The sequence below is a fragment of the Rhodamnia argentea genome, chromosome 1, assembly GCF_020921035.1.
Source record: "Rhodamnia argentea isolate NSW1041297 chromosome 1, ASM2092103v1, whole genome shotgun sequence".
NCBI classification, from domain to species: domain Eukaryota; kingdom Viridiplantae; phylum Streptophyta; class Magnoliopsida; order Myrtales; family Myrtaceae; genus Rhodamnia; species Rhodamnia argentea.
In genome coordinates this window covers 11,166,608-11,237,287 of record NC_063150.1, presented here as the reverse complement: position 1 = coordinate 11,237,287, position 70,680 = coordinate 11,166,608, and the positions used below count along the sequence as shown (strand labels likewise).

General features: G+C 40.1%; 7 protein-coding genes across 10 annotated transcripts in view; 3 read left to right on the top strand and 4 right to left on the bottom strand.

Annotated features, from left to right (window-relative positions):
* Positions 1 to 5,097, top strand: part of LOC125313572 (uncharacterized protein PHLOEM PROTEIN 2-LIKE A4-like) — a 9,532-nt gene extending 4,435 nt beyond the window's left edge. Inside the window, exons 1-3 of one of the 2 annotated variants that reach the window (XM_048273236.1) lie at positions 3,811 to 4,163; positions 4,318 to 4,436; positions 4,601 to 5,097. In XM_048273236.1, the coding sequence (XP_048129193.1) occupies positions 3,939 to 4,163; positions 4,318 to 4,436; positions 4,601 to 4,976 (720 nt within the window). In that variant the 5' untranslated portion in view covers positions 3,811 to 3,938 and the 3' untranslated portion in view covers positions 4,977 to 5,097. Of the gene's footprint in view, positions 1 to 3,810; positions 4,164 to 4,317; positions 4,437 to 4,600 lie in introns of those variants that run through there. The other variant, XR_007197242.1, reaches the window with a different exon arrangement.
* A 4,897-nt stretch (positions 5,098 to 9,994) lies between these two features.
* LOC115730998 lies at positions 9,995 to 12,886 on the bottom strand. The gene is made up of 2 exons (XM_048276785.1): positions 12,830 to 12,886; positions 9,995 to 12,198 (listed from the first exon to the last, which is right to left on the bottom strand). Exons 1-2 carry the CDS (start codon positions 12,846 to 12,848, stop codon positions 9,995 to 9,997), a joined length of 2,223 nt encoding a protein of 740 aa, XP_048132742.1. The 5' UTR covers positions 12,849 to 12,886.
* Positions 12,887 to 17,444: 4,558 nt separating this feature from the next.
* LOC115729944 (putative disease resistance RPP13-like protein 2) lies at positions 17,445 to 23,661 on the bottom strand. Its single transcript, XM_048276778.1, has 3 exons — positions 23,479 to 23,661; positions 17,604 to 20,411; positions 17,445 to 17,462 (listed from the first exon to the last, which is right to left on the bottom strand). The coding sequence occupies exons 1-3, from the start codon at positions 23,659 to 23,661 to the stop codon at positions 17,445 to 17,447; spliced, it is 3,009 nt and encodes a 1,002-aa protein (XP_048132735.1).
* A 6,972-nt stretch (positions 23,662 to 30,633) lies between these two features.
* On the top strand, positions 30,634 to 32,374 carry LOC115729947 (uncharacterized protein PHLOEM PROTEIN 2-LIKE A4-like). 2 transcript variants are annotated; one of them, XM_048273239.1, is made up of 3 exons: positions 30,634 to 30,949; positions 31,140 to 31,204; positions 31,745 to 32,374. In XM_048273239.1, exons 1-3 carry the CDS (start codon positions 30,782 to 30,784, stop codon positions 32,118 to 32,120), a joined length of 609 nt encoding a protein of 202 aa, XP_048129196.1. In that variant the 5' UTR covers positions 30,634 to 30,781; the 3' UTR covers positions 32,121 to 32,374. The 2 variants fall into 2 exon arrangements, with proteins under 2 accessions (XP_048129196.1, XP_030516441.1); XM_030660581.2 differs by having other exon boundaries at positions 31,083 to 31,204.
* A 6,708-nt stretch (positions 32,375 to 39,082) lies between these two features.
* LOC115729945 lies at positions 39,083 to 41,927 on the bottom strand. Its single transcript, XM_048276774.1, has 3 exons — positions 41,690 to 41,927; positions 39,525 to 41,308; positions 39,083 to 39,491 (listed from the first exon to the last, which is right to left on the bottom strand). Exons 1-3 carry the CDS (start codon positions 41,706 to 41,708, stop codon positions 39,090 to 39,092), a joined length of 2,205 nt encoding a protein of 734 aa, XP_048132731.1. The 5' UTR covers positions 41,709 to 41,927; the 3' UTR covers positions 39,083 to 39,089.
* Positions 41,928 to 45,058: 3,131 nt separating this feature from the next.
* On the bottom strand, positions 45,059 to 48,110 carry LOC115729946 (putative disease resistance RPP13-like protein 2). 2 transcript variants are annotated; one of them, XM_048273133.1, is made up of 2 exons: positions 47,817 to 48,110; positions 45,059 to 47,783 (listed from the first exon to the last, which is right to left on the bottom strand). In XM_048273133.1, exons 1-2 carry the CDS (start codon positions 48,005 to 48,007, stop codon positions 45,080 to 45,082), a joined length of 2,895 nt encoding a protein of 964 aa, XP_048129090.1. In that variant the 5' UTR covers positions 48,008 to 48,110; the 3' UTR covers positions 45,059 to 45,079. The 2 variants fall into 2 exon arrangements, with proteins under 2 accessions (XP_048129090.1, XP_030516440.2); XM_030660580.2 differs by having other exon boundaries at positions 45,059 to 48,110.
* Positions 48,111 to 67,804: 19,694 nt separating this feature from the next.
* LOC115730997 (uncharacterized protein PHLOEM PROTEIN 2-LIKE A4-like) lies at positions 67,805 to 69,133 on the top strand. Its single transcript, XM_030661607.2, has 3 exons — positions 67,805 to 68,117; positions 68,272 to 68,390; positions 68,556 to 69,133. The coding sequence occupies exons 1-3, from the start codon at positions 67,893 to 67,895 to the stop codon at positions 68,929 to 68,931; spliced, it is 720 nt and encodes a 239-aa protein (XP_030517467.2). The 5' UTR covers positions 67,805 to 67,892; the 3' UTR covers positions 68,932 to 69,133.
* The last annotated feature ends 1,547 nt before the right edge of the window (positions 69,134 to 70,680 follow it).

Below are 70,680 nucleotides of genomic sequence, written 5' to 3'. Positions count from 1 at the left end.
CAGTGGGCTTAATCCAAACGTTTAAATTCAGAATTATCAACTCGAGTTCACGTGCCGTCGGCCAATTTTCGTCCTAATTTCCTACTGCCGGTCTAATTATGTTAACGCAAAGCATGATTGTTGGACAATAAAATATGAATGTTGAGTTTATTTTATTTTTATTTTTCTGGTCTAAAATTAGTTCAAAATTTAGGCGTCAACAGAGAGCGAGTTGGTTAGGACAACAGCAAGGTGGTGGTCGTGGCTCGACCTGGAGGGACGTCATTAGGTTGCTGGGTTGGTGCCGAGAGAGAGAGAGAGAGAGAGAGGCCGGAGAGGTGAATCGAGAGAGCAAATGAGAGAAAATAGAGAGTAGAGTGAGTTCTATGAGGGTTCTTGAGTAAAAAATGAAGTTACAGAGAGAATAAGTGAGTTTATATGGGCGGGGCTAATTCGGTTAAGGCTAGAGGGGAGAGAGTCAACAGCTTCACGATCTAGTTCCCGGACCTACCTTCGTACCCATGTTCAGCTTTTAATCCGCCTTTCACCGCACCGTAATTTGAATGCCAAATCATAATCCGTATCGGTTCGAGCCCACCATCAACCATTCCATTTGTTAATACAACTAAGTGAAAATTTAGGCCTTCACAGCACCAATTGAGTTGTGTTACTCACATCTCTAAATCAAGAAGCAGATGTTTTCGTTAAGGCTCACCTTTCCGGATGCTTCCTCAATCTAGAGTTTAGAAAAAGTTAGTTCTTCTTCCACCTTGGGTTTGAGTTTGTGAGAAGATATTTAGATATTTGCGTGATTGGGACTTTTTCTGTGATTTGTGAAGTGATTTTACGAGATTTAATTTTTTTGATATGGAGTTATTATGTGGATAGCAAGCAAAGCTCCAGTTTATTATTGATATATTATTTCTTTTACACTAGCAAAACCTTCGGGAGGCGCCAGGGCAGAGTTGGCTTCCATCAATTTCGAGGCTTGCACACAATTCTTGACCATTTAGTTTTTTCTTAATTCAATATGAAGAAGACTAAGGGATTCAAACAATGATCATTCATACTCCGCATAAGTTTCTGCCATGTGCACCTAGAAGTTGGCACTCTTTATCATGTTTCATCTTTTTTTGGTTATTTCTAAAATTAGGATTGATCCGATGGCAATGGATCATTCTATAAACCAAAAATGAAGAGATACCAGCAAATGTTGACTTAGATGGTAAGAGGGTTTGCTATCTTCTTCTTATGAGCTTCGGATCAAGGTTTGCTAGATTATTTTAGGAGTGAAATTTTTGGATCGTACCATTCGAGTTGTGTTAGTCACATCTCTAAATTAAGAAGCAGATGTTTTCATTAAGGTTCACCTTTCTGGAGACTTCCTCGATCTAGGGTTTAGAAAAAGTTCGCTCTTCTTCCACCTTGGGTTTGAGTTTTAGAGAAGATGTTCAGATATCTACGTGATTGAGACTTTTTCTGTGATCCGTGAAGTAATTTTACGAGATTTAATTTTCCGATATAGAGTTATTATGTGGATACCAAGCCATGCTCCGGTTTATCATTGATATATTATTTATATTACACCAGCAAAACCTTCGCGAGGCACCAGGATAGAGTTGGGTTTCATCAATTTAGAAGCTTGCATATGATTCTTGACCATTTAGTCTTTTCTTATTTCAATTTGAAGAAGACTAAGGGGTTAAAATAATAATCATTCATACTCCGCATAAGTTTCTGCCATGTGCACCTAAAAGTAGGCTCTTTGTCATGTTTTGGTTATTTCTAAATTTAGGATTGACAGATGTGAATGGATCATTCTATACGCAAAAAAAATGAAGAGATACCAGCAAATGTTGGCTTAGGTGGTAGGAGGGTTTGCTATCTTCTTCTTATGAGCATCGGATCAAGCTTTGTCGGAGTATTTTAGGAGTAAAATTTTGGATCGTACCATTCGAGTTGTGTTAGTCACATCTCTAAATGAAGACACATATATTTTCATTAAGGCTCGCCTTTCCGGACACTTCCTCGATCTAGGGTTTAGAAAAAGTTCGTTCTTCTTCCACCTTGGGCTTGAATTTGAGGGAAGATGTTCGGATATCCGGGTGATTGAGATTTTATCTTTGACCTATGAAGTGATTTTACCAGATTTAATTTTCCAATAGGGAGTTGTTATGTCGATACCAAGCAAAGCTCGGTTTATTATTCATATATTATTTTCATTGCACCAGCAAAACCTTGGCATGGCGCCGAGGCAGAGTTGGGTTTAATCAATTTAGAGGCTTGTACTTGATTCTTGACCATTTAGTCTTTTCTTAATTCAATTTGAAGAAGACTAAGGGATTAATATAATAATCATTCATACCCGCATGAGTTTCTGCCATGTGCACCTAGAAGTTGGCATTCTTTGTCATTTTTCATATTGTTTTGGTTATTTCTAAAATTAGGATTAATCCGATGTCGGAGGATCATTCTATAAACAAAAAATGAAGAGATACCAGCAAATGTTGACTTAGATGGTAAGAGGGTTTGCTATCTTTTTCTTATGAGCTTCGGATCAAGCTTTGTTAGAGTATTTTAGGAGTAAATTTTAAAAGCACTAGCCCGATGTGGCAAATGTCTCTACCTCAGAGTCAATTATGCCATGTAAGATGGTGGATGCTGACTAGACCGTCAACGATTGCACTTTATAATTGGCCAAGAGTACTAAATTAGCAAATCGTTTAAATGTTTATGACTAAATTGGCATAATTAAAAGGTTTATGACTGAGTTGGCAAGTCGTCAAAGGTTTAGGGCTAAATTCACAAATCTCAAAAGGTTTATGACTAAATTGGACAAATTGAAAAGTTTAGGACTGTATCGGAGCAGGTGTAGAATATACTTAATTTATTTTTTATGTCGGTACTGACTCTGCCTTTTTATTATTAAATGAGGCCAAGAGTAAACAAAGTGAAACTAGTTGGCTTATTCAAAGTAACTTCCCAAAATTTTAGAGTGATTTATTATGTCTTCTGTATATGCATAGAAGTTCTCACTTTTCCACCCAGCACAGCTCAATTGTCATTCCAAACCAAGTACGTGTTCTACTTAATTTATTTTCCTTTTCAATTTTATTTACAGAGAGTATAATTCATTTTGCATTACCTTAGCCAACGAATGATCAAGAACGCTGGCACTTTTTTTGTTTTTTTAGTCGAAAAGAACTCTAACAATTACATATCACTAACTTTACCTATCGTTGGGATTGGCGCTATTCCCTTCTATTGTATGTGATGCTTTTAGATTTTTCCTTGATGAGTATGTTCCTCTTAATCTTTCTTCATTGTTTTTGTGTGATTAACGGGTATAATCACAGCTTTCATTATTGGATTTCTCAAACTCTTTCCTATCCCACCAGATTAGAAGCCCGTGCCTTGTAGTAATTATACATAGTTGAATCTAGAAACTCTAAACGAGTTTCTTTCTAACATGTTTTGTCCTGTAAAATCTATTAACACGGGGATTGAAAACTACTCATTTAACGATTAAATTAAGAAATAGTCACACGTTCTCTATTAAAAGATTGGTTTTAATCACTTTTCCCATATATGAATAGAGCACCTACTGAGTTGAAATGTTTTTAGGGAAAAGAATCAGACTTATCGGATCTATTTGGTCTTTCAATTCATTAGATCATGGTTTTGTTGATTGAGAAAAAACCGGTAGCAGGATTTTACATTACTCATTTTAGTGTGCATTCCGCAAATGGAAATACAAATGAGCGACCATTGATAAGTATTTAAGACCGAAAAGTCAACTACCCATAAGAAAAAGACCGAAAAGTCAACTACCCAAAAAAAAAAGGACCGAAAAGTCTACTTTCGACGAGTACCCTTTCTTCCCATCCTTTCTCATAAATTGTGAGTTGTTCAGACATCTTCTTGAATCGGAACAGGTTCAGTCTGCTGCAAGAAACTCAATGGCTAAAAACCTAACAGGGCAGCTTTTGCAGGAACCAGAGGGAGTCCCAGCTTCAATGAGGCCAGATGATGAAGCCCCGCAAGAAGAGAAACGAAGAGAGAGAAGACCTCCTCTTCTCGCCGTCAGTTTGGTTAGAAAAGAGACGAATGTGGATTCCTCCATCAGCGTTGAAGAGATGTGCAATCGGATCTATCGTGGAGTGCTCATGAATGATGATAAACTGGTATTTTAACTCCTTGAATTATTTGCTTTATCAGGAAAAGGAAGATTGTATAAACTACTCACTTTAGAAATTATTTCATCTGGAGATGAGAAATGTGTAGCAAACTTGGATCTGTCAGACAAAAATTCCATTCACATTTGTTGTAAAATTGTAGAAGTTCTGGGTCGATGAAGATCTCGAAAAGAATTGCTTCCTTTTGCTTGCTAAAGGGTTATTTATTGCTGGGGTCGACGGGACCGAGAACTGGGGTTGGACAAACGAGAAGGAACAATGGTAACTATACTCCTTCTTCAATTGTGAACAGATTTTTTCTCTTTTTGCTGAAATTTGTGAACACAGTTACATGATAGAAAACGTGGTGGTACTGGTTTGATTTAGTGGTACCCGCCGTGGATCTCACTATTAATCAGCAAATTGTTTCAAATGTGGACTTTCAGTTTTAGCAGCGAAGTAGAGATACCCGTGGCAGAGCTGCTGGATATATGCTGGCTAGAATTTTCGGGCAAGTTCAAGACTATCAAGCTCTCTCCGAAGACTACGTATGAGGTCGCATTCGTGGTGAAAATGAGAGACAATGGCAGCGGGTTGCATGGTCCAGTGAATCTAACCCTCACTCTGCCGGATGGAACCACGCAGGGACGCATCGACAATATGGAGGAGACGCCGAAGGGTGAATGGAGAGACATCCCTGTCGGAACATTCATGACGACTCCGCAGAATGTTGGCGAGATAAGCTTTTCCTACTGTCAAGTTAGTGGTCATTGGAAGTCTGGACTCATCGTCAAAGGGGCTGTCCTTCGACCAAAAGATTAACCATCAAATCTAGGTGTTATCTAATGAACTGATTAACACTTAAATAAGTTTCTGTTGTTTGATCAAGGTGAAAGTGCCTGGTGGATCTGATTTCTCTGATAAACTGGTATTTTCTTATCTAGATGTTGCTGTGTTTCACTAAAATGTGTGAGTTTTTAAATTGCTTGCCTACCACCACAAAATGTTGTAGTTCAGACGATTACACTGTAGGTCGTCAAATGAACATTCGTGGTTGTCCTCATAGTCGTGAGACGATCCACGGCCAGGAAAAGAACCACACTTTGTATTGTCGAAAAAATCGATCGAACAATAAAATAAACAGATCAAGGAAATAAAATTGAATCCGAGACAGAGGCGGTGGATGGAACTATTAAAAGATTATGATTGTGAAATTTTGTATCATCCTGGAAAGGCTAACAAAGTAGCATATGCTCTTAGTAGGAAAAATGCGAGCATGATAGTCGCCAACTTAATGGTACGATAGTGGAATTTAATAAAGGAAATGGCAGATTCATAATATAAACTTGAGGTTGATGGTTTAACAAGTATGATGGCAACTCTACGAGTTGAACCTGAAGTCCTGCAAAGGATCAAGGCATTGCAATTGAGTGACACCGAAACTGCAAGGATTAAAAAAGAGGTATTAGCCGTAAACAAACCACATTTTCAGATCACCGAAGATGGAGTGTTACGATACCATGAACGATGTATGTGCCCGAATGATGAGACACTTAAACAAGATATTTTAGATGAAGCTCATCGAAGTGGATATAGTATTCACCTGAGGAGTACTAAAATGTATTGGAACCTCCGCAAACATTACCATTGGAATGGTATGAAAAGAGATATTGCGGAACATGTTGCCAAATGCCTTACTTGTCAGCAAGTAAAAGCTGAAAACATAAACCAGCGGGATCACTAAAAACTCTAGAAATACTATAATGGAAATGGGAGCACATTACGATGGATTTCGTACGGGGACTGCTGAGGACATCGAATAGTCATGATTCAATATGGGTCATTGTGGATAGACTTACAAAGTCCGCTCATTTCTTTGCAGCACGAAAGGACTACTCTACGAAAAAGCTCACCGACTTATACATAAAGCACGTCATTCAATTACATGGCATACTAGTAACTATAACCTCATATCAAGACCCAAGATTCACTGCAAGATTTTGGTAAAGTCTACAAGAAGCTATGGGAACAAAGCTTTACTTTAGTACTGCTTTCCATCCTCAAACAGAAGGGCAAATAGAAAGAATTATACAAATACTTGAGGATATGCTACGAGCATGCATTATAAACTTCAGAGCCAATTGGGATGAGAAATTGCATTTGGTAGAATTCGCCTACAATAATAGTTATCGGCGACCTATTGGTATGGCCCCATTTGAAGCTCTATACGGACGGCCGTGCCGAACTCCGGCTTGTTGGAGTGAGGTGGGCAAACGTAGTATTATGGATCCGGAACTAGTCCAAATGGCCACAAAAGCTATATACGCGATACGAAATCACCCGAAGATGCATAGAGTGTACAAAAGAATTATGCCGATAAACATCGACGACCGTTAGAATTTGAGATTAGTGATTACGTATTCTTAAAAGTATCTCCTATGAAAGAGATATCGAGATTTGGAAAGAAAGGCAAGCTGAGTCCTCGATTTGTGGGACCATTTGAAATATTAGTAGAAAAGATTGGGGATATCGCCTACAGGTTAGCATTGCCACCTCAATTAACGCATGTCCACGACGTGTTTCCCGTGTCAATGATAAGAAAATACCAACCAGACCCTACCCATGTAATAGCATATGACATAGTGGATGTAGACGAGTACATACAATATGAGGAGAAACCAATAAAGATATTAGATCAGAAGGAACAAGTTTTGAGAAGTAAAGTCATCCCTTTTGTCAAAGTTTTATGGCAACATCACAATACGGAGGAAGCCACTTGGGAAAGTGAGGAACTGATGGAACGACAAGTATCCGAGTTATTCAATGAGGGAACAAAAGCCTAAATTGCGAGAATGTAATTTTCTTAAGGAGGGGGGAGCTGTAACATCCTCGAAAAACCAGCTCACCGAGATAGAGCTATCCCGCCAATAGAGATTCAATTTTTATCGGGTTTTAATATAATTCAAAATAGGAACGCATGTGTGATCCTTGGGGGGATATAACGTTAACATGAGGATTTTAAGATTTTGTATGATATGATTAAGAATTCCCCACCTTAAGGAGGGTGGCTCTATTTCCACCGTCCGGTCCGATTTTTATTTCTTTTTATTTTTGTAAAATCAGTTATAACAGACCCCTGACGTGGCTGCCACGTCATCACCATGTCGGCGTTTACTTATCAACACCTTCTTGGGGAAGACGACCAGCACCGGCAATTCTCGTCGGCTCCTCCCCTGAACCTTTATTCCGATGTTGAAACGACCGCTAAATCTCACGATTTCTATGCCAAATCGAATCTCAGCCGTTCTATATCAACATATATCCGATTTAGAGCTAAAACCAGTCCTAAACCTACCTATTCGAGCTTCAACCGAACACCTATGTCCGGCGAAGATCTAACTCCTCATTTCCTCCATCAAACAAGCCATGAAAATCATCAAGCATCATCTTAAAAGGCCGAAGGAGCTTACCTGACCATCGCGCGGGCTTGAAGATGTCGAGAACGAGCTAAAGAGCTCGAACTTGGTTCAGGGGTTTCGGAATCGGCTCGAGCGATTTATGCAACAAAATTGTAAAACTAAGGTAGGGTGGTGATCAGGTATAACTAAAGAGTAATGTGGACTGAAAATCTCGCAAAGAACTCGAATGAGTCGATCTGTACCGTGGAAGCTCAAACTCGGGACCGAGGACGAGGCTCACCTATTTCAGAAGTTTCAGAGAAGCCAACTGAGCTTGGCGTGATCCTGAGATCATGGCAGATCTGGAAGAGGTGGCAACGTCGTTCGATGCCGCCTAGATCGTCAAAAAAACGAGCTCGAAACCTCTGTGCTCGGAGCTTCAATGGCGACCGTTTTCCTCTCTCTCCTCCTTTCTCTCTCTTTCGATTCATTCTGTTGTGTATCGCTAACTGATTCTTTTTTTTTACGAGCCCTCCCACACGCTTTCTTGAGCCCCTCTCCGTCGTCTAAAACGGAATCGAAATCCCCTTCTCCGGAACTGCCCCCTCTTCCCTCTCTGTTTCTGCGCGTGTGATATCTGAAAGAGGCGATGAATAGTGCCGGTCTTCCGGGTCGGGAGGATCCGACCCGGAAGACCCGGTACGCGAGACAAACCTCCAATTCGACTGGAAAAAGGGATTTTTTTTTTATAAAATTGACCCAAAAATTCATTTTCCCAGCATGGACTTACCATGAAAAGGTGGTTTTGTGAAAAATATATTTGAAATTGTGTAAAAACACCAAATGTCGGGTTTGACCCGAAATGAAATTTTCACAAATACAAAACCTTATTGAAAGAATTGGCCTGATTAAAACCCACCATTACATTCAGAAGGGTGTAAGATATAGGGTAGAGGTCTTGAGATTTCATGGGTACCCTCTGGAAAAATTTAATTTCATTTTTGGTATCCTAGGGACTAAAATGAAAGGATTTTTGTGCAATTAGGTCCCTTTGTTAAAATTGAGCAGGTCCTTGTAAAATTGGGCCAAGATGTAAAAAGAGATATTAGAGCACTAAGTCACAACTCACAAAAAGTGAAGAAGGAAGATAAAATGAATAAAATGGTATTCTTTATGCCCAATTCGGTTGTACGTTTGTGAAGAAACACATAATCTCGAATCGAATTTTTTCAATTTTAAGAGGTCAAGACAAAAAAGGATTTAAAATAAAAATACTGACTATTTTCTATATTTTTTTTTACCTCAAAAGCTAATTTTTCTTGATTTTTCGAGCATTTTTCCTATTTTCCAAAAATATTTAAAAATGTGAAAAAAATTTAAAATATTTTTTTTTGTTCAAAAATGGTTCCTTATACTAGGCCAAGGTTCCCAAAGTTGATTTTTCAATTTTATGAATTTTTATGAATTTTTTAAAGATTTTTCAAAAGAAAAACCGATTAAAAATCAGGTGTCAACAACCAATATGTTTAGAATGCTGAAAAATCAATGGGTGAAGGTTTATATATGCATGGTTTCATCTTTAAAATGACCAATTTGACCTTTATTGAAAATCAAGCACTAAATTGAAAATGCAAATAGTTCCATTTTGCAATCTGATCAAAAATTGAAATTTATTGGACCAAAATGCAATTAAATTTGTAAGAATCAAATGTCAAAACTTGGATCAAGTGAGAAAAAGACTAGAAGGCCTCAAATGAATTTTTCGCTCAATTTGGATTTGCATTTGTGATGACTTGTGCATCTCCAAATTGAATTATCCAAATTTTCAAAGGCCAAAATGAAGAGGGAATTAAAATAAAAATACTAGCTATTTTTCATTTTTTTGGACACAAATTATTTTTTTAATAATTTTTGGTTTTTTTCCCAATAATACAAAAAATATTAAAAATGCAAAACATACCAAAACATTTTTTTTCCCTTAAAAATTTATTCCTTAAGCTTGGCCAAGGCTTCCAAATTTGATTTTGCAATTTTATCAATTTTTACAAATTTTTAATAATTTTTCTAAATAAAAAATGATTAAAAATCAAGTACTCTAGTAGTAATCAGTCAAGCCAAGAGAAATTGGTTCCATATTTTTATTTCCAATTGCAATATTTCTACGCTATAGGAAGAGTTAGAGTATATAATATTAAACTGTGCATTTATATAATAGCTTAATATTTTAGAACAGTTGATAGTAATCCCATAAAATCTCACATATATAACTAATACGAGCTTCCTCGTTATTGAAAAAGCAAAAATAATTTAGACATTTATGATCATAGCATCGAGTTGGTGGGACGAACCTCAACAAGTTATTGAATGCATGAGGAACAATGATATCGAACAATTTCTTTTACATTAAGAATTGACAACAGAAAAAAATCCGAAAGTGCTGTCCTAGTGCACAATTAGCTCAGCTATAGCAGGGGCATGGGCAATCTGGTAGTGATCAGTCAAGCCAAAATGGGCCATCATGAGCCAGACATGAGTCAGAAGCTCTCCTCCTCTCCTCAGTTGCTGTGCATGATATTTCGCTTTACACTTAATCGCTGCATCACACAATATCTTGACCCACGTCTCACCTACTATGTCCCCCTGCATTATTCCGTTTTCGATCTGGCGCAGCTGCCAAGCGAGACGACACCCGTGGAACAGCACGTACTTGCTCTTTTCGCCTCTTGCGACCAGCAAATCCAGCTCTGTATTCACCTGCTCCTGCAGCTGGTTGAAGGCACTAGTTATGTCGAGTTTGCGCTTCTTCCTCTTCTTGATATGTTGCCAAGCACTCGTGCAGAATCCAGCACATCTCTTCGCGTACTTCCTATAGCCTCCAATGTCCTCTTCGTTGTCAAAAGAAGAAGCCTCGTCATCTGGGTCTTCATCTGCTTTGAAGGACTTGAGCCCATCGAAAAATTTCATGGCCTCGATGTAGGTTTCGCGAAATTTGATGCGTCCAATCCCGGTCGGCAGCATCTCGGGGTGCATGACAAGGGTATACAACATGTATCGAGACAAGTACTTACCGGGCTTGGCTTTGTGATGGAGGTTTTTGTCGTTTTCCAGACCGTACAACAGTTCAGTCGCAATATGCCAAATCAGGATAGTTTGGTCGAACTCAAGCTCCATGGTCCATTGCAAATGCTCTTTGTGTTCTGACTTGTTAACATCCCAGGTCGCTTTAGCGGCACAAGGGGATTGCATTTCTTTGATATGATTCATTATGAGTTTCTTCATATCATCGGTCACTTTCTTGTGATGCTTGTAAAGGGGCTTCTCGACTATCTCGTCAATGTGCAGACATTCGAGGATCCGATGGCAAGGAAGGTGCTTCTCTTTGAACGCAAAGCTCAATAGGCTGAATTGAGCCATGTGATCCGACCAGCGGCGTCGTTTAGTCAGTGGTCGCAACCAATTGATGAGATCCAAGATGGTGAGTTTCTTTCTCTTAATCAACCAACAAGCCGTCCTGTCGGAGAAAAGAAGAACGGCCAAAGCATAAATCTCCAGGAATATGGCCACCGCTAGCAGTATAAAGGTCATATAAAGATCAGCTGTTGAGTATTGCTGATCCTCGATCTCACTGAAGAGTATCAATACGATGCAGGTCGAAACCAATCCAAATATGCGACGAGCGAAGCCCCATCTAGTATGGATTGCCTTGGCCTTCGTATAGAGCAAGTCGTACATGATTCCCAATTCGATCTCAATGATTGCGAAGGCTGTGCGGAAATTCTTATCCTTGAGCAACGACAGACTTGTGTCCCGATCCTCGAAACTCAGCAGGAGATCAGCGAAAAGGCGTTGGAATATGTTGACCAGGCCTCTGGCCGCAAGCAATTCTCCTTGCCTATGCTTATAAATTTGCTTCTGATCGGGATTTTCCTCCGGAGAAAAAAGATCAGCACCATTCACATTGTTTTCCATGATCATGTCGCTGACCTCGATCACTTCGTGCGGCGTGACACTGTAGCCCTCGGCCTTCATCAACTTATGTTGCTCCACTATCTTTGAGTAATTAGGAGGCGGGTCGGGGATGGAGTCCCTGAACTGCTCACTGCTGGCAGCCCAGAGCACATAGACCCTTTCGCCATACTTGACGAACCCGGCAAGAATTATCACGATGGCGAGGATGGATATATTTGGGCCAGTCCATGCCATCAAGAAGATATAAAATGTTACTCCAGTTTGGGTGACTAGCGACAAAGAGTGCCTCAACCAGAGCTCATTGTCTTCCAGGGCATATGCCGTAATGGTGTCGGGGCCTCCTAAATGTAACAAGAGGAATGGCGCCCAGAACGCGTTCAGCTCGGTGTTGGCATCCACACTATGGCCGTTTATCTTTGTGAGCTTGTTCGTGATTATGCCAAGCGCGTAGATTGCGACCGGATCGGCCATTAGGTAGGCCAGCCAAATGAGCCCCCAGAACCAGGAAAAGCGGATGTATTTGCGGCGATTGCCCATGCAAATGAGCAGGATTTGGAGGGTGAGGCTGAGGAAGACGACACCGCGGAGCTCCCATTCTTCCCACACTTCTTTGAAATGCGATGAGAAGACCTGCGTCGCCTTCATCTTCTTCGCGACGATGCCACTGCTTACAACAGCTGCGATGCAACACTTGTATTAGCAATAGAATGATGAAAGTACATTGATCGTAAAAAACAGAATGATGTGAGAATCACATTAATGAATGCGCATTTGGCAAAATGATCAACAATGTTTAGCCATAAGAGATATATTCTGCAGTGTAACCAAATTAAAACGATTGCGCTGTAAAATCCAAGTAACTCCATGAACATAGGTAAGACGATTTGATCTTTCCTTGCTGCTTTAGAAATTCTCCTCCTTACGAGTTACTTATGTAGTTTCTTAAGCAGATAGATTTGAGAACAAAAGGAAATTATCGCATTCTTTCTACTTTAATTTTCGTTCTTTCCTTCTTTTTTGAAGTCATCTGCTTTTGCCCAGATTATAAGTCTACTATGGCCACAAAAAACATGGACATCCATTGTTGGAATATTTTAATATAAAACCACACCTCCATCTAATAGTTTAATATTTTAGAATAGTTGGCAGTTATCCCAACAAATCTCACATGCTATCTTAATAGGAAATTATGAGTTCAAATCTTTTCAGACCTCTATTTGCCTCCTCGGTTGCATTTTTCAATGCCGTGCATTATATGTAGCTCAAAGTTCACTGAATCGGAGATGAGTTGAATGTCTTTTTACTTACCGATAACCGGGAATATCATGACTCAGGTGGTGAAAATGTTGCTCCCCCGGCTCAAAGAAGCATCAGTCCCCCGTTGATCAAGAATCTGTTGTGTGTGTGTTTTAGAAGAGGAGACAGAGAGAGCTTATGGAGGAGGATGAGAGAGAGAGAGAGAGAGAGAGGACTGATATTGAGGTTTGTGACAATAAGTTTATATAATACAGCTAAGGAAGATCCACTATAGACGGTATAAATTATGCACCGATGAAGTCAATCATTTTCAATGACTGAGGTCGCAATATTAAATGTTTATAACGTGATTATAGCAAAGCGTATGGTAGTTATACAGCACGGTCAACTCTAAGCCATTATATTATGTCTTTAGATGTTCCATCGTATCATTTAACTATCATTTGCTTCAGTATTTTTCTTTAAAAAATGACGTCAAAGTTGGCAAGACAATTTCTTACCCAATGATCCTTTTGTGTATATTAGCATCCTTTGGAGAAAAGATTGACTCATTGCTCTCCTATTGTCACGATCTTTGTCCTAGCCTTCAATGATCTTGTAGGAATTATTGATATAAATTGAAATTCATCTTAGTATTGATATAAGTACTTATCTTAAGGGAAAATAACCAGACAAATCATAAACCTATTACAATTGTGTTAATTCAATCATTTCAACGAACTTTGGTTGGCAGGCATTGACTAGAAAATTTCTAATAGTATTTTGATACTTTTAAGAGATATTTTTTTTTATTTCATTTTCTTTCCTTTTTTTTCTATTTTTCTTTTTCTTCCTCCTCCAGCCGGTTGACCTCGCCCGACCACAATGAAGTAAGCCTCGTCCAATGTCGGCAAGGGTGAGCCCGTTGCCAATCCGACAACCGATTGGAAGAAGAACAAGAACAAGAAGAATAAAGAAGAAAGAAAAAAATAATTTGAAAAAAATATTAAATATATTAAAAATTATCACATCGGGGCCAACTAGCCAAAATTGGCCAAAATAACTGAACTAACACAAATATAAAATGTGTAGAAATTAGTTGGTACAAATCTAAAAGGTTTAACACTGAATGGCATGACTGCAACAAGTTCAGGACTTTTTTGATAATTTTTTCCTTAGCATAACATATAATAGTTCCAAGTTTTGGAATTATCGAAATTCCCTTAGCATGTTTTCCCAATAACAAGCTCCATAAAGAGAGTATGAATCATTCCTAAATAAGCGCGCACGCACCTTCCCCCTTTTGACAATGACTGTTTGTAACGTGATTATGGCCAAGTTAAGGTAGTTATAGAACAACGTCAACTTTAAGGCCATGTGTTATGTCTTTAGATGTGACACTGTCATTGAACAATCTTTTGTTTCAGTATTTTTCATGTACTTATCCAAGTCAACGTGGAATCAAGAGGGCGCTCTTCAATGCATAGGCTAAATTCCACGAACATAAACATTTTGGTAATGTTTCCCCACTAACTACATTATGGATTGAGATTAAAAAAAAAGTCCTTAATTGAAGGTTTGGTCATTAATAAACAACATCAAAGTTGACAAGACAATTTAATGGAGGAGATTAGGAAGTACTTTTTGAAATTTCAAATGCCTGTTCTCATTGTATCTCCTAAATGGAAGTGAGAACAGGCATTTGAAATTTCTCCATCAAAAAGGACTGCATAAAAAAGACTGATGAAGTCAATCATTTTCAATGACTGGGTTTTCTGACAATGACTGTTTATAACATGATTATGATGAAGTTAACGTAGTTATAGAACAACGTCAACTTTAAGGCCATGTGTTATGCCTTTAGATGTGGCTCTGTATTATTTAACAATCCTTTGTTTCAGTATTTTTCATGGACTTATCCAAGTCAACGTGGAATCAAGTGGGCGCTCTTCAATGCATAGACTAAACTCCACGAACATAAACATTTTGGTAATGCTTTCCCACTAACTACATTGTAGATTGAGATTTAAAAAAAAAATTCTTAGATTGAAGTCTTGGTCATTAACAAACGACGTCAAAGTTGGCAAGACAATTTAATGAACGTGATTACAATGTACTTGTTTGAATTTCAAATACATTTCTCATTGTAGCTCCTAGTTAGGGGTGAGAATAAGCAAGCACGTGTGCTCGTTCCTGAATCTCAGTTGACAATGGTTGCCTTTCCTTTTATTTAAGTACCTTCTCTCCATTAGTGTTCCGATTTTGATCCATGAGTACTCGGCACCTCTTACGACCCAAAGCCGAGGCGGGCAAATAAGGATTAATCTTGAGGTATGCAACTGTTACACCAGAATTTCTCCCGCACCAAAATACCTTTCACCAAAAGTAGTTCTTCGATTTTTTCTTAAATATAGGAAAAGTATCATGTGATGATTTCAGACAGAAGTGATCTAGAAAATTAGGAAATCAACAAGTGAAACTTCAATAAAATTATACAATCATAAACCAAACCGGAGTTTGACTCTAAAAAGTACAATTTTTACAAACGAACCAACATAGAAAAACTTCGACGGAGCTTGCCTCAACAACAAAGGGTCTGTGATGACGTTCAATGCTGAAGTCTAATTAGACAACGAGAATCTCAAAGATATAGCTAAGGAAAATAAAGTGCGATGCAGTAAAGTTAAGATAAAGATAATTTGTTTGATTTATCTGGTGGGGTAGGGGGGGCATTCTTGTGGATGCTTGATGGTATTTATGATGGCTGATTGGTCACTGCCTCTTGACAATTGCGACTTTCAAATACTCATCATTGATGATTTCCACGTCCGCTACTCTTCATGAACTGCTCGACCGCGTTCTTGGGCAGTTGTTTTGGCCGTATACAAGTGATCATATAACCATCGATAGCCCTATGATGACTTGCAGCAACTTGAATCTCCCTATTTGCACTTAATGATGATGCCCATGTTCCTTATCCGTTGCTAATCCCACGACCAGTATGGGATTATACAATTGCGATGGCTATTTTCCCGCTGGATGTTCAAAAGATAATCGTTCTTCACCTTTGGTGCCCATTTATGTCTGATTACGTCAAATTTTTAGCGGCATAGCATGTTGTTGGCACCTAAGTCAGTGAACATTTCAATTCTTTCGTCATATTTTAATGACTCAACACGTGGCATCAACATACGCTATTATGTATAAACTTGCCGTGCGCATCACCCATCCAAGCTCTAATATCTCGCCTTCTTAATATTTCTCAGCCCCAATTATACGCAATAAATCACGAAGTGTTTAGCCCCTCAATTTCTCACGAAAAACCTCTTAATATCGAAAAAAATTCACAAATCTTACCAAAGGATTTATTAGCTTTAACACTTAAAGCTGTCGGGGTGTTATTCACAAAAAGTCGCTTCTTGGATAATTTCACAATGAAGACACTTCTTATATGTAGAAAAGAACAAGATCCAAAATAGGAAACATCTGCTTAGGAAGTCTACTCCAACTAGAAAACCAACTTGAATTAGGAAAGGTTTCTTCTGCACTCAAATTCGAGACATGTTTTGAAGAGTAAATGTTAGCTTAGCATTTGAGCTGGGATATATGTCTTCTCGATTAGAACTCTGGGATAAATATTTTTACTAGTCCTATTTGTACTAGCCTTACTTTGAACTTAGATAGGATACCAAGTAATTGTCTTACTTTCTCAAAAACTAAACAAAAAGGCAAAACAGGAGTGGTAAACTCTACCCACTCTTTTTCTCGGTTTGGATACATGCTTGTTTGGGTCTCGAGCCGGGTTGTGACAAACAAATTGCCATCATATTTTGGGCCGGATATCGTCGAAATCTGACCCGAGCCGTTGACGGAGTATCTAGGTATTAACTGTACATGGAGCTGGCTGAAAACATCATCAATGAATGCTGCGTGTTTGAGCAAGGCTGCCTACGAACAGCGATGTTGCGTATGGATTGACCATGTCCTAAAACTATTTAAAGTTACTGGATTCAAGGCTTGAACTCGAACTCAACCAACTAGCTGGATAGACGGTCTTATCTTTTTTGTTAATGATGATAAAGGCGCAAAGGTAGACAAATATCGAATCCAGGAAATTCCCCGCTAAACATTTCAGAGAAAACAGGACGCGAGCGAAAGCTGCAAGACACATGGAGTTGTTGGCAGTTGATAGTCTGGGATTCAAAGTTGAGTCATGCACCTAATCCCAAGTGCTCGTGTCCTCTCCTTAACCGACGGGTCACATTTTTTTCCGAAACACCTTTTAGTATTTGCAAAAAATTTCCGACTATTCTTACCTTAAAGATAAGAAAGGTTATTACTTCACTAAAGGATGGCCACCTTATATCATCCAAATGAATTAATTTTACATGGATATTGTACAGTTTGATTGGCAATGGCTGCCTTGAGGATAGGCCATGTGCATTGTTAGGATACTTTTGAAAGAAAGAATCAGCTGTGAATTCAAATTCATGAATAACTTGCACCTAAAATAGGCTTATGTAAGTGAAATCTTACATAGAATGTTGGTCTACAATAGAATTTGGAACACTTCAAGCATCAATTTTCAATTGTAACATACGATGACACATTGATAAATATCAAGAAAATCAATACGACAATGGCTGGAAATTAAAGAGGATCAATCGCAATCCACCTCCATTCCTCGTCAATTATCTTGCCTTGCCTGCATATTTGGATAAGGAAAAAATAAAACAAATTTACTCTCGTTTAAAGATTGAAGCAAACATGGAATACGCAACAAAAGCCGAGCATGTCAATGAGGAAATGCGTGGATAGAGAAGGCGTAAAAGCGATGAAATTTTACCTGCGCAGAAGAAGAAGAGGTCACCAATTGCGTCTCTTTGATGAATACTTGGCGGGAAGAAGAAGAAGAAGAGGTCACCAATTGCTTCCCGTTGATGAATAGCTTTCCGGTCAGTCGTCCTTTGATGTTCGTAGCCAGTTCTTCCTTCACTTCAATCAAACTAATTTTTTTCAGGAATTGAATATGATCCAATGAATCAACAGACGCTAGGAGTCCGCAGTTCTTGATCTCCAGCTCTTCCAAGCGAGAAAGAGCGGTTTTGTCTACATGAGCTTCTTTCACTTTCTCCAACATCCACAATTTGAGGACGCGGAGCCTTGGGAATGAACCTGAGCCACAGTTCAGGTTTTCACCAGCGTAAGAGCGTGCAAGTAGGTTGAGGATTTCCAAGCTCTGGAACCCTCCCAGGACTTCTATGGAATGATCGTCTAGTCCTGACATGGACAAGGTAAGGATTTTCAGGTTCTGAGGAAGGAGTGTCAAGCCGTCTCCCACGGGCAAGCTCCCCAGCAAGTACAGCTCCGAAAGCGAGTCGAGTCCCCTCATGTTGCCCAAGCTGAGTTCCGAGGGCTGACCGAAGAGATCCCTGGATCTCAGCTTGAGGGATTGCAGCTCTGTGAGATTTGAGATGCACTCGGTCGCTTCCTTGATCACCGGAGAATCACACGTCAGCCCCAATTTCTTGAGCCTGGTCAATTTTCTAAGCACATTGAGCATGGGACTCTTAGCGACTCCGATATATAACCCCCATAATGTTTGGAGATTGCTCGGGTACTTCGCAGATTGTTTACGAAGATTGGTAGACTTATCAAAGCATACCTCATTCATGTACAGGTGCTGGAGGGACTTCACCTTCCAAATCGAACTCGGCAAACTCCTAACATTAGTGTACTTTAGATCTAAAGTCTCGAGGCAGGACATGTTCCCGATGGTTTCCGGGATCGAATCAAGGACTGTCCATCGCAATCCCAAGTACCTCAGGTCTGGCAGTACATTGCCAAGTTTGTTCGGGAGCAACGGCTTGTAAACCCCCTCCAGGTCGAGCACCCTGAGCAGACCACAGTCCCCCCTTGCAATCAATGGCTGGAGCAACTCTTCCACGTCCCTCGAGCGCGTCCCTTGCTTCTGCGTGTTGAAGGATACATAGGAACGGAGGTATTGGAGTTGAAATCCTTGGTGATCCTCTTGATTTTGGACAATCCACGATGAGCAGCCATTATCAACCTTTGGTTGCTCACTATGATTAGTGGACTTGGTGTTCGAATGGATCTGGGGTCTGAGTTGCTTTGCCCTCTTGCACAAGAAATCGTGTATGAAACTAGGCACACGGCACGATTTGGCCGTTCTGACGAGCTTCTTATATCTCACCACATTTACCCAGTTTCGACCAGCCAATTCTTGAAAGCACTGCTCGGCATTGAACCCGTCCTCTTTGACCAATCCTTCGGCAAGCCACAGCCGGAAGAGCCTCCTCGTTGAGATCTCCGAGTCTTTTGGAAAGAGGCACAAATAAAGTAAACAAGGCTTGAGGATGGAAGGCAATTTGTTGTAGCTCAAGGACATGATGTCACTGAATGTGGGATTTTCAGCGTGCCGATCCACCATGACAGGAGAAGCATCGCCGCTTGCCACCACAAGTCCTCCGAGCAGCAAAATCCCCGGAGGAGAGCCATTGCACTTGCTCAGGATGCTCGCTTTAAGACGTGTATCTGCAGCAAAGGAGCCGCATTCCCCCAACAGGCACTCGCTCTGGTCTGCATCTAATTCATGCAACTCGACAGGAGAAGCCCAAGGATCCATAAATGATGGAATTTCAGGATCCCGAGCAGTGATGATGACTCTGCTTCCACTCCTCGAGTCTGGGAGAAAGATCATGAGCTCGTCCATGTGCTCGACCTTATGCAAATTGTCGAACACAATGAGATACTTCAATTCCATTAAGGCCTTATGAAGGATCTCTTTCAGGTTTTCTTCCTCTATGTGCTCTAGATCCTTCAGTTCTTTCTGAGGTGTTTGCTTCAGTATCGTCACCAAGAGATCTTTCAAGGTGAATTTTTCATGAACACCAACCCAGACGCAAAATTGGAAGCTATGATCTATCTCGAGTCTGTTGTACACGCTCCTCACAAGGGCCGTCTTGCCGCTGGCTTCTTTCCCCACCACCCAAACGATGCGAAGTGGCAACGCATCCTGATCGCCATCTTCCACTATCAACTGAGCTAGGAGCTTGCAAGCTTCATCTTTACGGCCCACAATATCCGACTCGATCTTCCAAGTCCGACCTACATTCCCTTGATCTGCATTCTTAGATGAAGCATTTTCATCAAGACTAAGCAGATCATTAGGAGGCAGACCTTGCCCCCGGGGAAGATGATTGGACAATTCCTCGACGCCTCTGAGGAAATCTAGAGCCTTCTTTTCGGTGGCGCGCACATGTATCCTGAGCGACATGAAGCGGACTAATGCATGAATGTTTGCGAGGCGGCCCTTGGAAGACATCAAGTGTTGCGATGCTTCCAGGAGGATCTGATGGGCGATGTCCACAGCACCTCGAGCTCGATCCTGGAGGCAAGATCCGTGGTCGTTGCCTCGCTGGTCGTCGTCGGTGCTGGATTCCAGTAACTTGGAGGTGCTCAAGATTTTCTGGAGATCATTAATTGCTGTTCTCATTCGATAGCGCAATCCACGAGAGAGAACTTTTCCCTCGGAGAGCATGTCTAGCGAATTGCGGATCTCGAGTGAAATGACCACCTCAGAAGTAGCCATCGATATCGGATGCAGGCAGAACAGCACTCGATTCAGCCTCCTCTGTTATGTAACGGAGTGAAGGTTTGTACTTCTATGTATGTATTCGTGAGAGACACAGAGGAGAGAAGAGAAGAGGAGGAAGATGGCAACCACGACTAGAGAATTGGGTAGAGCTTTTGACACTGAAATCGATGATTCTGTAATAACCAAAGGGTTGCAATTTATACAACGCGATGGCTACCAAGTACAAGGGTAGTTAGCTAACTAAAGTCAACTTACAACATTTACTTTCTGCGTAGGCCAAGATGCGTATAGAAGAAAACTTCTTGCTCGAAGTCTACGCTTCGACGGTCAATGGCCTAATTTAGTTTATCAAGTAAACTACAGGTCTTTAAAAAAGATGTGAGAGCTGGCAAGATGCAGGATGCTTTCTTTTTCCTTTTACAAGTTCAGTTTGGCTTCAATTATCTAATGACCTTCGCAATAAATTAATTAGACCTCAAGCCCGTGCACATGCATTACTCTTCAACTGTAATATTCCATATGAAAAATATAGATGTACATTTCACTATCAGGGCATTCAAAATTCTTTTTTTTTTCAATTCAACTTATTGAAATTAGGACACTAGTAGGATGAGCATGATTTCGGGGTAAAAGCGGTACGATTCGGGTTCCAGGATGTGTAGGGTAGATTTCAGATTCCAAAACTTGGGAAACCGGTTCTAACGGGGCTCCACCCGAAACCCGGAGCAAGTTTTTGTATTTTTATTGATATATGTTTTCGCGGGATCCTTGCGGTATTCCATGATATCTGATGATGGGTGTGCAATCTAGAATCACTAATTTGAGCTTCCTTTTTCATTTTCTACAATATTTAGACCGAGATCTTTAATTTGTTAATGTTTTATATGATTCGTTTATCTAAATATAAGTCGTGGTGTAGCAACAAGTGGTGTTCATTAAATGTGATGATTCATTCCAATCGTTCCATTAAAGATACGAGGTAAAAACTTGGGTAAACTCCGAACCGACCCTAGATCTTGTGACATAGTAGGTTTCGGGTTTTAACGTATGCATGGTAAGTTCCAGATTTCAAAAAATAAGAGACGTGTTCCGACAAATAGGTTTTAGGTTATAGGTTCTCGGTAGAACTTGTACGGAACCGAGGCCTCTCACCCCTAGTAACTAGGGGCTCATTTGATAAAACTGAAAAGTAAGTTTATTCATTGCTCAAAATGATGCATCGAAGTACGAGACTTCATAATAGAGCGAACTGAAACAGAGCTAAGTCAAGAATACGACAAATCCAAATCCAAAAAACAAAGCGGATCAACAGAGCACCGGCATGTTAAGCACGCGCTCGTTCCCCAATAACGGATCTATCGGGCATTATAATCGACGGCCAATCACTATCTTCGTCGGTGATGAGCACGTGTCGGAAATTCTTCCTATAGGAACTACGGCGTTGCCAGTCGGTTGTGCACACCTAGGTTGCGCTTTCTTTACACTTGTCGTACGAAGACAAATCAAAATAGTTTGAATGAACACACATTTAACATTTGGTAGACCTCGCCCAACTCCATCTCCTGCTATCGTGCACCCTCGTTGCCTCGCATGCACCGGTCAGGCGCACCCTCAGCGACGACTTCACCTCTGCCCCCTCGCGATGACGGCGGCGATCGCGAGATCTCGCGTTGGTGGGACCTCGGAAGCATGTCCAAAGCTCAGCTTACAAACTTGATAAATTCGTGCGATGATGCGGAATTTCAAACTTGTCTAGAGAGAGTTTGTAGTGTTAGAAACAGTTGTTTAAGAACTTTCGAACATCGAAATTTTAGCATCAAGATTTTTCTTTCCAAAGTTCTGGACTTTCCTGCTAAGAGAAATTGACATTGTTTTTTGTAATCACACTACAATGATTTTTGTAATATGAAATATTCAATTGCTATAGCTCCGTTCGTATTGCGAAAAATGAATAATTTGAAAAATATTTTTCTAAAAGTGATCACTTATATCTCTTATAAAAATAAAAGAACGAACTATATGTTCATCGTACATGAAAATAATTTGGCATAAATTATATTGGCGGCAATGAAAATATTTTTTTATATTGACTAATTATTTTAAAAGATACAAGCGGTCTTTTTTTAGCAAAATTTTTTCAAATCATCCATTTTCCACGAAATAAATTGAATCTGTCTATTTGGTCCTTTTAATGTGTTCTATCCCATATGATCTCACAATTTCATGTTTGATCTTTATTAATTGTAGGTCAATCCCGAGTTATACCGCCACCATCTTTATTAATTGCGAGGGGAGTGTTAGAGTAATTAAATATAAAACTACGCATTCATCTAACAGTTTAAATTTTTAGAACAGTTGGCGGTGATCCCATTAATGTGGAAATTAAGCGGCAACGGGGAGGGCTACAAAGCCCTCAGCCACTTGGTTCCCTATTTCTGTGTTTTTTTATTATTTTAAATTTAGCTTGTTTTAAATTTAATTTAAAAAATTTTGTATAAAAATTCAAATTTGAACCAAAACGACTAGTTTTGGCCACGGCATCGCCATGTAATAAAGAGAAAATGTCAAAAGAAAAAGCCACGTAAGCATTTGTCATCAACTAAGTTAGAAGGAGTTAACGGAATGACTTGATTGCATCAATTTCTCATCTCGCGAGCGTCAGCAATTTCAAACACTTGATTAGAAAAACAGGGGAGAAGAGAGGCACGACCAATGAGACTTGGAAGTAACGGACGAAGTCAATCAAACGGTGGCGTGATTCGCGTGTATACTCTATTGTGCTCTGTTTTAGCTACAATGAGAACGAGATGGCCGGCGAAGGAGAATTTTTTTTTTTTTTTTTTTTGTCAAAGGCGAGGGAGATTTGACGGTGGCTGACGGCAATTGGAGATGGTGGCTGATGGAAATTGTAGGAGTGACGACCGATGATATTAGGGTCTTTCTTCTTCGATGAACCTGCCCGCTCGATCCTTTTTGGCTCAAGATCGGATCAATCTTTTCACATCGTCTTCTTCGAAAACCAATTCCCCTAGTTTCACAGTGGACCATATTTCCTTAATAAATTCGTTCTCCTCTGCTTCAATTCCATAAAAAGAACTCAAACCCAGAGAAATCCATGGATCCAGATAGGAGCTATCCGCTTCTTGCCTTCGCTATCTACCAAATCGACCCCAACTCTTGCCCTTGCCCCACGCCTGACGACGCCAGCAACCTGTTCAACCAAATGCCTCACTTGACCAACCTTAAAGGATGCGTCTTCTCTCGGCCAGTCCGTCCCCGCCGACATCCTGTAGTCCCCGAATCCTCCTCCATGCCCTCGAGCGTAATGAGAGGACCTCAAGTAATTGGTGACTTTTGAGAATTATGGTTTACATTTGGAGAAATTGAGAAATGTTTGATTGTCCAATTTATGATTTATATTTTGGGGCAAATGTTGTAAACTACGTCATTTAGGGCTCTGTATGTTGACTGGGAAAATTAATCGGATTTTCGGCGACTCGGATCGGAATAGACAATTAACTGATCATTTTTTCTAAAATAGTGTCACCTAAGTGATCCGAAAAATATTTTTGGCAATAAAGTGAATATCGTACAATACTTTTGGCACTTCTAGTGTCTTTCTATCTAACAATGTAAAGATTTCTATTAATGTAGATCTTGATAAAATGATGAGTATGTGCACTATTTATAACATCGGACGAGGGTCAAGGGACAGTCTATCCTTTTATGCTCTGGAAGATGTCTAGGACTTACCTTGGATGAGTGTTTGCTTGTCCATGGCCGTTATTGACGTTGTTCAGGAATGCTATTGACCTCCTTGTTAAAAGACACCTCACCCGTATTTGTACGCAATAGAGCTATTTGCATATCCATCTTTCCTATTCATCATGGATGAAGGAGGGATTCTTTCAAAAGATTTCGTGATCATTCCATTGTTATCATTTTCGATTGTGTTGCAATTGGCCAAGACGAGCGGCCCACAAGGGACGCTGGCACTAATCCACAGTTGTCGTTGTTTTGCCAATTATGGTCGGCTTGGCCAACACTAGCGACTCCACCAGTGGCGACGATGGGAGAAGCGCAGAGGTCGGGCTCAGGTGAACTTTTTGGTGAATGATGTAGTCGAGACCCATGCAAGTGAGGGAGAGGGCTGAAGGTAAAAAAGTGAGAGGGGCCTAAAGGAGGAGGGAGATTAAAAGAAAAAAAATCTGACAAGTGGGGCTCATTATGAACATGTGGCAACTAATGAGTGGAGTTGATGGACAGCCTACGTGGCGCAACAGGACTCTTCAATATTGTCTCATTGGACAAGGGTCGAGAGACAGTCTATCCTTTTCTGCTCCGGGAAGATCTCTACTCTAGGACCTACCTTGGATCCAATCCGGCCCAACCATTTGGGCCTAGAAGTATCACAAGGCTCAAGCCATGAATCGTGGGCCTATTCGAAAATGTATAAATCAGGTTGATGATCGCATCTGGTTCCAATTACAGCAAGCCACACACACCCAATGTAATCTTGATTAAATAAGTAAAACATATGAGAAATCACCAGGAGCAAAATCCTAAGATCCGGATTTGCGGGGCCCATTGGTAGAAGCTTCTTGATTGCGTTTTCAACCGATTGATCAAGAAAACAGAAAAAAAAAAATCAAGGAAAAAGCTGTTAAAGTACGTGGGAGCTGTAATCAGCTTTCAAACGCATTGAAAAGCTTCTCGCATTTTGTCTTATCGTCGACTCCATCACCGGAGATCTTGCCTCCGGCTGTCCTTCCCTGTGGAGGGATAATTAAGAGTGTGAATGATTATTATTTTCGAAGAAAAACGAAATTGCGATCAAATGGATTTCTTAGAAAATAGATTTAGAAGAGAAATAGAGAAATATAACAGTTATTATGCCCGCCCTAAGAGCCACAACCGAAAGTGTCTTGAAAAGATGCTCAATCAGAAAATAAAAAGGACAAAAAGTCACGAGTTTCTGCTTTAGTTCTGAACTATGTTTTATCATGTATACAAAGAAGAATTTTGATCAGTTATTCGCATGTACCCGGAGTAACATTCAAGCAACGCCCTTTGATTTCACCTCTTTCAGCTCATGTTTCTTTGGCACAAAATATTTGCATTTTCGAAAGTCCGGAAAAATCTCTTTTTATCGAGAAGAAAATAAAGAAAGAAAGAATGAGGCAAAAAAAAAAAGATACGTGGAGCACCCAGTGTGATGTGAGAGGAACTTCGTAGTCTTGACCAAACCACCCCTTGTAGAGAGCCTAAATTATTAATTTATTTCTTCATTTAATTTAGTTGATTTGGTGCTGACTATGGTAGAAGTACATGTTTTCACTACAGTTCCTTATTTAGGGTTGTTTTCCTATGTGTCTTATTGGGGTTAGCTTTTAAATATGATATAAATGCATCAAAAGTCTTAAAATTTGCCACAAAAGTGCAATTTGGGTCATAACAAATTCAAGAAGTGTAGTCAAGTTCTAATTGGTGCAATTCAGTCACAAAATGTTGATATGATATTTATAATTGTCGGGGTTAACAATACCATATAGAGAGGGTGAACAAGATGTGTTGGAACAATGAAGAACTTTTGCATAATATAACAAGTTAAACTTCAAACAGCAATAGAAACTGATTGTAGAAATCAGGTGGATGTGCTGCTGATGAACATATAGTGATGATGAGGAACAAGCAATGCTAATAGTGATGAGAAAGAAGATTTTGCAAGAAAATATATAGTGGTTCATTTTTATCCACAAGCCTATTCTACTCTCAACACTAATAATTATAACAAGGTGGAATCCACTAGTATTTTTCAATAAAAACACTCAAAGCCCATGACTCGTTTAATTCATTTTTATCCAACCCAATACAGATGATTGTTCCCCATTGAAATACTCAAGGAGCCATTAGTTCTAGTGTTACCAGCAGCAAAACATCATTGAAAATCGCCAGAATGGCTCTTGGATATCAGCAACGTTCATCTGCCGGTGGCGGTTTCCTAAAACAGTGTCAGTCTACTTTTGTCAGGGTCTGTCTCTTACTCATTAATGCCAAAATTGCACCTGATTAACTCTAGTACTCTTTTTTGAATTCAAAGGCCTGAAGATGATTGTTAGACACCAAATTGAGGTTGGAAAAAGGATGTCTACATTCTGCAACAGGCAGCAGAATTTTACGTAACTCATTCCCGCGTGCGTTCGCTCAACTAAAACTTCATGACGATGGAACCTTTTATCCATCAAAAATTAATTTTCATTTGTTAGTGGTATGCCGAGAAAGAGTGATTGAAAAAGTTTTCGGGCTTGATTGAAAAATTAATGGTTATTCGATATATATTCTTTCAACATATGTTAGTATCTTTGCAAAGTGACGGTGATGAGGACGGTGAACCTAGACAAGCATCGCAAGCCGTTGCAAATGGATTGGAAAATCTTGGCTAGTGCTCATTGTTGACACCTAATTTTGGCGATCTCATATTATTATTATTATTATTATTATTATTATTATTATTATTATCCGTTAAATAAGAATGCGTCTAATTTATTTTTGTCTTATTGTAAAATAGAAAAAGTAAAAAAAAACTACATAAAATGTTTAAAAAAAAAGGAAAGAAAAAATCAGGTTGGGCCAGTTCGACTCAAGCCCGCCCGGGCGAAGCTCGGCCCATGTTTTCTCTACTTTTCCCGCAGACAAAGCTCGGGCCCACAGCTCTTTATTTTGTTCTCATGCGCAGCCCACCCATGCGCAGCCCAATTGGGCAACTCTCCTTCTCAGCCCATTTTTCTTCTCCTTGTCCACTAGCCCACATTCTTTTTCTTTTCACCCATGCTCTCCACTCACGCCACTCCTCCTGCAAACCATCACGTCACTCTCAAGCGTGCTTTACATGGTCTCCAATTGACCCACGTCCCCATCAAGCGGGTTTTGCTCTTGTCCACGGGGGTATACTTGCGGAAGGAGGCAAGAAGAGTATAAAGCAAGGAGGAGTGGGCAGGCCAGAGGTTCGTTCGGTCGGAGAGAAAAAAAAAGGGGGCATTCAGGGCTTTGAATCTTGAGAGCAGAGAGCAAAACAAGGGCTCTCACACGTTGAGAGCAGAAGAGGAAAAAGAAGCAGAGCTGGTGGGACACAGAGGATGGCGAGCGAGGGGAAGAGCATGCAGAGGCTCTTGGTGATCGAGAGCAGAATGAAAATCAAGAGGGCCCTTGGTGGAAAATAAAGGAGGCGGAGAGGGAAACAAAGAACAGAGAGCAGGAGAGACCGTTTCGCCCGCACCTACGCCCGATCGACCGTCTCCACTGTCGCTGTCCAATGACTCCCGTTCGATCGTTCTTTTCCAACCAAGGGTTGCAGAGCAGAAAGCAGGGGACCGAGGGCTTGAATAAAGCGAGACTGTGAGAGAAGGAGCAGTCCTGAGCATCCCCAAGCTAAGCCGACCAGTCAATCCTCCACAGTCGTCCATTGGTGCCGCCCCGACAACCTTCAACGCCTCCATGAACCAGTCCGGCGGAAGCAAATCACCTACAGTGGCAGCTTGGCGGATGTCCAGAGTTGATGAAAACCAAGACCCAGCTCGAGTTTTCTCGTTTGGGCACGTTTTTGGCTATCACTGTTGTAGACGGAGATGAAGGCCGTTTCGGCCTCGCTCGGACTGGGCGTCGGCGGAGGTGGTGTTCAGCCTGGTCAGAACTAGCGGTTGCACTTGTGGTGTTCGGTCTTGTGGTTCTTTACTCGATCTGGTGTCCGGGATCGTTGAATGGTGCACGGAGGTTCAAGCGGAGGCAATGCAAAGGTGAACAGGGGCGACGCGAGCTCGGTCAGTGGCGACACCACCATGAACAGAAGCGACGTGAGGGTGGTAGCCAAGCAAAGCTCGTGTCGGCCAAGCAACGACCTGTGTGCCACGATTAGTGCACTTTGTGTTGACGATGCCTGCAGTTTGTGAGGGATCGGGAAGCGCCAGAATTTGAGCTTGCTTGGTCGGATGTCCTCCTGGAATAGCGCCTGGGCATAGAAGAAGGGGAGTCGGAGCACCTGGAGTCGAAGCTGGCAGAGACCCGGCGACGTTTGTGGGCTGGTAAGGACCAGTCAGTCCGAGTCGGAGTCTTTTCGTGGTTGCTCGCTTCTGGTTGCGCGTTGGGGACCTCGGTGTAAGCTCGAGTAGGTGCAGACGTCTTTGGAAAAAAAAAAAAGGCTATGAAGAAGAGCATGGGAGGAAGAACACCAAAAAATGTGGGACCAGGTTTCAAGAGCTCACTTGTGCTGGCGAGTCTTCCATTTGGAGCTTGTCAAAGACTGGACTGGGAATAGACGTCAGAGTTGGGCCGGCGCTGATCTTAGGCCTAAGCTGGTTTCTGTTGAGGCCCATTTCAAGTTTTTCTCTCAGTTCCTTTTTGGGTCGTAGTTAAACTGGGCTCATTCTTTGAGCCCAGCCTGTTTATGTACCCAGGCCGCGGAGGCCTGAGCCTGATCGACCCGGACCCGTTTATTATTATTATTATTATTATTATTATTATTATTATTATTAGAAATAGAAAACTCCAGAAAATGCCCAAAAATAGGAAATAGGTAGGAAATGCCTCTATTTGCCTATATTGTCTAATTAGGCTTTTTACATGTGTGATTATTGATTATTTGTCATGTTTAATTCGCACGACTTAGTTTCAACTTCGCATGTGAATGGCTATAATTTATTCCGTAATGTATATCTCAGTAGATAAATTAGCACGGTAATTAGAGTTTAATTCAAGATACTCGTTTTATTCTTTAATTGACCGAATCGCGCTAACTATCTTCTTTGAGTGAATGCATGAGATGGATATCCCGACGTGGCAATCGATGACGATGCCCACGGAGATTACAGACCATTGGGATTTAGCAAGGATGAAGACCGACGTCTAATCCGATTTGATTTCATGCGTATCCGATCTGCGTGTCAGAATTGTTTGTTTAAATATTGTCATCATAGATATGGTTTGCATGTGTTCATTCCAGTCTAGTATTTGGCATGTTTACCCGATCAAGTGTTCATTACAGCATTGTCTTTTGAAAAATTGTCTGTTAATCGCTTTTCCTATTTGCTAGGTTAAGGATAAATAGGTAATTGCACGAAATGACAATAAAAAAATTATGCATGATCACTTAATACTAGTTAGATACCCGATAAGCTTAAAATGATATGCAGAATATGTGGTCACCTTAGGGAATATCGACTGGTTAGGTACCAAAAGGGCGCTAATTATCTAGTTAGCGTAAACAAGTCCCCGAATCTAGAAGCTCACGTTACGTAGGAATCTAGATAACCCTCCCGTGTCTCGATTGGTTTCTAGCCGACCTCAATAGGCTAGTGGCGACTCTTAATAGCATTTTAGTTTGCTAATCGGTAAAAGAAATCCAATGTCACGCGAGGTAGGACTTGGGAGAGTTCACGCCACCGACCTATGGCGATACCTCTAAACCCGTCGGACCCTCCATGGGAGGCCGAAGGCGAGGTCGCGACACTCATCACCGAATCCGGTGATCGACCGCCGAAATTTTATAGTGGCAAATTTGTTCTTGGATGATGAAAGTGTGTTTCTAGCTTACTGTGCTTTGTTATTTGCATTTGAGTTTTGTTTTGTTATGCAGTTATTTGGAATTTTCTAGACTTTGAGGATGTAACTCTCAAATATTATTATAATATATTAATGAATGCCATCTTTCTTTTGACCATGTTTTTTTCTCGAGTGTTTGAATTCATTTGGAATAATGGGTGTTGAATTAGGGGTGCTATGCTTGTGAAAATCACTTCCGTTTGTTTCGTGGAAAGTAAGTGATTTGAAAAGTATTTCCAAAAAATAATCTTTCATATTGCTTATAGAAAATGAATAAACACAAAATATTTTATATTTTCGACATCTACTCAAATGTTTAAACATAAATTGTGGTCGGTAATGAAAATATTTGTCATTGATTAATATTTCAAGCGATACATGTGATTAATCATTTTCCTCAAAACAAACGAAGCCTTTCATTTTCAGCAAACTAAAATAAAAATGTTTTCCTAATTTCGAAAATGGGAAAATGTTTTCCCAATTTTAATCGTGAGTCTTTTTTTTTTTTATATAGCAAAAGATTTTCCGGTTAATTAATTATTTTCAGCAAACCAAATACATATGAAAGTCTAGAAAATGAATTCGCGAAAAGCTCTTTCATTGGAACAAAGGCACTCGAGTATAAAAATAAATACCCTCTGAATATTAGTCAAGACCGAAAAATCAACAACCACAAGAAAAGACCGAAAAGTCTACTTTCGACGAGCACCCTTTCTCTTCCCGTTCTTTATCACAAAGTGTGGAGACATCTTCTTGAATTGAAACAGGTTTAGCCGGTTGCGAGAAAACAAAGGGAGGAAGTCACAGATTCAATGGAGCCAGATGAAGAAAACACCCAAGTAGAGAAAACAAGACAGAGAAGACCTCCTCTCCTCGCCCTGACTTTTGTTAGAAAAGCTACGAATGCGGATTCCTCGACCAGTGTCGAAGAGCTGTGCGATCGGATCTACGGTGGAGTGCTCATGAATGATAAAAAACTGGTAATTCAACTCTATGAATGATTTATTTTATCAGGAAAAAAAAAGAAAGATTGTAGAAACTACGTTGCTCTTGTAATTATTTAGTTTAGACATGAGAAATGAGCGGCGAACTTGTTCTGGTGTGCAACTGTAGAAGTTCTGGGTCGACGAAGTTCACGACAAGAATTGCTTCTTGTTGCTTGCTAAAGAGTTGTCCATCATTTGGATCGATTCTCCGGAGTATTGGTGTTGGAAAAATGACGAGAAGGAGAAATGGTAACTATTACTCACTCTTCAATTGTGAACGCAGAAACATTTCCATGGTAGAAAATGTGTGGGTACTTGTTTGATTTTTACTGCATCTGTCGTGAAAAAATGAAACGCGTGTTTGTCTAGCGTGAGTACCGCAAGAAAACAATGACCGATATCACTTCATAGCTGCTTGATATACTCGGAATTTACCGACTTGTTTTAAGGTTTTCGCTTGATATGGAAGTTTTTGACCAAAAAGACGAAGATGTAATATGGATGATCAATGAACTAGACTCTCCAGTTAAAGGTAAATAACAGTATCAACTTTGTCTTTAAAGTATGGGATAGACTTGATCTATGTAGATAGAACTTGCAGAAAACAGTACTTCTTGCAGAACATAATCATGAACTAAATTGGATCCAAATTTTGAAATCCCACTTGCACTCCATCCACCAGGACTGATTTTTATCTCAAGACTTTTTCTGAGAATAAAAGGGGAAAATTTTGTCTACAGCTTTCATGTCATCGTTAACTGGCTAATTGTTTCGAATGTGGACTCTCAGTTACGGCGGCGAAGTAGACGTTACTGTGGCGGAGCTGAAGACGGTATGCTGGCTACAAATTTCGGGCGCGTTTAAGACAATTGTACTCTCTCCGAAGACCACATATGAGGTTGCCTTCGTGGTGAAGAGGATTGCAAATAGGAGAGGGTGGTACCTTCCGGTGAACTTAAACCTCACTCTGCCGGATAAAACCACGCAGGGACGCATTGAAAATTTGGAGAAGACGCCGGAGGGAGAATGGAAACACATCCTTGTCGGCACATTCGTGACGACTCCGGAGAACGTTGGTGAGATAAGCTTTTCCTTCTCCGAAACAGGTAATCATTGGAAGTCCGGACTCCTCATCAAAGGTGTTGCCCTTCGACCAAAAGATTAAGCATCAAGTCTGTTAAAAAAAGTTTGAATATGCAACATCAATTGAAGAAAAAGATGAAGCGAAAGGTGTTGTGCAGTGAAGTGATTAACAGTTAATATGTTTCTGTTGTTCGATCAAGGTGAAAGTGATTGGCAGATGCGATTTCTCTGTGGAATGAATTTGCTGGTTTGTCTTATCTAGATTGTTGAAAATATGTCTCGAATTTGAGCCCGAAATATAAAGTTTCCTAATTCAAATAGATTTCCTATTTTAAATAGTTTTCCTAGTTGTTAGTTTCCTAATTCATGAATGTTTCCTGGTTTGGATCCAATTCTTGTCTATGTATACAAGACGTGGATGTTTTTGGTGAAGAATATCAAAGAGGTTTCTTTGTGAGTTACACCCCGAGAGTTTTAAGTGTTGAAGCACATTATATCTTGTGTTTAAGATTTACTAATTCCTTCGTGAGATTGAAAAATTATTTCGTGAGAAATTATGGGGCTAAACACTTATGGGTTAATAAATGTAATAGGAGTTGTGAAATATTGAGAATATTTGAGTAACTCGGGTGTGGTTTACAATCCGGAGTGTATCGCTTGATCTATAATAGAATTCATTGATGTATTGTCCCGTGGACGTAGGTCACCCAATCAAACCACGTAAATTTAGTGTTCGATTAATTTTCTTATTCTGTCTATTTTATCATTCGATCGTTTGATTTCGCAACGTAGGTGTTGCAATGTTTGTCTAACAAGGGTGAGTTTATGTTGAAAATTTATGTCTACCACCACCACAACATGGTGTTGTTCGCATCAACATTACACCGTGGGTCGTGGGACCAGCGTCCATTGCCGTCCTTTGTAGTCATCAGGCGATCTACGTCCAGGAGAAGAACCCTAACTTGGGTTGTGGGTTCTCTTGAAGGTTGATCCCGACATGCCATTTCGACACGCACAGGGTCACTGTATACATGATAATTTATGATATGTGTGTGTGTGTTTATATAATAATAATAATAATAATAATAATAATAATAATAATAATAATAATATACATTTAATATATATTTAATATACAATGTGTATCAAAATGTCGAAATTATCCTTTTTTGAAAAATGACGTGTCGGTGTGTTTTGGCGGCGCTACATAGTGTGTCATCATAAAGGGTGCTTGAGCTATAGATCAAGTGAATCGAACACAAAGTTTATGATTGATATGTTATCCCACCACGGCATTCTAATACCTTAGTAGGGACTGTCTATTAGCCATTAAACTCCTTCTCGATTTTGGTCCATAACACAGATATGCTCTATAGTAGCAATTTTTTATGCATGGGTTTCACAATGTGGCAAGTGTAGAGCATACTACCAGGATTAACTTTTAGAACGATTGACAGTGATTTCATGAACTCTTATATAGTATCAAAGCATGAGGCATTGAGTTTCAATCTTTTCAAATTTCATTTGCCTTCTCAATTAAATATATTCACGCTTAATATTAGACAACACGATTAGACTAAGCGTGAAGGGAAGTGATAGGATAAAATCGCTCTTTTCTATCGGCCTAAGCTTTTTAGAACAATTAAAGTAGTCTCACCAAATCTCACAACAGGCACGAAGAAAACTGGCCGACAGCCATAATCCAAATCTCGGCCATGATCCACATGATCAGGTTTCAGACAGGTCCTAAGCCCGTGAAGGAATTTTACTCAACAATTGTGATCGGAGTATCAACATTTTATTCGCACTCTCTCTAGAATTTATAAAGTGGTGTTCGGAAAGCTTGCTTTAAGGTGAAATTAATCCTAGATTGTGTCCTATATATTCATTTAGACCATTAGATGTCGTCGTCCTAGAAAAGGAATTGAGTGCATCCACCTCGATGGAGCCGGTTAACGTACGCATCCGCTGCTCCGCTGCAGCGAAGGCTTGTCATCTCCATAGCATGGGGAGATCTTGAGCTCTGCACGTCCTCCTGGGCATAGCTAAATCACTCTCAGCAAACAAACAAGGCAACACAACAACCACGGTAACAGCTCTCTTCTAGATCGAAGGGAACAGTTCTGTGATTCTCATACGTTCGAAGACCAAAGCAAGAAAACAGAGAACCGGCAAAGCTTAAACGTGCCAATTGGAGAGTCTCAGGCTTTGAAGTTCCCTTTTGCGCATGCGCATTTGGGATCATGGAGACGATATCGACAAAAGAAATGATGAACTGCTCAAGAGGGAAGCTTATTGGATAAAAGGGCGATCGTATGTCACCCCCACTTTCCAAGCAATATACAAAGGCATAAATGGGGGCATCGATCCCGGTTGAGCAAAGTGAAAAATTCACGTGTGCCAAATTTGTCCACGAGAATTCACGAGCCAATGGAGCAATCCCAAGTTGCAAGAATTGTCCACATCAAACCTGACAAAAAAAAAGGGAACAGCTTTATCGGTCAGTGGGGTTTCTGGAGGTCGCCCCCCACTCATCCCTCTCTCTCGTCGATATCGTCTTGCAAGATTGCCCTGGTCCTTAGGGCTTTTTAGGGTTACTTTGTCCTCTTCTTTTTGGCAAGACGTGACGATTCTTGTTTCGTGCAGTTTGGATCCATGTGATGTTTCCCCATTTTTTTCTCGTTCTATTCATCCGACAATCAAGTTGTTTGCATTTCACCATGTGCTGCTTCCATTCAACTTTTGACCGCTTGGCCTGCTGAGCTGTGATCAACACTTTGGGCCTTCGTCGGTCCCACAGCCATTATTAAAGCTTGGTGTTACGTCAATCCGGCGCTGCAGAGGGCGGTACGAGTCCAAGCACTGTCCAACACACTTTATTTTTAGCGTACGACAACCAAGCACGAATCATGTCTCCTCCATTAGTTGTAAGCAAAGTATCTTGGCAAGGGTCCCATTCATACGTCGTTCTTCGTGACTTGTCTTACGACATCCGCTGTTTTTGTAATGCCAAATAAGCAATCGAATAATAAAATAAATTAGATATTAAATGTACGTAATTCGATCATAGAGATTTATGTGTATAGAGAGAGCAGCAACGGATTTCATTATAAAATACAGAGATTACAGACCACATTCGAGTCACTCAAACACTGTATTTTTCAAGCTTCAGTTATATTCAATAACGCACATAGTGTTTCGCTCTTAATTTTTTGCAAAATAATCTCTTAATTTGACAAAAAAAATTACACAAATCTTACCAAGCTTGAACACTAATTTTCTTGGAGTAATTCACGAGTAAAAGCACCCTCTTGGATTGCACGCCGACCGATTCATATAGAGCACACCCACGGTCAAAAAAGCTTTCTCAAGGTTCCGCACCAACAACCCGGCAAATGTCACCAAAAATCCCGAACTATACTCTTTGTGACATATTTATCCCAAACTTTTTTTTGTGATACTAAAAATCCCAAACTTCTATCATAGTGACACATCTACCCTCTATTAGGGTTCCATTAAAAATCTCCGTTAAAATCTGATGTGGCAATGACGTTGCGCCACATTAGATTTTTTTTTTAAAACCAAAATTTAAAAATATTGTTCATTGTTCATAGTTACTGTTATAGAGGGTAGATGTGTCACTATGATAGAAGTTTGGAGTTTTTATTGTCACAAAAAAGTTTGGGGTAAATGTGTTACAATGAGCATAGTTCAGGATTTTTTGTGGCATTTGCTTGGAAAGTAAATTATAGTGTCCTTATCTCTTGCAGTACCGTATATATCATTTTAGGGGATTTACTTGATTTCGAACATCCACAAAAAATGCTAACTTCCACTTTAATCTTGCGAATAAGTCTTATCCATAATTTTAGATTTTCGTTTTGGGTTCAAACTCAAGATATATTTTCAACAGTTTTGATCCGTTGCCATGGTTCGGCGATAGTCATCCTACTTACGGAACCCTTTGAGCACTCTATGGAAAAAAGCATAAAAAAAGTCATAAATTTATTTTATTGATGCTAATTCCTAAAATATTTTGCATTTTTGTAATTAAGTCCATCCGACTAATTAAGTCCATCCGACCAATTTGTCTAGACTATAATACATCTAAAGGGTGAAGGTTAAAGAAATATAGAAACAGTGATTTAAACAAAAAATCTTGGCATCAAATTAGATAATGTTCTCGTTCTATTAAGTAAGCTCTTTTTTTTTCCCCCTTTTTCAGAGTTCTGTCAATTTCATTACCATAAGAGAAAAGAACAAACCAATTCACAATTTACTTTCCAAAATGCGAAGCCATATCGTACTTCAAGGGAAAATGCTTTAAAAACAATGCCTTTGGAATGATTGACACAGATCCTTTTTCTCAAAAGGTTTGATCCTATGTTTTCTTTTGAATCATTGTTAGGGTTGATGAATGTCTTCTGTGCTCAATTTTGCTGGACTTGGTGGAACACGAAAAGCAAAAATCATATCATCGTTACATCCCCAACATGAACCGACGCTTGATCACCCATTGACCTCGTTTGAACATTGGATTAAAACATGACCCTGAGATTAACTCAGCCGAAAAGACTGCATGTAATGTCCATATCTCTTGCCATCACTGAGAATTACAACTGCACAAGGAATAGCTATCATCTTATAAATGGTTTCCTAAATTGTTTTATCAGACTTGGAAGTGATCGCAAATGCAGATGTAAAAGCGGAGATCCACATGGCCCTACTTGAAAAGATAGGGAAAGGGAATCTTTTATTTTTAGCGTACGACAACCTAACGCAATAATGGGACCCAAAAAAAAGGTGGCAGGGCAATTATTATATGCGCTCAGATGGTCGTTGTTCTGCTTTTATTTCATCCAGCCAAGCACGAGTCATGTCTCCTCCATTAGTTGTAAGCAAAATATCTCGGCAAGTGTCCCCTGCAAACGTCGTTCTTCGTGGCTTGTCGTACGTCATTCGATAAAAATATCGTACGAAATAAGCGATCGAACAATAAAATAAAAAAATAAATTAGGTATTAAATATACGTGATTCGATCGTAGAGACTTATGTCTACAGAAAAAGCAGCAACGGATTTCTCTATAGAACACAGAGATTACAGACCACACTCGAGTCAGTCCAACAATGTATTTTTCAAGTTTAAGTTATATTTGATAACGCACATAGTATTTCGCTCTTAATTTTTTGCAAAATAGTCTTTTAATTTGACAACAAAAAAATTACACAAATCTTACCAAACCAAGCTTGAACACTAATTTTCTTGGAGTAATTCACGAGTGAAAGCACCCTCTTGGATTGCACGCCGACCAATTCATATAGAGCACACCCACGGTCAAAAAAGCTTTCTCAAGGTTCTGCACCCACAGCCCAGCAAATGTCACCAAAAATCCTGAACTATACTCATTGTGACATATTTACCCTAATTTTTTTTTTGTGATACCAAAAATCCCAAACTTCTATCATAGTGACACATCTACCCTCTATTAGGGTTCCATTAAAAATCTCCGTTAAAATCTGATGTGGCAATGACGTTGTGCCACATTAGATTTTTTTTTTTTAAAACCAAAATTTAAAAATATTGTTCATCGTTTATAGTTACTGTTATAGAAGGTAGATGTGTCACTATGATAGAAGTTTGGAGTTTTTATTGTCACAAAAAAAGTTTGGGGTAAATGTGTTACAATGAGCATAGTTTAGGATTTTTTGTGGCATTTGCTTGGAAAGTAAATTATAGTGTCCTTATCTCTTGCAGTACCGTATATATCCTTTTAGGGGATTTACTTGATTTCGAACGTCCACAAAAAATTCTAACTTCCACTTTAATCTTGCGGATAAGTCTTATCCGTAATTTTAGATTTTCGCTTTGGGTTCAAACTCGAGATATATTTTTAACAGTTTTGATCCATTGCCATGGTTCAGCGATAATCATCCCACTTACGGAACCCTTTGAGCACTCTGTGGAAAAAAGCATAAAAAAAGTCATAAATTTATTTTATTGATGCTAATTCCTAAAATATTTTGCATTTTTATAATTGAGTTCATCCGATTAATTTTAGGTAGATGCCCGTCGTCATACGTGGTACTCTAGCGTTGATGTAGATATTTTTATAATTTTGTTTTATTTTTTACCAATTTTTTTGGTTTTTCCTTTCTTTTTTTTTTTTTTAAATTGAGGGCCGGCGAGATCGCCCGCCAACCCATGCTGGCCCCAGGCGAGGGCATCGCGGCGGTCAAGAATTCTTTTCTGGAATTCTTGCCAGATCTGTTGATGGAAGAGGTGATCTTCGCATCGTTGCGTACTAAAGTTAAAGCTCGCTAGAGTTTTTCTTGCGGATGAAATCCAGACATCCAGTGATAGCAGTTCTTCGACCTTGAATGAGACCATGCCTATCTTCCAACTATCGAAACTCATTAAATTAACCATTGGCTTAAGACAACCGTACTGGGATCCCCGAAAGTGGTCTAGTGTCATACGAACTTTGGCAGCGTTTCTTGGCTCCGATGACATCTTTTAGTCGCCCCATGCGGGGCCAAAAAAGTGTTGTACAAAGACGTCCCTACGTGACACGAGAACGATTAGAGAAGATGAGGTTTTCAAATAATTTCCATATATAATTGCACATTTTTTAACATGCCGTGCCATGTGGAAGATCAGCGTCTACATCAACGATTTTCGATCAAAATTAATTAGATGTAATCAATTGACATAAATACAAAAGGTTTAGGATCAAATCGACATCAATAAAAGATTTAAGAGTGAATTGATATCAATGCAGTAAATTTGTGACTTTTTTGACACTTTTTCCAGTGCTCTGACTGATTATGAGTTGCACCAAGCGCTATAGTCCTCTCTGTCTTATTTGGACACCAAGCGCTATAGTCCTCTCTGTCTTATTTGGACATTCCTACGCGCATTAGTACGCTCATAACAGTTACGCAACTTAATATTTAGACATCATTATTGAGTCACATTGTCACTGTTCCACAAATGAACTATCATTTAATTAGGCACCTCCGATACAGAACAACAGCATGCTAAAGTGTTGTGCTACTGCCTAATCAGCTCAGCTATAGCGGGGGCAGGTGAAATCTGGAAGTGATCAGTCAAGCCAAAATGAGCCATCATGAGCCAGACATGAGTCAGAAGCTCTCCTCCTCTCCTCAGTTGCTGCGCATGATAACTCGCTTTACAATTACTCGCTGCATAACACAACATCTCAACCCACACCCGGCTTATCATATCCCACTTCTTCTCTTGATCCTCGATCTTGTCCAGCTGTGACGCGAGCCGACACCCGTGGAACAGCACGTACTTGCTCCGGTCTCCCTTTGAGACCGTCAAATTCAGATTCGTCTTCACCTGATCCCTCAGCTCGTTGTAGGCATTAGTTAAGTCGAATTTGCGCTTCACCAAGTTCTTGATCTGTTGCCAAGCATTCGTGCAGAATGCTGCACATTTCATCGCGTACTTCCTGTAACCTCGAATGTCTCCGTCGCTGGGGGAAGTGGGTGCATTGTGGTCTGTGTCCTCGCGTTCTAGCGCTTTGGGCTTGTTCGTCTTGTGGAACTCGTCGAAGAATTTCATGGCCTCAACATAGGTTTCCCGAAACTTGATGCGTCCGATCCCAGTTGGCAGCATCACGGGGTACATGACAAGGATGTACAACATGTATCGAGACAAGCACTTACTGGTCTGGGATATGGATTCGATGTTCCCATTGTTATGGGATTGGCCGTCTCTCAAACTGTCTCCTGCTCTCGGGTGGCACAACAATTCGGTCGCAATATGCCAAATGAGGATGCTTTGGTCGAACTCCAACTTAATGCTCCAATTGAAATCATCCCACTTTCTGAACTTTTCGAGCACTCCTCTTCCTCTGGTGGTCTGTGGGGATTGCATTTCCTTGAAATGTGAGATTATTAGCTTTTTCAGATTTTCGGTCACTTTCTCGTGATACTTGTAACGGAGCTTCTCGACCTTCTCATCAATGTGGAGAAATTCGAGGATTTGATGGCAAGGAAGGTGCTTCTCTTTGATCGCAAAGCTCAATAGGCTGAATTGAGCCATCTGACGCGACCATCGGCGCCGTTTAGTAAGCGGTTGCACCCGATTGATGAAATTCAAGACCGCAAATTTCTTTTCCTTAATCAACCAACGAGCCGTCTTGTCGGAGAAAAGAAGAACAACCAAAGCATAAATCTCCAGGAATATGGCCACCGCTAGCAGTATAAAGGTCAAATAAAGATCAGCTACTGAGTAATGCTGATCCTTGATCAGGATGAAGAGTACCAATACGATGCAGATAAGAAAAAATCCAGTTATGCGACGAGCGAAGCCCCAACTAGTATGGATTGCCTTGGCCTTCGTGTAGAGCAAATCGTACATGATTCCCAATTCAATCTCGATGATATTGAAGGCTGCAAGGAAATTCATATCCTTGAGCACCGACCGACTTGTGTCGCGATCCTCTTCCCTCAGCAGGAGATCCGCGAAAAGGCGTTGGAATATGTTGACCAAGCCTCCGGCTGCAAGCAATTCTCCTTGCTGCGGATCAAGGGTTCCCTCAGCACCATCCACTTTGTATTCCACAATCACATCACGGACCTCGATCACTTCGTGCGGTATGACATCGTAGCCCTCGGCCTCCATCAACTTTTGTTGCTCCAATATCTTGGAATAATTAGGAGGCGGGTCAGGGATGGAGTCCCTGAACTGCTCACTGCTGGCGGTCCAGAGAACATAAACCCTTTCGCCATACTTGACGAATCCGGCAAAAATCATCACGGCAGAGAGGGTGGACATATTCAGCTCGGTCCACGCCATCAGGAAGATATAAATTGTAACTCCAGTTTGGGTGAGTAGTGACAACAAGTGCCGCAACCAGAGCTCATTGTCTTCTAGGGCATATGCAGTTATGGTGTCGGGGCCTCCTAAATGTAACAAGAGGAATGGCGCCCAGAAGGCGTTCAGCTGGGTCTCCGTGTCCACGCTTTGGCTGTTCAACTTCGTGACCTTGTTCGTGATTATGCCGAGCGCGTAGATTGCGACCGCATCGGCCGTTAGGTAGGCCAGCCAAACGACCCCCCTGAACAAGGCAAAGTGAGTGAATTTGCGGCGATTGCCCATACAAATGAGCAGGATTTGGAGGGTGAGGCTGACGAAGACGACACCGCGGAGCTCCCATTCTTCCCACAGGTCTTTGAAATGCGGAGAGAAAACCTGCGTCACCTCCATCTTCTTCATGACGACGCCGCTGCTCAGAGCAGCTGAGATGCAACGCTTGTATTAGAAAAAGGAATGATGGAATTACATTGCTCATATTATGAGAATGATGCGAGAATAACATTAATGATTGCGCATTAAGCTATAAAGATATATTCTGCTGGTAAGGCTATTTTGTCTTTCCTTGCTGCTTTAGAAAATTCGCCTCCCTCACAAGTTACTTACACGGTTTCTTAAGCGGATACATTTGAGAACAACAGTAAATTCTCGCTTTCCTTCTATTCTCAGCTTCTTGAAGTCATCTGCTTTTGCTCAGAGTACAAGCCTACTATACCCAACAAAAACTTGGACATCCATAACCAAAACAAACTATAAGAAGCTCAAAGTTCACTGAAGCAGAGATGAAATGAATGTCTTTCACCTACCGATAACTGGCAATATCATGACTCCAATGTTGAAGATGTTGCTTAACCGGTTCACAGGAACATCGGTCTTCTGCTGAACAACAATCTGTTGTGTGTGTGTGTGTGAGAGAGAGAGAGAGAGAGAGAGATAAGAGGTTATGGAGGAGAGTGAAAGAGGACTGATATTGAGGTATGTGACAAGGTACGCTAGATTACAGCTAAGCGGGCTCCCTAAAGAGAGTACAATTTGTCTTAAGTCTTAAGATGTTGGATTCTATCCTCTCACAATCTTCCGTTTCTGTATTTTTCTTATACTTAACAAAGTCAACACGGAGTCAAGAGGGCCCTCTTTAATGCCTAGGCCGTACTGTAGACAAATCTTTCGCTAATGCTTTGCCCACTAACTTCATTGTAGATTGCGATTAAAAAAGTAAGGAGTGAAATCTTTATTAATGCTTTGCATATTTCAACTGCCTTTTCTAGTTGCAGCCCCGAATTGGAAGCAACGATAAAAACAAGCACATGTGCTTGATCCGAATCGCGAATCGCGGTTGAGGATGGTTGCCTTTTCTTTTCTTTTCTTTTTTTCTTTTTTTTTTTTGAAGTATTCCCTTTTATGTTATTATAAGGGTCCTGAGTTTGAGCAATGGCTACTCCGTGCCACCAGTGGCATAAAAGTCCAAGGTTGGTTGACCCCGTTGACACCTAATTTTTAGCGGACCATTCATTAAAAGTAAAAATTGGATATTAGAGTTGTTGATAGCCACAAGGGCAGTTTCTTAGCCAAAAAGTGTCATCTTTGTGTTTTTCAAGTTAATTTCACTCCGACAAAAAAAAAAAAAAAACGGTTAATTTCTGTTCCAGAGTGTTCTGTAATGCTATGTCTAAGTCAAGTCATCAATTTCACAGAAAAGGTATTTCCCTTTTACCCAAAATTTTCTCTCCCCCTCACCGTCCCCAACTCTCAGGGTTTCCAGCCGTCGCCCCAAACCCTGAGGGAGAGAGACCTCTCTCTCTCTCTCTCTCTCTCCCTCCCCCATCACTCTCCCTCTCCTTTTCCCCACCCTTTCTATCTCTCTACCTCTTTGTCTCTCATTTATAAGTTTTCTACTTGATTTCGAGCGGATTCAAGCGCTGAACATTTAGAGATCTTCTGTTGGAGTTCAAATCTTTTTCCTTTGCTTGGATCGTCTTTCATTCTTTTTCCCACTCTGTTTTGGAAGTTTGTGAGTAATGAATAAATTTTCACAACTGATCTTAGATGAATGTGGAGATCAATTCGGTCATTCATTCAATCAACAACCACCGATGATGATGTTTGTGATATGGCTCCATAAACTCTCCCGATTAGGCCACTATTCTCTCTCAATTTAGATTTAGGTATAAATTCTTAGATTTTACTTTCTCGAACAAGATATAGGTATAAATTTAGGAGTTACTTACATGTACTTGGTCTAATATTCTTTCAACGTACTATTGTTGGTGTTACTACTTGACAATGGTGAATGGGGCATTGAGCTTAGATGCGTCATGCAAGCCGTTGCAAATGGTGTGGTAGTTCTCGGTGTGTATTCATCACTAAATCTGGTGATTGGCCACCTATTTTTTAAGATGACAGATCTATTCTTGAAGGATGAGAGTATGCTTTTTACTACGGAATATGCTTTGTTATTTATTTTTTTTCTCAAGTTTAGGAATTTTTACCCTCTCTGTTTGTCATAGGTGTATTAATTTGAGATTTTTCGTGGTATTAACTCATTATAACGAAGGGAAAAATTATCACATGTGTATTAATTTGGAATTTTTTGTGATCAAAAAATTTATTTAAGGTAAATTTGTCATATGTATACCAGTTTAGGATTTTTTATGATCAAAAGAATAGATTTTGTCATAAGTATACCACCAGTTTGGGATTTTTCGTGATAAAAAAATAATTTGAAATAAATTTATCAGAAATATATCAAAATATATCAATTTGAGGATTTTTTTTTTATGGTATTAACCTTTCAATCAACGGTGCCACCTTATTGTTGAATTGGAAAGTGGCTTTTCAGCCGGGTTTGATGCCACAGATGCATTCGCTCTTCGGTGAAGGTGCCACTTTATCGTTTGTTTTTTCATCTCGGTGGTGAATGTCCCACCAAACTTAGGTAAGCAATACTTGACTTGACGGCCAAATTGCATAGTAAGGGAGGTTAAAATTAGGACAGTGATACTACCTTGGAGATTCTAGGTGCCCCAACGCAGTTTGGAACCAATTTAAAATTTTTTGTGTTATTAGCCTTGCAATTTAAAAAAGAGTACATATGATATACATCACAATTGTAGAAAAGGAATTTGAACAAACGACGTTATTTATCAGTAGTTTGACGGTAGTGAGTCTAGTGACTAAGCCAAAACCCTTGTGCCAATAATACAGAGGACAGCTTTTGTCCAAATATGTTTACATTGAGTGTATATGTTCTCCTTAAAATAAAAAAAAAAAAGATTGTGGGATAATAATTTCCGCCTATTGTGGCTTCTTGATGGAATGTGAGAGCGCGCATGATAACACTTTTGTTTTAAAAATCAATTTCTAACCAAACATTGATTTTATTAGTTCTGCTGCTGAGCAGAAATTGATTTATCTACTTTTAAAGAGAAGTAATTTTTTTAAAATTTCTTCAAAGGGTTCCAAAATTACTTCTAGAATAAAAAAAAAACGCTCCAGAAATAGATAAATAAAGTTGCGTAACCAAAGGAAATTTTGCTCCAAAAGTCTTCCGGAGCAAAAATTCTACTTCAGAAGTGTCGTCCTCAACCCCATAAGTTTTTAGGTGTTAATTGTTCATGGAAGTGACATCAACCTAACTTGCTGGATAGGCGGTCTAGATTTGTGTTTGGGACGATGAAGGCACCAAGATAGGCAAAAATCGAACCTACGAAGTTCCTTACTAACATTATATAAGCAGGACATGAGTCGAAATCAAAAGAGCTGTGAAATTATTTGCTTTTGATAGCGCGGGTTCTTAGGAAACATTTGAAACAGAATCAGGTAGAATGCAAATTCATAAATGGCATGCATCTGAATAGCTCTGTCTGGATGAAAATGTTACATAGAATATGTCTCCGACAGAATTTGGTTCAAGATGAGAATCTTTTGCAAACTCCAATCTCTCCTGGGAGAACACTTGGAATATCAAATTTTATTTTGCAATACACGTTGCAAATCAAGAAAATAAAATGACAATGGCCGGAAAACATGATTCACACCCGTTGCTCGACAATGCCCTCGTCAGACGCCCATTCCTCGTCGCTATCTTCGGTTGCCTGCGTATTTGCATAGGAGGAAACAAACTTACTGTCGTTTGAAGTTGAAGAAAATAATATAGGCACCTGAATATAGAACATGCAACAATTCAGGTGGCGAAATTACCTCTCGATAAGCTTGATCAAGGTGCGAAAAAACGGAGCATGTAAATGAGGGAATGCACGGAAAAAGAACGCGTAAAGGCGACGAAATATTACCTCAGTGGAAGAAGAAGAGGAGGAGGAGATCACCAATTGCTTCTCTTTGATGAATACTTGTGGAGTCAATCTGCTTTTGATCTCCTCAGCCAATTTCGTCCTCACCTTAATCAAACTAATTTGTTGCAAGGATGCAACATGACCCAATGAAGCAAAAGAAGTCAGGAGTCCACAGTCCTTGATCTCCAGCTCTTCCAGGCAAGGAAGAGCGTTTACTCGTACAAAAGCTTTTTTCAATCCCTCCAACTTCCACAGTTTGAGGACGCGAAGCCTCGGGAATGAATCTGCGCGCCAATACAATTTCGACCCAGTATAGGAGCCTGCGAATAAGTTGAGAATTTCCAAGCTCTTGAGCTTTCCTAGGTCCCGCATCGGATCATCTTTTAGTCCTGACATGGACAAGGTAAGGATTTTCAGGTTCCTAGGAAGGCAGCTCAAGCCGACTCTAGACAAGCCCCCGAGCAAGTACAAGTGCGAAACGGACTCGAGTCCAGTCATGGAACTCAAGTTGAGATCCGAGGGCTGACCGAAGAGATCCCTGGATCTCAACTTGAGGGATCGAAGCATCGGGAGATTTGAAATGCACTCGGTCGCTTTCTCCACCACCTGAGAATTGCACGTCAGCCCCAATTTCTCCAGCCTGGTCAATTTACTAAGCACATCGAACATGGGACTCTTAACAGCTCCAATGTACAATCCCCATAAGGTTTGGAGATTGCTCTGGTGCTTCGTCGTAGACGATGGTTTATGAGGAATGGTGGACTCATCGAAGCATACCTCGTTCATGTACAGGTGCTGGAGGGACTTCCCCTCCCAAATCCAACTCGGCAAATTCCTAACGTTAGTGTGCTTCAGATCCAACGTCTCAAGGCGGGACATGTTTGCGACCGATTCTGGGATTGAGTCGAGGACCGTCCATCGCAATCCCAAGTACCTCAAGTTCGGCAGCACATTGCCAAGTCTGTCGGGGAGCAACGGCTTGTAAACCCCCTCCAGATCGAGCACCCTGAGCAGACCAGTGTCTCCCTTTGCAGTCAATTGCCGGATCAACTCTTCGATGTCCCTCAAGCGTGTCCCCCGCTTCTGCGTGTTAAAGGATACGTAGGAGCGGACGTGTTGGAGTTGGATGCTGCCAAGCTGATGATCCTCTGCCTTAGCAACCTGCTGAGATTCTTGGCGATAATCATCGTCTTCATACTTGACAATCCATGATGAGCAGCCATTAACAACCTTAGATTCCTCGCTGCGATTGTTGGAACGGATCTGAAGGAGTCTCAGTTGCGTTGCCGTCTCGCACAGGAAATCGTGTAGGAAACTAGGCACACGGCACGATTTGGGCCATCCACTGAGCCTCCTACGCCTCACCACGTGAACCAAGTTTCGACCGACCAATTGATTGAAGCACTCCATGGCTTTGGATCCAGGCACTTGCTTTTCATCACCATGGGCTGTAGTATGTTCCAAGGGTTGAACCAATCCTTCGGCGAGCCATAGCTGAAAGAGCCTCCTTGTGGAGATCTCGCAATCTTTGGGAAAGAGGCACAAGTAAAGCAAACAGAGCTTGAGCAGGGAAGGCAATTTGTGGTAGCTCAAGCAAACAATATCGCGGAGCGTGGAATTATCAGTGAGCTGATCCACGTTGACAGGAGAAGAATCACTGCTCGCTGCCACCAGTCCTGCAAGCACCAAAATCCCCAGAGGAGAGCCACTGCACTTGTTCAGAATCCGTGCTTTGAGCTCCGGATCTTCCCGCTCCGGATCTTCGGCAACGGAGCCCCATTCCCTCAACAAGTCCTCGCTTTGGTTTGCATCTAATTTGTGCAGCTCCAGAGGAGAAGCCCAAGGGTCTATACGTGATGGAATTTCAGGAACCGGAGTGGTAACGATGACTCTGCTTCCATTTCTTGCATCTGCAAGGAGGATCATAAGCTCGTCCATGTCCTCGGCCTTACGTAGATTGTCAAACACGATGAGATACCTCAATTCCATCAAGGACTTGTGAAGGATCTCTTTGAGTTCTTCTTCTTCCTTGTGCTCTATATCCTTCAGTTCTTTCTGAGGTGTTTGCTTCAGTATCTTCACCAAGAGATCTTTCGGGGTGAACTTTTCAGGAACACGAACCCAGACGCGACAATGGAAGCTATGATCAACCTCGAGGCTGCTGTACACGCTTCTCACGAGAGCTGTCTTGCCGATGGCTTCTTTTCCCACCACTGAAATGACGCGAAGTCTCAACGCGTCCTGATCGCCATCTTTCACGATCAACTGATCTAGGAGCCTGCGCGCTTCATCTTCACGGCCCACAATGTCCGACTCGACCTTCCCATTCCAACGAACTTTCCCTCGATGCGCATTCCTCGATGAACCATTACGAGACAGATCTTGCATTTGGGACAGGTGTGTGGACAACTCCTTGACTCCGGTGATGAAATCGCGGGCCGTCCTTTCGGTGGCGCGTACGCGTATCCAGAGAGTCATGAAGTGGACTAATGCTCTAATCTTCGCAAGGCGGCCCTTGTGGGACTTCAAGTGTTGTGATGCTTTTAGGAGGAACCTATCGGCCAAGTCGACAGCAACTCGAGCTCGATCCAGGAGGCCAGATCCGTCCCTGCTTTGCTGTTCGTCGTCGGTGCCGGATTCCGGCAACTTCAAGGTGCTGAATTTGTTCTGGAGTTCATTAACAGCCATGTTGATCTGGTCGCGTAATCCGCTAGAGAGGATTTTTCCCTCTGCGAGCACATGTAGCGAATTGCGGACCCCGAGTGAGATGGCCACCTCGGCAGCCATAGCCGTTGTATGCGGGGTGGGACTTCCACTCAACTCAGCCTCCATGCTACGCAATGGAATAAGGCTTTTGCTTGTGTGCGTGTATATGTGAAGGATACAGAGAAGAGAAGAAGCGGAGGAGGAGGAAGATGACAACAGAAATGGTTAGAGCTTTTGACACTGACGTCTAATATCTCGCTATCAAGGTCTTCAAAACTTTTTTTTTTTTTTTAGTCTTGCTAGGATGACGATACTGTCACAGTGAATATCTAACGGTGGAATATTGACCACAAGTTTCAATTTCGGAGAGGTGGGCACCGGATGTATGAAAGTGTGCAATAAATTTTTTGCTCACCCTTAATTAGCAGGACGCAATTGATACCACCTCCCCATTCCTCATTTCCACATGGGAATGACGATCTAATTAATTTTTTTACTTAATTAATTAATTAACCCCTTTCTTTCTTTTTCCATTAAGTGTTGTTTTTAGTTGTTTTTGTATTTTTTTTTGGGGCGGGGGGGGGAGGAGGGTGTTGGTCGTTTTGACGTAATTGAATCTTTTAGGGCAAATTTCGTTATAGTTATCATATAGACTACATCTCATTGAGTGCAAATTTTTTTTGAGCTAATATTATGAAAAATCTCAAATTGATACGGTTGTAAAAAATTTATCAAAAATTACAATGGTCTTTGCATGCCACATTTACCCTCGTTAATTTCCGTCAAATTTGCCATGAAATTATTGAGTTAAATGACACACCGCAAAACCCAATTACCCCGACAAGTAAAAAGGTAAATCTATCTGTTCATACGTGCTTTTGATGAAGGAATGGTAATAGTCTTCCGATTATTAGGCTTTATGAACCAAACTTTACCACATATAAAATTCTGCTCAGATATACACGGAAATCTATATATTCAATTCTCGAATTTCCACGTGGACTTATCGAGTCAACTCAATTATTGCCATGTGTTAGCTAACCGAAGGTAAATGTGTCGCTCGTGTACCAATTTGAGATTTTTGATGATCCAAAACTTAGTTTGAAGTAAAGTGTCATAATTATTTTTTTATATTCAACACTTAATTGGATCATCAAACAGGCCTTAAGTATTCGAGTTGACCCGCCTACCTAGCCGGGTTGTTTGATCGAGTCAAGGTCGGCCATCGCCTTCATCTAGCTTCAATTCCTAGCCGTTTCCATGGTGTGCTTAGCTCTTACTTAGCAATTCCCTGCCTAGCTCCTACTTTTACTTAAGAATTTACAAGTTTAAAATAAAAGAAGACTGATCCAAAGTCTACAGTAGTAAAGAGTAATCTTTGAGACTTTAAGGTTACCCCAATAAATCCTAAAATAAAATACACCAACATTCCCTATAAAGCAGGGGAGATTACTATTTTGTTATGTTTTTCTATGAAAAAATATCAGAAGTAATGCCTTTTCTAGCCTGAAGGGGATAATAGACACTTTTGTTTTTGGTTGAAGGGCTAATAGACAATAGATAAGGGTGTCATGGACATTTTAGAGGGTGGAACTGGATTATGTGTAATAGGGTAAAAGGACACTAGGAGTGCCGGTATTCGTGTACGACGCTCACTTTAATGCCAATATTTTTTTTTTAATCACTTAAGTGCCAATTTTTTTTTAAAACGGTTTATTTCGGTGCCAACTCCCGTGAGCTTCGTTCGAAAATCTGACGTGACATCTACCTGGCTTGCCGGAGCTTCCAAACAAGCAAAAAAAAAAATTAAAAAAAAAATCCATGTAGTATTAAAAAATTTAAAAATAAACTAAAAAAAAAAGTGAGGCGGTTGCAGCGGATGGTCATGACTTTTGCTCGGTAAAGTAATTTGGATGTAAATTTATAAAAGTCATGATCCTACGGGCGAACGGTCGACGTGGATTTACATTCCAAATACTTTGTTAGTTGCCTTTCCCATCGCGAGTTCACGATCCTACAGCTTTCTTCGTATGTTGAAATTATCGAAGCCACTTACTGGCCAGGAGGAACATTTGCGACATGGATCATTAAATGCGTGCTCGTAGGACACTTAATTTCTATGCTGTAGGGTGAAATGCGATTCTCATGGTGGTTGAACCATTTAATACTATAGAATTGTGACTACTTTGCGGTACTTTTGTTGGAGTATCACATCCTGGGAGTGCACCTATCAAACTTAAGTTAAGGTGCCGTTTGTTGTAAGTGTGCCGTGTGTCAATGTGTTATTTGATGTTTATTTTTGTGGCCGTATTGAAGCGTATATGATCTACTCTTGCTATAAATGTAACCATGTTCGAGTAAATCCGTAGATTATTGCCATGTCATGTCATTTCATCATCCTGTCATCACGTTTTCTACCCGATTTGCTATGTCATGTTGTATATGACTATTGTCATGTCATGGCTTCTCATTATTATGTTTTGCATTAAATTTGTCATGTCATGCTACGTGTGGTTATTTCCATGTCATATCATTTGATTATTATGTCTTGCATTTGATTTGCCATATCATGCTACATGTAATTACTGCCATGTCATGTAATTTCATTATGAAGTTTTGCATTCGATTCATCATGTCCTTTTGCATGTGATTATCGTCATGTTCTACCACTCTTGTACGTCATAATCGAATTTTGTATTGCATTGACATTTGCGTGCACACTTTCCCTTGGGCCTAGTCCATTCACGCGAGCCCGGCCGTCCGGTTCGTTCAACATTATTCGATCCAATTCGCCCAAAGCAAGCCTATCAATTATGCCTAGTGTTCCGATTTAAAGCAACTCACATAACCCAAGACCATTAGATTCAGCCCTCCTATCAAGCATAATAAGTTGCTCAACTAGTGGTGCCCAATTCGTGTTGCCCGAATTTTAATGAAAAGAAAGCTATTTTAGAAGCCCCAATCGGGGGAAAGAAAAGGCCCAGCCTCATATCCTTCTAGGTTACCCGTGATAAGAAGGGCACGAACAAATGAGGGTGAAGGAGTGTAAAGGCAAATATAGTATAGGGCAATTATGAGGTGAATCTCAGAATTGAGAGAAATAGCTTCAATTAAAAAATATATATATCGATATTATGTAAATAGGTCCGATCTGATTGGTCCGGTTGGGTGGCTTTCACCTGAAATTAAGAACCGAACCGATACCCACCGTTCCAGCAATTGGAACCGGGAATCGGAACCGGTAATTGTTGGGAACCATCCAACATCAGCCGTTTGGGTACGGTGTAGTTCGATTTTGGTGGATCTCGGTTTCTTTGCTTACCCCTATGGAGCAACACTCACATTTGATTTTGCTTTTGGTTAAGTTTGCAATCGAACCGAAATTTCCTTTGGCGTGCTTTTGTATATGAACTTGGGAAATTGTAGGTGTAAAGATTACCGCTTAGTCAGATTTTATGTAATTCGTGAGTTAATCGCCACAAAATTCTTTTTCACAAAAACGAAATTCTCCTTCATATTTGAAAGTAAAATAGGGACCTCAAAGGGAGCCCTTGGTCAAGATGGACTTGCTTGTGAGAACGCTAAGCTAGATGGGCCTCCAAATGAGTTGACTGGTAAAAGTGGTGTATATTGAAGAGCCCGGGCCAACTCAGGTTAGCCTGGCATTGATTTCGCTCAAGAAAGGAACAATATACAAAATTAGGAGCTCTATTTACGATCAAAATCATCAATTTCAAAGTGCTAGAGTGCTTTAGATTCTCTACTTGTTCTCGAGAGCTACATATTATAATCTTTGAAAAATTTTGTAAGAATGTGAGACTACAAACACTTGTAACCCTTTCATTGATTCTTTTAGTGGAATCCAGCTAATCGGCTTTCGGCGTGGGAGAGTGAACGTAAGCTTGGTTTAAGCGGAATCACTTAAATCATTGTGTGCAATTTTCTTTATATCTAAACTCTTTCTAGAATATTGCATACCTATGTTCAGAATCACATCTTGCATAACATTCAGATTATGTTTCGTAGACAAATTTGACTAGTTTCTTTTAATTCAGCAATTTAGAGCTAACTTTGTTCAAAATCACCTATTCACCCATTCTAGGTGATATTGCTAGATATAACAATTGGTATCAAACCAGGTTGCTCAATATTTTGAAGTGTTTTTACTTATGTGTTAACGATCTATCATATGTAGCAATAATTTTTCAAGATCAAGTGACGTTCGGTTCAACAACAAGCCTCCTTACTTTAATGAAAAGGACTACAACATTTGGTGTAACAAAATGAAATGGTTCTTCAAGGCACTAGAAAATTTGTTGTGGGATGTTTTGACAAAAAGGAGTAAATCCTACTACCACATCAACTGCCATCTTTAGGAATTAAAATAATACTCCTTCCGCAACTCTCCTAGAGATTGAAAGGACAAAAAGAGGACATGATTCTAAAGCTGTTCACTCTCTCTCTCTTGTGCTTTATCCACTCCTATTTATAATTGTGTTACAGAAAAAGAATCATCAAAAGCCATATCCGATAGACTTCATGTCACATAACAAGGAACTAACGGAATCTAGGAAACGAAACTTAGTATTCTGTTGAGTGATTATGAAGCGTTCAAGATGAAACTAGATGAAACAATTGCTGAAATGATTGACAGGTTTTAAGTTTTAAACAGTGGTCTTGCTCATCAAAATGGTCCTGTCTCCGAATCTACGCAAGTTTGAAAGATTCTTTGAGGACTCACAGATGAATGGAACTACATCAAGCCTTCCATCCAAGAATACCAAACAATTAGACCCCTATCCATTGATGAACTTGTTAGAACTCTACAATTGAACAAAACAGAGCGAGCCAACAAAGAAAAGGATACAAAAGGTAAGAAATCAATTGCCTTAAAGACTAACATTGAATATGAGTCGATAGATTCTGAAGATGAAGAAGAAGACGATGAAGAACTTGCGTTGATGATAAAGAAATTTAGAAAGATGGCCAAAAAGGGTAGAAACTTCAAAGGCAAGAAATCATTCAAACGGAATGACAAAAAACAATCAAACAACGACAAGGGGAAGGACATTGTCTACATTCATTGCAAAAAGCAAGTGCACATCAACCCTAATTGCCCTATACCGAAAAAGAATAAAGGCAAATATGAGGTAAATCTCGTAATTGAGGGAAATAGTTTCAATTAAAATATATATATCGATATTATGTAAATAGGTCCGGTCTGATTGGTCCGGTTGGGTGGTTTTCACCTGAAATTGAGAACTGAACTTATACCCACGGTTCCAACAATTGGAATCGGGAATCGGACCGGTACCTGTTGGGAACCATCCAAAATCAACCGTTTGGGTACGGTGCGGTTCGATTTGGGTGGATCTCGGTTTCTTTGCTTACCCCTATGGAGCAACACTCACATTTGATTTTGCTTTTGGTTAAGTTTGCAATCGAACCGAAATTTCCTTCGGTGTGCTTTTGTATATGAACTTGGGAAATTGTGGGTGTAAAGATTACCGCTTAGTCGATTTTTATGTAATTCGTGAGTTAATCGCCACAAAATTCTTTTTCACAAAAACGAAATTCTCCTTCATATTTGAAAGTAAAATAGGGACCTCAAAGGGAGCCCTTGGTTAAGATGGACTCGCTTGTGAGAACGCTAAGCTAGATGGGCCTCCAAATGAGTTGACCGGTAAAAGTGGTGTATATTGAAGAGCCCGGGCCAACTCGGGTTAGCCTGGCATTGATTTCGCTCAAGAAAGGAACAATATACAAAATTAGGAGCTCTATTTATTTCTGATTTTGGTCCTAAGCATGACCTTAAAAGGTTTCGTATGAACTTTAAAATGTTAAATACGAGGGTATTTCCTTCTTGGCGGGGGAAGAAAAAATAAATTGTTAGAAATTAGGGCTGCAAGGCATGCGGGTACCGGCATATTAAAATGAAGAATGCATCTAGGTTGGGCGCCAGGATATTGGGCTACCGCCGAAGGCCTCTGTAGGAGAGAAATCTCCGACTTTGTTGGCTTGTGCATCGCACTGCTTGAAGTGGGTTGACTAGTAAAAGTGATGCATATTGAAGAGCCCAGGCCGACTCAAGTTAGCCTGGCATTGATTACGCTCAAGAAAGGAACATATACAAAGTTAGGAGCTACCGGGCACAACATGGGCCTCGAAGCTCAAAATGCAACGAGGGACATAGGATAGACCTAGCTTGGATTTTGCAATATTCCCGGTCAAAGCATTGAAGGAGCCCATTCCAATTCCTGAAATTGGTGACTCTTCAAGCATCGAACAACACCGGCATTTGATTTTGGTTATGTTTGCAATTAAGCTCCCACCTGAAATTTCCTTTCGTGAAGCCTTTTTTTTATATGAACTCAAGCAATTTTGGGTGCAAAAATATTACCACTTTGACAGATCTTATGTAATTCATGAGTTAAATCGCCACAAATAATCTCAATCGCTCTTGCATCGATCCTCTATTTCCGCTTTTCAAATGTTTCTTGCCTAATCTTTGGATGTGGATCAGCTTTTATATAACCTCTAAAACAGCATAATAGGGTGAAGGGATGCTAACGTGCCAAAGATTACCCTACGATATACAAGTGCAGATGCCTTCCTAGGCCAATCAAAGCTGATATTGGTGAACATTATGAATGGAACATGAGCTCTTTGATTGCTTCAGTCAAATTAGAAGTTAAATACAAGTCCTACCACCAGGGACCACTTAAGCAATCGGAGTTTATACTGGCGGGTTTAGAATATGAGGTATTCGGTTGCTGGAGTTGATCGCATGGATTGGATCTAATAGCATCCGGTGTTTTTTTTTTTTTTTTTTTGAAAGAATGATTTTCATTTTATATCAAAGAGATATACATCAATTCAAAATAAAAATGAAAATCCTACAAAGCAAGTAAATCCGAAAAGTGAACCAACGTAGTACAGACTGAAGAAACTCAATCATTCTTCAATGCGGATATGTCATAATATCCAAGTACAATCGGTGGCCAAATCACTGAATCTCGTATTATCATTAGTGATGAGCATAAATCGAGAAATCCGCCCAGCTTTGTCAAAAGACAGTGCGCACCTAGGTTCAACATTCCCAGCACCATCACCGTACAAAGATAAGAACAACACAAATAGATTGAGAAAGTACAGAAAATGCCTTGTAAATCTTAAATCTATATTTAGATGGGATAAAAGAGCACCAAAATCTAATTTTAACTCTAGATCATGAGAAAATAACTGCAAAAAAAAAAAAAGTACTTGTTGATCCCAAAATCACTTTAAGATAAGCCGATTGACAAGAAAAAAATTTCAAAAATTTGCGGAACGCTCGACAATTTGGAGCAAGCACCGGAACCAGAACGAGTGATTATAGAGAGAGAGAGAGAGAGAGAGAGAGAGCAAATTTTTCCGAGACACTTGCGCTTCGATCTTCATAATTCACTATCGTAGAGGATGTCGATCGTTCGTCCATGAAATTAACGTAAAGAGAAATTGGGAGATTTAAAAGAACATGAAGGAGAGGGAGAGAGGGGAACAAAGCTGCGGGGAGAAAAGGAGGCGGCGTTTGGGAGAAGAAGCCCGAGGGGAGAAGGGAGAAGATTTTTGAGGGGAGTAGATGAATTTGGTTGAATCGGCCGGCTCGGTATTTTTTTCCAAAACATCGTTTGCAATGTCTTATGACATCACCTCATCATTACCAATCATCTAGTGGTTGAAGATGGGCATTGGACTTTCAATTTCATTACCCGCATGATTGCGCCGAGATATGACTGTCATCATCGTCACTTGCGTTTACCACGACAATTCAATCATTAAGTGTTCGAATGACATTGTCTTTGACGAGCAGACGACTAAACATGTGTGCGGCAGTGTATTCTGAATCGTACCATTCGAGTTGTGTGAGTCACATCTCTAAATTAAGAAACAGATTTTTTTTTAAAGCTCATTGTTCGAGAAAATTACCAAAAAAGTCATATACCTTTTGTACTTTTATCAATTCAAACCTAAACCTTTTAAGTTTGTTGATTCAATTTTAAACATTTTGATCTTTTGCTAACTCAGTCATATTGGCCAGAAAATGCTAACTTGGATGTCGGCCGTTCTACGTGACGTCGTTGGTGCTGACATTGATAATTTTTAATTATAAATTAATATTTTTTCAAATATTTTTATTTATATTTGTTATTTTTTCCTTTTTTTCCTCTTTTTGCCTTTTCTTGTTTCATTTACGCCATCACCCGATCTCCCTCCCTCGAGATCGGCGAGGGCTGCCCTCGCTAGAGGCCGACGAAGGTTGAGGCCCGGTGAGGGAGCAAGAAATAAATAGAAAAAAGAAAAACATTAAAAAAAATGTTAACTATTAAAAATCGTCTATATCAATACCAGTGAAGCCATGTAGGATGTTTGACGTTTATGTCAGCAATTTCCAAGCAATAGGACAGAATTGACAAAAGTTGAAAAGGTTTAAGACTGAATTGACAAACTTAAAGGTTCAAAACTAAATCGGTAAAAGTGCAAAAGGTTTTGGGGCTTTTGACAATTTTCTACGCTTCAATTTCTAGCATTAGAAATAGTTCATCTTCCACCTGCTCGAGTTTGAGCTTGATAAAAGATGTTTAGATATTTGTGGAGAAAAGTATCAAAAAGATCTTAACCTTATTGCATTGTTACCATCTCAGTCTTAAACTATTTTAATTGGACAAATAAGTTTTGTACCAATTGCATTAGTACCAATTTAGTCCATTGCCGAAAATTATTGACGTGAACACCCATAGTCCTAAGTAACTGTTGACGCCGATGTTGACTTTTTTAAATAATATTTTAATAGTTTACAAACTTATTATTTTTTCTTTTTAATTTTCTTTTCAAATCTTTATTTTTTAGGGCTAACAAGGACTGCTAGACGACCCTCGTCAAATTGGGGCGAGGGCTAGCCGCAAAGCCCTCAACTTATCCGGGTTTCACGGTCTCGCTTTGCCCAAGTCCGATGAGAGCGTCGCGGTCCTCGCTTTGGCTAGTAAGGGTGTGGTGGACCTCACAAGGCTTTCACTGGCCATAGCTAGGGCGTCATGGCCCTTGCTAGGTTGGCCTTGCTTGGTCATAGGTTGCCTTCGTCGACCATAGGAGAGGGTCGGCCTCATTAGGCCATGCTTGGGCAAGGGTTAGCATTAGCGAGGCCTCCCTCGCCAAATCCGGCAAGGTTGACTTTGCCCAAGTAGGGCAGCCTCACTAGGTGAGGGAGAGGCCTCACAAGCCTCGCCCCACCTCGCCCGCTCGAGGGCGAGGCGAGGTTGGGCATGCATCACCCTAGCTTGGGCGAGGGTCGGCATCGCATTGCCGAACCTTGCCCGGGTGAGACCAACCCTCGCTCAAGCGACACTCGGTGAGGTCACCTTGGCTTGGGCGAAGGTCGACCTTGCCACATCCGGGGCGAGGGACCTCACCTACCGGCCACCAATAAAAAGAAAAGGGGGAGGAAAAAAAGAAAGAGAAAAATAAAAGTTATAAAAAATATTTTGAAAAGTTTAAAAATGTTCACGTTAGTGCTGGCCATGCCAAGTAAGACGATTGGTGCCCACATCAATAATTTTTTGTCTAAATTGGCCGAATGAACTAATATAGTATCAAAGTGAAAAGGTATAGGATTAAATTGATTCAATTGAAAGGTTTATGATTGAATTTACATAAATGCAATAGGTTTAGGAGAGATTTGAGCATTATTTATAGAGTTTTTAGCTATAGACCTTTCATCATAGGTCGAGGTCCCAGTTCATAGGCATTAAGGCAATAGGCACTAGCGGGTCCTGTTAACTTTGAGTAGTAAGGAAGCCAGTGGGGTAGGCGCTGTCAAGCGTGCAACCTCTAGCAGTCTCATATTAGACTAACTAAGAATGTTTAAATCTTACCTGTAAAGAAAGGACAAATAAAGTGGGGAAATGTAAAGAAAAGAGGGAACAAGGAAGCATGAGTGCATGTATGGTTCAGTGGCTTGGAGAAATAGGACAAAGAAAGTGGACTAGAGCTTTTGACCGTTGACTAGAGGAATCATGAAGATGGAGGGAGAGTTGTTCTTCTCACAATTAATGAGAAACAAAAGGAAAAGGCAGAGGTATGGGCTATGGAGAAACAAAAAAAAAAAAAAAAGGCATGGGCAGAGGCATAGAGAAGAAGGCGTGGCCATGGGAAGTTAGGCGACGAGGCAGTGATAAAAGGGGGGAACGCTTCTCTTAAGGAGATAAACCGTAAACGCACACACTCTCACGTGCATTCTCTCCTCTCAGCTCACGAGTACTTCGCCACACTTGATCAGCCGCTCACGCTTCTACAGCTGGTTGTCCAATTGTCATCCGGTGCCACCAATCCGTCGGCTCTAGCCCCTGCAACCATCCAGAACCCGCCATCCCTAGCTGCTTCTCGGCCACACAAGGTGGGTTTCCCCACTCATTCCTTACTCATTACCGGTGATCTCGAGTGGGTGGTGGTGAAAGATGGGCGTTCATCATCACTTAGTGTATCGTCGTACCTCATGACATTCATGTAGATTCATTCTTCGTCCTCACGCATCACATCTAATGGTCATTTGGGCGGTCGGTTTTTTTCTTCTGGTTTTTCACTTGACATCATCCCGTTCTGTGAGTTGATTGCAAATCTTTTATATTACTTTTTCCGTGTTGTGATTTGTTCGTTTTTGTTGAATGGCTAAGTTATATTTTTGGATAATAGTAAACACAAAGACTGCATGTTACACCTAGTTGACCTAGTTGACAGTCAATCGGCGCCTATTGAAGACTAACGATCCCTAACTCGACATTACCTCTAAATCCGTCTTCCCCGAACCATGCTCTGGGAGGGTCACAACAGTTATAACTCCTCTACAAACTATTAAGCATTTTCAAAATTATCAACTACTCCAATAAGTTAGCGAAATTTATTCGTAGAGTTCAATGTATCAACTTTACGTGAAATTATCAGTTGTTATTTCGGTTAGCTATCAATATTTGTTTGACTGTTTGAAAACTGCCAGCTTTGTCAATAGTTTACAGACATTTATGACAACTTACCAAATGGTCCCATATGAAATTATCCAAAGTACCAATTGTTCCAATATTTTTTAGGATGGAACTGTGCAGGAACCAGAGGGAATCACAACTTCAATGAGGCCGGATGAAAAAACCCCGCAAGAAGAGAAGAGGAGAAAGAGACGACCTCCTCTCCTTGTTGTAACGTTTGTCAAAAAAGTGACCAAGGTGGATTCCTCCATCACCGTTGAAGAGTTATGTGGAAAAAGTACACTAGAAGTGTCATAACTTTTATACGGCATTCACTTGAATGTCATAACTTTCAAAAAACGTTCATTTGAGTGTCACGTTGACCTGGACACCGGAAAAGCTGACGTGGCTTGCCGGAAAGATGACGTGGCATGCCGGAAAAATCACTATAGCACTCAAGTGAATGATTTTACTCCGATGTGGTACTGAAGTGAACGATTTTTGAAAATTATAGCACCTAAGTGAACATTTTGAAAGTTATGGCACTCAAGTGAATGTTGTGCACAAGTTATGACACTCATGGTATACTTATCCCGAGTTATGCAATCGGATCTATGGTGGAGTGCTCATGAATGATAATAAAATGGTAACTTAACTCTATGAATGATTTTTGCTTTATCAAGAAAAGGAAGACAGTATAAACTACTACAAAATTCCATTCACATTTGTTGTAAAATTCAGAAGTTCCGGGTCGACGAAGATCTCCAAAAGAATTGCTTCCTGTTGCTTGCTAAAGGGTTATCTGGGACGGAGCACCGGCGTTGGACAAACGAGAAGGAAAAATGGTAACTACACTCACTCTACGATTGTGAACACAGTTACATGCTAGAAAACGTGGTTGTACTCGTTTGATTGAGCTGTACCCGCTGTGGATCTCACTATTATTAACCAGCCAATTGTTTCAAATGTGGACTTTCAGTTTTAGTGGCGAAGTAGATGTACCCGTGGCGTAACCGTTAGAGATATGTTGGCTAGAAATTTTGGGCACGTTCAAGACGGTCAACCTCTCTTCGAAGACTACTTATGAGATCGCATTCGTGGTGAACTCAGCGAATATAGCTACGGGATGCACAGTGGGGTGAACCTAAGTCTCGGTCTACCGGATGGAACCAAGTAGGGACGCATTGAGAAAAGTGATGTGAAAAAGATTGGCTGAGCAAATGTTTCGATAAATAGTATCCGGGTATTTGCAAGTAGAGATATAAGCTGGAAAAGATGAGCACACCGGATATATAGTGGTTCGGCTTATATCAAGCCTACATCTACTCCACACAACTAACAGCCACAACATGAGCTGAAATGCACTAGTAAACCGCCTTACAAGTTACAAACAATAAGTAAGATGATTTTTCATATAATAGATCACACTATCTCAATTCATGCTTCGATTCCTTAGATGAAATGCAACTTATCACTACAACAAGATGACCCAACAATCATAGGATATCGCATGCCTCACACGCACACCAGAATGAGACCATAAATCATCATTCGCACTTTCCACACATTATACGTTTACACAACTGAACCCTCCTTGAGTCGAGCGACACAAAATCAAGCTCAATCCACCGAAATTCTCTCAATCAAACTATGCAATCATCATACCCATGACTCATAGTCGAAATTCAAGCAACAGATCGTCGAGTCCTCCTCGTTTATTAGCTCATGCAAGACAAATCTCGGTTTCAGGGACCCATTTCTAAAATAACATATCGCCGCCAATCAAGAATAAATCGGCAAGTAAGCAGAAGAGTTAGAAGTTTCACTTGCCTCGGGATGGTAACCCAGCGAAAAAAAAGCCAAATCGTGGCCAATTGAAGCTCGAGTCTTCCCGGGTTTACGCAGGGCCGAGAGATCAAGAGGGAGAAGAGGGGCTTTGAAGCTTGAGGGGACTTGCTACGATTGTCGAGGGTGAGCCGAGTTTGTGGCGGCCGCCACCATGGTCGTCAAAGTGCTCAAATGGTAGACAAAGGAACGGCGTGGGCGTGGGTCTCTCGGATGGAAATCACAAAGGGATTGGGGATGGGTCGCATGAGAGAGAAAGGGGACGAAATGAGAGTGGAGAGAGAGAGACAGATTCTATTTATATATAGGGCTTAAGTGGTTTTCGAACTCGGTTCAATTTGTGCCAAAATCGAGCCTCAATTTCGTTCAATTTTCGAACCAAACTCTCAAGTCATCATCCATAACTTGTAACATCTCACATGACATAACCTCAATCCCCAAAATCAAACTTCATTAGCTTCAAAAATGGCCTTATTAAACACATAATCTTCATTACCACACTTGATTACTCACTAATTAAATGGACAGAAAAATTCGGGTCGTCACACCAGACCTTAATTCAACATTTCCCATAACAAACAACGTCGTCTCGCCCAATCAAGCAACAAATAGCTAGCCTAGTAGGAAGGGTAGAGACTCCCACTTGCCTGAGTTCCTTTGCTCGAGAAGGCTGAGCTTGAATCATGCTAGAATAGGTTCTGTCCATTCCTTCTTCCTTTGATTCACGGCAATATGTCCACTCATCATCTAACTTCGACTAATCTTAAATTAACAATGAACATAACAATCAGATTTCAGAATCAACTTAACCAAGACCTAAGGGTGTCACATCAAGCAACGGATCATCCAAATAAACTTGTCTTCCTTGACATGCAACCCGATTTCCTCCTCAAGAGACCCATTTACAAATTTGACAATTCGTGGTAAAACGAACGGCGATTGGATAGAATAGAGGTGAGCGTTGGTGGATACTTACCTTGAGGTTGGCCATGAAGAAGATAGGAGTTGAATTGATACAAGAATGAGCCAGGCTAACTCATCCTTCTTTGGGGCCGCGCGGGTCAAGCCGATAGGAAAAGAAAGAGAGAGAGTGTCGCGACCTAAAAATTCAGAAAATTTCCAGGCTAATGGATTATCGGGTTAATTATTTAACTAACCTAACTCGGATTCTCCCAAGTCTATACCAAATCGCAACTTAATGTTCAATTGATTAACATGCAATATATTTTAATTTTGGAGCCGCCACTAATCATTTATGGTAGGTCGATTAGAAATCTAAATAAAATAGCGGGAGAACTATTTTATTCCTACGAACCGTAGATTAAGAGTTCGGGGACTTGATTACGCCTGATTACTCTAACACCTTTTCGGTACCATTTTATTTCATGAAAAATCATTTGAGAAGTCAACATTAATTGATTTTAACCTAAGTCACTAACAAAGGTTATCATGCGGGTGCACAATCAATTAATGAACATTCAGAAGTCAATATAATCAAGGGAGCATGCGCCACACAAGATAGTTCTTTTATATGAATGCATGAAATACTATGCTATATGCAATGCAATGTTATGAATTAAATGCAAGACTAGACAAGATGGCATGCAAATTAAATTAAATTAATATACAAGTAAGACTATGGTTTAATTAAATTAACTACGTGACATATTAATTAAAACCTAGACATGCAATTCTAATACGCAATATAAGCTAAAATGCAACCAAATATGACATGGCAAAGATGACGTGGCATGGATGACATGGCATGTATGACGTGGCATGGATGAATGATTTTTTTTTTATATTTTCGGATGAATTAATTTCCTAAAATAGAACTATGTCAAAACAATTTTTATCTTGTATATTTTAGAGTTTACATTGACCTAAACCCTAATATATTGAAGATACATTATTTTAAACATAAGATTCTATTTAAACACGCAATTTCTATTCTAGTATGCAATCTAACCTAAAAAAAATTAGATATGCCATATCTACATGATGCTATTATTGAAAAGATATGCAATTTTTAAATATGGAAAGTAAATGAATGCAAATCTTTTAGAATTTTCGAGATTACATCATACGACAGATATATTCTAAAAGATATGACAATCAAACAATTCAAATCAAATGAGGAAAGTGAATATGCCAATCAATGTCAATCAAGTTTTGAAATATTTCGCGAATATTTGAGTCAATCGTTAATTCGTAATCCTACGATTAATGATTGAGCCCAAATCTTTGCCTAATCGAGTATTCCATCAATAATCTTACAGATGGACGTTCTCGATCGTGTGACAAGTTACGGATTAAGAAAGAAAATTTTCCTAATCTACCTGCATTTTGAAAAGACATCCACTTTGATGCAATGCGATCAAGATATGCAACATATCACAAAATAGGAAATTGAATATACCAAAGTTCAAGATAAGAAAAATTACTTTTGATTGCCCCAAAGATTGCTTCACTAATTTGATTTTCGCAAGTCTTGACGACCAAGCTAGGAGCTCCACGATTTTGGACTGGTTCAGCAGAGAGTTGTGCACGGGTTTGGAACCAAATTTGACGTGATCGACGACCAGCACCAGCGGTAAAAAGCAAAACCAGCTCTATTTGTGGGCTGTTAGTTGTCCTTTTTGAATGTTGCAGCTGATTTGAAGTGAAGCAAACTTGGGTACCAGAGAGCTTCCCCACACCGATTGGCTAAGGAATTGAGCACGCCTGGAAAATAAACACGAACAGCAGCTCCAACGTGCCAAAACAAAGCAATAATTGATCCCCAACAGCAAATAAAATTCCCTTGGACAGCAGCTAGAATCCCGAGGCGAACAAAGAGCTGTCGGGATCGTGGAGTATTGGACAAGGATGACGATGGGACCGAGCGGGTGGTCTGAACAATTCTAAGGAGTCGCACCACCAAGCTTGAAAACGCTCTCCTTCTTTCACTTTTTGTTCTCACGTGTATTATGAGCTAATTGTCTCTTAAAATTCTCAGTATAATTGCCCCCTCCTTTTGACCGTGGACAAGAGAACTCTTTTATAAGCGAAGCAATGGCCCATACAGGAAAGAAAATAATATCACTTTCTCTTAGAATATTAGTATATCTCTTTTTACTTTACCCACACGGCCGAATATATAATTTTCTTATGAGCACAATTAAATTTCCTTCATTTGACAGTGTATAGATCTATTAGTGTTTCGCTCGTATTTCCTTCCTTCTTATTCCCTCATGGCCGAATATGATTCTAAGAGATATACTCTAGTCAATGAGAAAACCAATATTGTTTAATCTCGGCATTGCAATTTTCGGCAACACATGTATGTGCGAAGAGCTTGGCCGAATATTGCTGTGGGCTTAATCCAAACGTTTAAATTCAGAATTATCAACTCGAGTTCACGTGCTGTCGGCCAATTTTCGTCTTAATTTCCTACTGCCGGTCTAATTATGTTAACGCAAAGCATGATTGTCGAACAATAAAATATGAATGTTGGGGTTTTTTTTTTTTTTTTGGTCTAAAATTAGTTCAAAATTTAGGCGTCAATAGAGAGCGAGCTGGTCGGGACAACAGCAAGGTGGTGGTCGTGGCTCGACCTTGAGGGAGGTCATTAGGTTGCTGGGTTGGTGCCGAGAGAGAGAGAGAGAGAGAGAGGATAAGTGAGTTTATATGGGCGGGGCTAATTCGGTTAAGGCTAGAGAGGAGAGAGTCAATAGCTTCACGATCTAGTTCCCGGACCAACCTTCGCACCCATGTTCAGCTTTTAATCCGCCTTTCATCGCACCATAATTTGAATGCCAAATCATAATCCGTATCGGTTCGAGCCCACCATCAACCATTCCATTTGTTAATCTAACTAAGTGAAAATTCAGGCCTTCACAGCACCAATTGAGTTGTGTTACTCACATATCTAAATCAAGAAGCAGATGTTTTCGTTAAGGCTCACCTTTCCGGATGTTTCCTCAATCTAGAGTTTAGAAAAAGTTAGTTCTTCTTCCACTGTGAGAAGATATTTAGATATCTGCATGATTGGGACTTTTTTTGTGATTTGTGAAGTGATTTTACGAGATTTAATTTTTTTGATATGGAGTTATTATGTAGATAGCAAGCAAAGCTCCAGTTTATTATTGATATATTATTTCTTTTACACTAGCAAAACCTTGGGGAGGCGCCGGGGCAGAGTTGGCTTCCATCAATTTCGAGGCTTGCACACGATTCTTGACCATTTAGTTTTTTCTTAATTCAATATGAAGAAGACTAAGGGATTCAAACAATGATCATTCATACTCCGCATAAGCTTCCGCCATGTGCACCTAGAAGTTGGCACTCTTTGTCATGTTTCATCTTTTTTTGGTTATTTCTAAAATTAGGATTGATCCGATGTCAATGGATCATTCTATAAACCAAAAATGAAGAGATACCAGCAAATGTTGACTTAGATGGTAAGAGGGTTTGCTATCTTCTTCTTATGAGCTTCGGATCAAGCTTTGCTAGATTATTTTAGGAGTGAAATTTTTGGATCGTACCATTCGAGTTGTGTTAGTCACATCTCTAAATTAAGAAGCGGATGTTTTCATTAAGGTTCACCTTTCTGGACACTTCGTCGATCTAGGGTTTAGAAAAAGTTCGCTCTTCTTCCATCTTGGGTTTGAGTTTTAGAGAAGAAGTTCGGATATCTGCGTGATTGAGACTTTTGCTGTGATCCGTGAAGTAATTTTACGAGATTTAATTTTCCGATATAGAGTTATTATGTGGATACCAAGCCATGGTCCGGTTTATTATTGATATATTATTTATATTACACCAGCAAAACCTTCGCGAGGCACCAGGATAGAGTTGGGTTTCATCAATTTCGAAGCTTGCATATGATTCTTGACCATTTAGTCTTTTCTTAATTCAATTTGAAGAAGACTAAGGGATTAAAATAATAATCATTCATACTCCGCATAAGTTTCTGCCATGTGCACCTAAAAGTTGGCTCTTTGTCATGTTTTGGTTATTTCTAAATTTAGGATTGACAGATGTGAATGGATCATTCTATACGCAAAAAAATGAAGAGATACCAGCAAATGTTGGCTTAGGTGGTAGGAGGGTTTGCTATCTTCTTCTTATGAACTTCGGATCAAGCTTTGTCAGAGTATTTTAGGAGTAAAATTTTGGATCGTACCATTCAAGTTGTGTTAGTCACATCTCTAAATGAAGACACAGATGTTTTCATTAAGGCTCGCCTTCTCGGACACTTCCTCGATCCGGGGTTTAGAAAAATTTCATTCTTCTTCCACCTTGGGCTTGAATTTGAGGGAAGATGTTCGGATATCCGGGTGATTGAGATTTTATCTTTGATCTATGAAGTGATTTTACCGGATATAATTTTCCAATAGGGAGTTGTTATGTCGATACCAAGCAAAGCTCGGTTTATTATTCATATATTATTTTCATTGCACCAGCAAAACCTTGGCGTGGCGCCGAGGCAGAGTTGGGTTTAATCAATTTAGAGGCTTGTACTTGATTCTTTACCATTTAGTCTTTTCTTAATTCAATTTGAAGAAGACTAAGGGATTAATATAATAATCATTCATACCCGCATAAGTTTCTGCCATGTGCACCTAGAAGTTGGCATTCTTTGTCATTTCTCATATTTTTTTGGTTATTTCTAAAATTAGGATTAATCCGATGTCAGTGGATCATTCTATAAACAAAAAATGAAGAGATACCAACAAATGTTGACTTAGATGGTAAGAGGGTTTGCTATCTTTTTCTTATGAGCTTCGGATCAAGCTTTGTTAGAGTATTTTAGGAGTAAATTTTAAAAGCACTAGCCCGATGTGGCAAATGTCTCTACCTCGGCGTTAATTGTGCCATGTAGGATGGTGGATGCTGATTAGACCGTCAACGATTGCACTCTATAATTGGCCAAGAGTACTAAATTAGCAAATTGTTTAAATGTTTATGACTAAATTGGCATAATTAAAAGGTTTATGACTGAGTTGGCAAGTCGTCAAAGGTTTAAGGCTAAATTCACAAATCTCAAAAGGTTTATGACTAAATTGGACAAATTGAAAAGTTTAGGACTGTATCGGAGCAGGTGTAGAATATACTTAATTTATTTTTTATGTCAGTACAGACTCTGCCTTTTTATTATTAAATGAGGCCAAGAGTAAACAAAGTGAAACTAGTTGGCTTATTCAAAGTAACTTCCCAAAATTTTAGAGTGATTTATTATGTCTTCTGTATATGCATAGAAGTTCTCACTTTTCCACCCAGCACAGCTCAATTGTCATTCCAAACCAAGTACGTGTTCTACTTAATTTATTTTCCTTTTCAATTTTATTTGCAGAGAGTATAATTCATTTTGCATTATCTTAGCCAACGAATGATCAAGAACGATGACTTTTTTTGTTTTTTAGGTCGAAAAGAACTCTGATAATTACATATCACTAACTTTACCTATCGTTGGGATTGGCGCTATTCCCTTCTATTGTATGTGATGCTTTTAGATTTTTCCTTGATGAGTATGTTCCTCTTAATCTTTCTTCATTGTTTTTGTGTGATTAACGGGTATAATCACAGCTTTCATTATTGGATTTCTCAAACTCTTTCATATCCCACCAGATTAGAAGCCTGTGCCTTGTAGTAATTATACATAGTTGAATCTAGAAACTCTAAACGAGTTTCTTTCTAACATGTTTTGTCCTGTAAAATCTATTAACACGGGGATTGAAAACAACTTATTTAACGATTAAATTAAGAAATAGTCACACGTTCTCTATTAAAAGATTGATTTTAATCACTTTTCCCGTATATGAATAGAGCACCTACTGAGTTGAAATGTTTTTAGGGAAAAGAATCAGACTTATCGGATCTATTTGGTCTTTCAATTCATTAGATCATGGTTTTGTTGATTGAGAAAAAACCGGTAGCAGGATTTTACATTACTCATTTTAGTGTGCATTCCGCAAATGGAAATACAAATGAGCAACCATCGATAAGTATTTAAGACCGAAAAGTCAACTACCCATAAGAAAAAGACCGAAAAGTCAACTACCCATAAAAAAAAGACCGAAAAGTCTACTTTCGACGAGTACCCTTTCTTCCCATCCTTTCTCATAAATTATGAGTTGTTCAGACATCTTCTTGAATCGTAACAGGTCCAGTCTGCTGCAAGAAACTCAATGGCTAAAAACCTAACGGGGCAGCTTTTGCAGGAACCAGAGGAAGTCACAGCTTCAATGAGGCCAGATGATGAAGCCCCGCAAGAAGAGAAACGAAGAGAGAGAAGACCTCCTCTTCTCGCCGTCAGTTTGGTTAGAAAAGCGACGAATGTGGATTCCTCCATCAGCGTTGAAGAGATGTGCAATCGGATCTATCGTGGAGTGCTCATGAACGATAATAAACTGGTATTTTGACTCCTTGAATTATTTGCTTTATCAGGAAAAGGAAGATTGTATAAACTACTCACTTTAGAAATTATTTCATCTGGAGATGAGAAATGTGTAGAAAACTTGGATCTGTCAGACAAAAATTCCATTCACATTTGTTGTAAAATTGTAGAAGTTCTGGGTCGATGAAGATCTCGAAAAGAATTGCTTCCTTTTGCTTGCTGAAGGGTTATTTATTGCTGGGGGCGACGAGACCGAGCACTGGGGTTGGACAAACGAGAAGGAACAATGGTAACTATACTCCCTCTTCAATTGTGAACACTTTTTTTTTTTTTTTTGCCGAAGTTTGTGAACACAGTTACATGATAGAAAACGTGGCGGTACTGGTTTGATTTAGTGGTACCCGCTGTGGATCTCACTATTAATCAGCAAATTGTTTCAAATGTGAACTTTCAGTTTTAGCAGCGAAGTAGAGATACCCGTGGCAGAGCTGCTGGATATATGCTGGCTAGAATTTTCGGGCAAGTTCAAGACTATCAAGCTCTCTCCGAAGACTACGTATGAGGTCGCATTCGTGGTGAAAATGAGAGACGATGGCAGCGGGTTGCACGGTCCAGTGAATCTAACCCTCACTCTGCCGGATGGAACCACGCAGGGACGCATCGAGAATATGGAGGAGACGCCGAAGGGTGAATGGAGAGACATCCCTGTCGGAACATTCATGACGACTCCGCAGAATGTTGGCGAGATAAGCTTTTCCTACTGTCAAGTTAGTGGTCATTGGAAGTCTGGACTCATCGTCAAAGGGGCTGTCCTTCGACCAAAAGATTAACCATCAAATCTAGGTGTTATCTAATGAACTGATTAACACTTAAATAAGTTTCTGTTGTTTGATCAAGGTGAAAGTGCCTGGTGGATCTGATTTCTCTGATAAACTGGTATTTGCTTATCTAGATGTTGCTGTGTTTCACTAAAATGTGTGAGTTTTTAAAATGCTGGCCTACGACCACAAAATGTTGTAGTTCACAGACGATTACACTGTAGGTCGTCAAATGGACATTCGTGGTTGTCCTCATAGTCGTGAGACGATCCACGGCCAGGAAAAGAACCACACTTTGTATTGTCGAAAAAATCGATCGAACAATAAAATAAACAGATCAAGGAAATAAAATTGAATCCGAGACAGAGGCGGTGGATGGAACTATTAAAAGATTATGATTGTGAAATCTTGTATCATCCTGGAAAGGCTAACAAAGTAGCATATGCTCTTAGTAGGAAAAATGCGAGCATGATAGTCGCCAACTTAATGGTACGATAGTGGAATTTAATAAAGGAAATGGCAGATTCATAATATAAACTTGAGGTTGATGGTTTAACAAGTATGATGGCAACTCTACGAGTTGAACCTGAAGTCCTGCAAAGGATCAAGGCATTGCAATTGAGTGACACCGAAACTGCAAGGATTAAAAAAGAGGTATTAGCCGTAAACAAACCACATTTTCAGATCACCGAAGATGGAGTGTTACGATACCATGAACGATGTATGTGCCCGAATGATGAGACACTTAAACAAGATATTTTAGATGAAGCTCATCGAAGTGGATATAGTATTCACCTGAGGAGTACTAAAATGTATTGGAACCTCCGCAAACATTACCATTGGAATGGTATGAAAAGAGATATTGCGGAACATGTTGCCAAATGCCTTACTTGTCAGCAAGTAAAAGCTGAAAACATAAACCAGCGGGATCACTAAAAACTCTAGAAATACTATAATGGAAATGGGAGCACATTACGATGGATTTCGTACAGGGACTGCTGAGGACATCGAATAGTCATGATTCAATATGGGTCATTGTGGATAGACTTACAAAGTCCGCTCATTTCTTTGCAGCACGAAAGGACTACTCTACGAAAAAGCTCACCGACTTATACATAAAGCACGTCATTCAATTACATGGCATACTAGTAACTATAACCTCATATCAAGACCCAAGATTCACTGCAAGATTTTGGTAAAGTCTACAAGAAGCTATGGGAACAAAGCTTTACTTTAGTACTGCTTTCCATCCTCAAACAGAAGGGCAAATAGAAAGAATTATACAAATACTTGAGGATATGCTACGAGCATGCATTATAAACTTCAGAGCCAATTGGGATGAGAAATTGCATTTGGTAGAATTCGCCTACAATAATAGTTATCGGCGACCTATTGGTATGGCCCCATTTGAAGCTCTATACGGACGGCCGTGCCGAACTCCGGTTTGTTGGAGTGAGGTGGGCAAACGTAGTATTATGGATCCGGAACTAGTCCAAATGGCCACAAAAGCTATATACGCGATACGAAATCACCCGAAGATGCATAGAGTGTACAAAAGAATTATGCCGATAAACATCGACGACCGTTAGAATTTGAGATTAGTGATTACGTATTCTTAAAAGTATCTCCTATGAAAGAGATATCGAGATTTGGAAAGAAAGGCAAGCTGAGTCCTCGATTTGTGGGACCATTTGAAATATTAGTAGAAAAGATTGGGGATATCGCCTACAGGTTAGCATTGCCACCTCAATTAACGCATGT

Excerpts from the sequence above, each read along its gene's own strand:
- LOC115729945 (XM_048276774.1), bottom strand. Across the intron at positions 39,492-39,524 it reads CCCCCAGCGACGGAGACATT|GCATTCTGCACGAATGCTTG; the intron begins CGAGGTTACAGG and ends ATGAAATGTGCA.
- LOC115729947 (XM_030660581.2), top strand. The coding sequence starts at position 30,782 with ATGGAGCCAGATGAAGAAAACACCCAAGTAGAGAAAACAAGACAGAGA. Across the intron at positions 30,950-31,082 it reads TCATGAATGATAAAAAACTG|AAGTTCTGGGTCGACGAAGT; the intron begins GTAATTCAACTC and ends GTGCAACTGTAG. Across the intron at positions 31,205-31,744 it reads AATGACGAGAAGGAGAAATG|TTACGGCGGCGAAGTAGACG; the intron begins GTAACTATTACT and ends GTGGACTCTCAG.
- LOC115730997 (XM_030661607.2), top strand. The coding sequence starts at position 67,893 with ATGGCTAAAAACCTAACGGGGCAGCTTTTGCAGGAACCAGAGGAAGTC. Across the intron at positions 68,118-68,271 it reads TCATGAACGATAATAAACTG|AAGTTCTGGGTCGATGAAGA; the intron begins GTATTTTGACTC and ends GTAAAATTGTAG. Across the intron at positions 68,391-68,555 it reads ACAAACGAGAAGGAACAATG|TTTTAGCAGCGAAGTAGAGA; the intron begins GTAACTATACTC and ends GTGAACTTTCAG.
- LOC115729944 (XM_048276778.1), bottom strand. The coding sequence starts at position 23,661 with ATGTCGGCGGGGACGGACTGGCCGAGAGAAGACGCATCCTTTAAGGTT. Across the intron at positions 20,412-23,478 it reads GGATCCATGGATTTCTCTGG|AGGAGGCTGAATCGAGTGCT; the intron begins GTTTGAGTTCTT and ends GTTACATAACAG.
- LOC115729946 (XM_030660580.2), bottom strand. The coding sequence starts at position 48,007 with ATGGAGGCTGAGTTGAGTGGAAGTCCCACCCCGCATACAACGGCTATG.